This window comes from Ursus maritimus, unplaced genomic scaffold, assembly GCF_017311325.1.
Source record: "Ursus maritimus isolate PB19 unplaced genomic scaffold, ASM1731132v1 scaffold_22, whole genome shotgun sequence".
NCBI lineage: Eukaryota > Metazoa > Chordata > Mammalia > Carnivora > Ursidae > Ursus > Ursus maritimus.
This window is the reverse complement of record NW_024424675.1, coordinates 22,525,494-22,595,923: the sequence shown is the minus strand read 5'-3', so window position 1 is coordinate 22,595,923 and position 70,430 is coordinate 22,525,494. Positions and strand designations below refer to the sequence as shown.

The 70,430-nt window shown below is 44.5% G+C and overlaps 1 protein-coding gene and 1 long non-coding RNA gene across 4 annotated transcripts; one reads left to right on the top strand and one right to left on the bottom strand.

Annotated features, from left to right (window-relative positions):
- Positions 1-13,268: 13,268 nt before the first annotated feature.
- Positions 13,269-53,480, bottom strand: KIF3B (kinesin family member 3B). 3 transcript variants are annotated; one of them, XM_040638146.1, is made up of 11 exons: positions 53,344-53,480; positions 30,845-32,312; positions 27,113-27,214; positions 26,818-26,940; positions 26,593-26,711; positions 21,326-21,439; positions 20,618-20,723; positions 18,094-18,272; positions 16,891-17,213; positions 14,401-14,800; positions 13,269-13,456 (listed from the first exon to the last, which is right to left on the bottom strand). In XM_040638146.1, exons 2-9 carry the CDS (start codon positions 32,246-32,248, stop codon positions 17,120-17,122), a joined length of 2,241 nt encoding a protein of 746 aa, XP_040494080.1. In that variant the 5' UTR covers positions 32,249-32,312; positions 53,344-53,480; the 3' UTR covers positions 13,269-13,456; positions 14,401-14,800; positions 16,891-17,119. The 3 variants fall into 3 exon arrangements, with proteins under 3 accessions (XP_040494080.1, XP_040494081.1, XP_040494079.1); XM_040638147.1 differs by lacking the exon at positions 14,401-14,800; XM_040638145.1 differs by lacking the exon at positions 13,269-13,456 and having other exon boundaries at positions 13,836-14,800.
- Positions 53,481-61,759: 8,279 nt separating this feature from the next.
- Positions 61,760-68,151, top strand: LOC103674336. Its single transcript, XR_571605.2, has 2 exons — positions 61,760-61,894; positions 67,874-68,151. It is a non-coding gene; the product is annotated as an uncharacterized LOC103674336 (long non-coding RNA).
- Positions 68,152-70,430: the final 2,279 nt, after the last annotated feature.

The window sequence follows — 70,430 nt, the reverse complement described above, 5'->3', positions numbered from 1 at the left end:
ATATTTGGTGTGTGTTTTTATCACAGTGCTTTTATTACAAATTATCTTTGAAGTCAACACAGGTGCCACAGGACAGTCTAAGATAAACAGGACTGTATTCAACCCTGCTCTGTTTGGGGATGAGTCACTGTTTTCAAACTGCACAGTTATGAGCAAAGCACACATTCAGGAATTTGAATAACACGCCACTAGCAGACCCAGGAATTCCCAAAAGGACAAATACACCTCCTGAACCTCACTGTGAGCTAATAGGTTGCCGGGGGCTTTTGACCTCAGCAGTCCTGGGTTTGAATCGTCTTGCGGTCATTCTCCAGCTGACTGGCCTTGGTCAAGTTCTGAAACTTCTCTTTGACTCGGTGCCATCATTTGAACAACATGATGCATAAACTCCAAAGTGTGGAATTGGGATTAAGTAGGATCTTTGTAAAGTGACTAGTACACAGTAGACTCACTAAACGCCAGCTCTCTGCCTCGGAGAAGGTTCAGTCTGAAGTACAATAAATGCCTCGTTTTTATACTTCAGCGAACTAAGCTCTGGAATAGAGTTTGCCACTCTTAATGAAAGTTCTCTTTCAATAATTCTGTCTCCCATTTTCAAATGAAGTTGAAGTTCAGAGGTCAAATTCCACCCCCCTCCCCAGGTTCCAGATGATTAAATAAGATCACATTTACTAAACTTCCAAAATATCAGATGATCAACAAATGTGTATCTTTCCTGTCCCTCCCCCATTTCATTTCTTTGTATGATTTTTGGTTTAATGTCTGTGCTCATGTTAGCATCTCGGGTTCCATCACACACTCCCAGCATCTGGCACAATCTTGGCACACAGCGGGCACTCACTCTGTTGAATGAATGACCTTACTCAATAATTACTTTATTGGACAAAATCCCTGAGGATTTATTTCCCATTGAAGAGCCTGAAACAGTTATTTATAACATGCCCAAGCAGAACTGGGAAAGACTGAGGCAAGATTTCACCCAAACGTATCTGTGCAAATTGTAAACATGCTCAGGAATGAAGACTTCATGACCTCCCTATTGTCTTTGGGCACAGAATTGGCCCGCATCATGGGGAGCCCTCACTCAGCTTACCTGCCATTCACCATCATTTAAGTCCACCCCTGTTTTTCAGTCTCCCGTGAGACTAAAAAAAGGTGTTTAAATTTCATTTGCCCCACCCAAATGTTAATAATGGTTACTTCTGGGATGTAAGACAGAGGTCAGTTTTTGGTTTTCTTTTTTTCCTACAAAGTATTACATTTTTTTTAATTGAAAAAAAATATTTTTCGTTTAACCACAAAAGAGAGCATTTCAATTATGGTGGCAGATGTAATGTTTTTCATTTCTTTATACCTGTCTGTATTTTCCAAATCTTCTAGAATGAGTATGTGCTACTCATATATGAGTATGGTGAAAAAATAAAAATGTTAATGCTCAACAGTGTGATAACATCTTTAATAATAATTCTTCCTTTCATTTTACTTAAAAAGATTTGTGGGACCCCCTAAAACGGCCTCAAAGGATGACCTGACCTAGTTTTTACCAAAATTGTGGAAAATATCAGCCCCCTTCCAGATTCTTTAAGGTTTTCAGATGGAGATTTCAAGACCTCACTAAGGAGCCCATCCCAATTTTTAATCTCTCTTAATGCCAGAGAGATGTACTCCTTCCTACTATAAATCTTTCTGGTCTCAATTTAAGCTATTTTGTCTTTCTCTGCAAAGAAGGAAAAGAAACTTTAAAGTGCATTTTAATACCAAAATTCTAAGAGTGGTGGTGCTAATGTGATGACTGATAGATGTGTTATTTCTTCCTTTTCAATGTTTTATAATGAAAGCAGCTTACACCCTGCCCCCAATGGCTTTTCTTCCTCCCCTTCTTTAAGGATCGCTAATGTCTGTGTGTGAAGTTAAAGGCTTAGATAAATGGCTTTCACAGGCTTAGCTATATCACAACTGCCATGAGAGGTGAGTGAGTAAAATGGCAGGGTGAGTAGAGCAAAGGAACTTTCCCTAGATCCCACAGTTAGTTGTGCTGCAGTCAAGACTTAGACCCAAACTCCTCATTCCAAACTCCTAAGGCACTGGTAGCCAGCTTCCAAAACGGCCCCCAGTGATTCCCAATCCTGATTATTCACATCCTTTTTAGTCCCCACTTGGAAGAAGGCTGAACTGTGGACCCAAAAGGATATTTTGGAAATAACTGTGTGTGGCTTCTGGGGCTAGGTCATAAAAGACATGGCAACTTCTGCCTTGTTCTCTGGGGGAAGCCAGCCACCATGTCACGAGGACACTCAAGCAGCCCGATGGAGAGGTCCACATGGCAGGAGCCCCAGACAAGCTTTCAAATGACTTCAGCCCTAGCCCACAACTTGACTGCAACCTCATGAAAGATCCAGAACCAGAATCACCCAAATACAGTACTTCTGGATTCCCGACCCACAGAAACTGTATGAGATAATAGATATTTACTGTTTTAAGGCACTACATTTTGAGGTAATTTGTTACATAGCAGTAAGTAATTATCACATAGTACCTCCCTCCTGAGTGGTTCTTACATTTTGTGAAGTCTACCAAAAAGCACAGGACCTTCTTTCCAGATCAATTTTTACCCAGACCCAACAGCACAGGGCCTGACACAGAGTGGGGGCTCTTAGGTTGCTGAATGGATTCATTCAGGCAGGATTGGGTGCTCAGGCTGGTCTGCAGTGGAGGAGGAGCAAGAGAGGGGTGCAGAGTCATCCTGGAAGCCTCCCTGACTGTTTCTTCAGCCAGGCTTTCCCTGCTGCCCTATACTCATTGAGTCTTTTACACGCCCATAGCACCCAGTGCTTCCTTCAAACTATAATGAGGAAAAATACAATTCACTCTTGACATTGATGACATCTTCAATGTCTGCTCCTGAATTAGACTGTGAGCCAGATGAGGTCAGGGACTGTAGGCCTATTTACCACCCTGCCCTCTGTCCCAGAAGACAGGCTCCTGACACTAATACAGGATCCAGCACCTTCTTTCATTGTCATGGATAAGATCCTACAGGGATGTAAGCTCTGTTCTGAGCCCTGGGGATTAACGGCCCAATTAGACACAGTTCTGCTATTACATAGCCTGGATTACAAGGGATGGCAAACCAGTGTGGTAGGGGCCCTAGTGATAGGAGTCTGGGCCAGAGGGAGCCTCTTGGAGCTGAAAGAAGAGAGGATGCCCCAAAGCTGACACTAGGTAGGGGAGAAATTATTTCCTAACTCAACACTTAACAGCTACCTTGGGTGCAAAATAAACATTTAGAAATGAACAACTAGATACTGAGAACAGACTGGTGGCTGCCAGAGGTGGGGGTTGAGAGGCAGGCAAAATGAGTAAAGGTGACAAACTTCCGGTTACAAAACAAGTCATGGGGATGCCGTGTATAGCATGGTGACTATATAGTTAACACTACTGTGCTATATATTCGAAAGTGGCTAAGAGAGTAGATCATAAAAGTTCTCATCACAAGAAAAAAAATGTGTAACTGTGTGGTGACAGATGCTAACTAGACTTATTGTGGCGATTGTTTCTCAATATGTACAAATATCAACTCACTCTGCGGTACACCTACACTAATATACTGTGTCAATATCTCAATTTTGAAAGATGAATAACTTTTGTATGGACTAACAATAACCCCACTTGAACATAATGGTGGATAAAAGATCCCGTTCACAAGAACAGTAACAACAACAAAAAACTTCCACCATTTGCAAATAAAGTTAACAGAAAATGTGCACATCTTATATGGAGAAAACGATAAACTCTACAAAGGAGCATAAAGTCTGAACCAATAAAGATCAGAGATGGCCTTAGACTGGAAGACCCTGTAACATGTGGATATTAATTATCCCAAAATTAGCCTACCAAGTAAATGGCATCCCAGTCAAGATTCCAGTGATCCTAAAATTCAACTGGAAAAACAGATGCATCGTTTCCACAACAAAAGGACCTAACATTTACTAACCATTTACCACTATTCCATGGACTTGCTATGTATGCCTCATTTCAGCTCATCTTCACAAAAATACCATAAGGTAGGTACCATTACTATCAACATTAGACAGATGAGGAAGCAGAGGTTCAGAGGCAAAAAAATAACTTGCCCAAGATCACACAGCTAGTAAACGGCTGACCTGGGATTAAAGCTTGGACTGGCTGAATGAATCCAAGCTCTATGAATTTAACCACTCTGCCCTACTGCCCAAAAAAGTTTGAAGAAGATTAGTGAGCTGGGACTTGTTCTACCAGATATTAAAATGCATTAGGTAGCTATGCCAACTAAAACAGTGCAATTTTGACAAAAGAAAAAACAGACCAATTAAACTGAAGGGAGCACAGAAATAGAACCGAGTGTATAAGGAACTGTAGTGTATGATAAAGGTAACATTTCAAACTGGTGGAGAGAAGATGGAAGGTGATAAATGGCACAGGACCACTGGGTAGCCATTTGGAGGAAAAATCCACCTTGATCAAAGATTTATGTGTCAAGAAAGAAACAACGGAAGTATTGGAGGAAAAAAAAACAAGTGAATATTTTTATAATCCTGGAACTGGAAGCATTTCTAAGCATGCTATAAAAGTTAAAAAAAAGATTCATCAAGTGAAATCTATAGATCTGACTACATACAATTAAAAGTGCATAAGTTGCAACAAAATACCATACACAAGGTTGAAGACAAACAGCGACATGGGGGAAATACTTGTCACATAGACAACGAAGAGTTAAGATTCCTAACAAACTGAGTTCTTAAAAGTCAATAGGAACACCTCAATAGGAAAATGGTCAAATTACAATGGCCTAAGCAGGCAATTAACAAAAGAAGACAAATGAAAGTAAATATTTGAAGGGATTGTCAATCTCATTAGTAATCCTGGAACTAAAGGACTGAGACACCATTTTTCTTTCTTTCTTTCTTTCTTTCTTTCTTTCTTTCTTTCTTTCTTTCTTTTTTTTAAGATTTATTTATCTTAGGGAGAGAGTAGGGGGAGGGGCAGAGGGAGAGGAAGGAAGAGTCTCAAGCAGACACCCCGCTGAGCGTGGAGCCTGCCACGGGGCTCAATCCCATGACCCTGATTTCATGACCTAAGCAAAAACCAAGAGTCAGATGTTTCACCGACTGAGCCACCCAGGCGCCCCTACATACCATTTTTTTATAGACCAGACTGATAAAGATAAAGCCTGGCAGAATCCAATGTTAGCAAGGAAGGATATGGAAGACAAGCACAATTTCTGCACTGTTGGTGGGAGTGCAAATTCACAGTCATTGTGGGAGGCAGTTCAGCAGTATGTAAACAGATGATAACGGGAAAAGCCTTTGATCTAGTAATCTCACTTATAGCGATTTATCCCAGAGAGGAAATTAAACAAGTGAATCTATGCACAAGCACAATGATCTACGTACAAGTTTGCTTAATACAGCATTGTATAAAATAGTAAAAATCTGGAAGTGACTTCTGTGACTATCAATAGTGTTAAGTAAATTCTGGTATTCCATCAAATAGATTACCAGGCAGCCATTAAAAATGGTATCGTGTAAGTCTGTATTTATGAACCGGACATATGTCCAGAACGTGTTATTGAGTAAAAACTGGACAGGTGTGTACTATGAACCCACGTATACTATGAAGATCAAACTATAGGTTTATATAAGGAGTTACCTAAAAGGTTGGCCATCAGCTAGCTATGGTTAATGGAACTTCCAGTGCTTTGTCATTACTTCTTCAAATGTTTCTATATTGTTTGAATTTTTTGTCATCAGAATATATAATTCTTATGATCAGACTATTCAATAAAGCTCACTGAATTTTGATTTAAAAAAATAGCACTTAACTGAACACCTGTTATACAGCCTAGAAACGTTTCATTATCACATTCATCCCTTACCTCAACCCGACAAGGAAGGTATTATGTAATCATTTTACAGGAAAGAAGGCAACTCAAGGCTCAGAAAGGTTAGCAACCTGAGCTGGATGTATCAGGATGTGAACACAGTTGTGGTTGACACACAGGACTGTCTCAGTAATGCTGCACTGTTACTGATAACTAATATTGCTACTGCTATTTAATAATATATGCCTCTTATTATATGCCTAGTAAGTGCCAGGCATTTGATGGACTCCCAAAGCAATAGAGTTGGTATTAACCCTCCCACCAAGGTGCTATCGCTTGCTGCAGGTAATAAGTGCTAACCCAGGTTTATCCAGCCACAGTCTGGCTCTCCTCCGCCTGGCCTCTGGGCTCCCTCCATCTCCCTTAATAGCCCCAGCATCCACCAAAAGTGGAAGTCACTAAATGCTGGCTGAAAAGAAGAAAAAAGAAAGCTCTACACCATAAGGGACACGGATTTCAAGCAGGCAATTTGAGAGGGGCCTCAGAGGCTGAATGAAATGTGATTGGGCGGAGAGGAGGTAAAGCTTGAAAGAAGGCAACACGCTCCCAGTCCAACCCCGAGACACCTACCTCGATGTGCGCTGCCGCAGGCGCCTGTGATAGCTACCATTTACGGAGCGCTTGCCACGGGCCGGGCGCCCGGTGGTTTACATACACTCTACCTTCTTCATGCATATTTTATTCATTTTGATGATTATTATCCTTGCGATTATTCTTTACTTTCTGTCTCTCTCCACCAGTTCCATGAAGCCCTAGGAGGGCAAGGTTTTCTCCCTGTTGTGGTCACAACAGTGCCTGGCAAATAGGTGGCTCAGGAGGTCACTAAACCCTCCCCAGAGCCCTGTGAAGTGAGAATGACTTTGACCGAGGAGCCTGGGTGGCTCAGTCGGCTGTGTGTCTAACTGTTGGTTTCTTGGTTTCAGCTTAGGTCATCATCTCAGGGTCCTAGGATTGAGCCCCGCCTCAGTCTCCGTGCTCATCGGAAAGTCTGCTTCTCCCTCTCCCTCCGCCCCTCTCCCTGCTTGTGTGCGTGCGCTCTCTCTAAAATAAATCAATCTTGGAAAAAAAAAAAAGAATGACTTTTACCTTCACTTTACAGATGAGCAACTTGAAGCTTAGAGGCAACAAGTGACTTTTGTGAAGGTACAGATCCAACAAGAGGACTACACTAAAAACAGATCCGTGGACTCTCTCTCTCTCTCTCTATTACCTCTGCAACCATCTGGATTCAGAAATGTCCATTCCTAGCCTGGACGTTGGGAGCCACCTCCAGCCTGCAGAACTCCTTAACTGACTAGCAACGATACAACACCGCAACAATTACCAGTCGCTAAGCACTTGCTACATACCAGGCACGTTCGCAGTGACTCACAGCAACTTGGAAAATAATTGCTATGACCCCTTTCTGACAGCTGAGGAATCTGAGGCCCTAGGGAGGTTAAGAAACTGCCATAATCACAAAGCTAAGTGGTGAGTTCAGAATTCACAATTCAGCAGCGTGGGTCCGGTGCCCACGTGTTGGCCACTGCCCGTGCTGCCGCAGGAAGGTGATGGACCAAGAGCCAGCAGCAGAGAGGGCCGGCATGCCCAAAGCACTCACAAGGTCAAGGCCGGTCTGCTTGGCCCATTAGGCATGCCCTCATGTGCTTCTTCATGTTCTCTTTTAAACCTCGCAATTGCCCTGTGAAGTTATAGATGAGACCCAAAAAGAGCCAGACCTGGGCAGAAAATAGATCAGTGGCTGCCTGACGCTCTGCCGTTGGGAGCAAGGGCGGAGCGGCTGCATTTGGGGCATTAGGGTAAGGAAAATGCTTTAAATTAATGGCGGTGATGGTTGTACAGCTCTGTGAATACACTAAAAACCAGTGAATGAGACGCTTTAAATGGGTAAATGGTGTGGTAAGTGAGTTATATCTTAATCAAGCTTCTTATTTTGAAAGTAGGGAGGACAGATAGGAGGAAGTGGCAGCGGCGGAATTTCCACTGGCTTCAGATCAAACACCCTGGAACCACTGGTACCACCGTGGCCTTTTCAATTTCTCTTGCTTCACGCATCCAGTTACCAGAAATCAACACACACCCTGAGGCACCTACTTCTCTCCTCTCCCAGTACCTGGTCCAAGTCATGGCCCCTCACCCCAACTACTGCACCCCTTCAAGCAGTCCCCTCGCCTTGCCCCCTTGCCCACTACCTCCGTTCTCCACAAAGCTGCCAGACAGATCTGTTTAAAGCATTCCTGTCAGACTTCCCTCTTTTGCTTAAAAGCCTCCAATGGTCTAAAAATAAAATTCACTTACAATTCAGAGCTGGCCCCTGGCCACCTTTCCAAACTCACTGCCCACCAGCCACTCTCGCCTCCTTGCTGTCCCCAAACACACTCCCACCTCCAGGCCTCTGCACTGTGGTTCTTTTCCCTGGAATACTTTTCCTCCAGGTATGAGATACCCACATGCTTGCTCCCTAATTTCACTCCGGGCTCTGCTCAAATGCCGCATATCACCATTGCAGAGAAGCCTTCCCTGACTTCCTGATTTAACCCAGCTCCCACCTCCCCCAGCTTGGCACTCTTGTTAGACTTGCCTTGTTTTCCTTCAGAGCATTTCTGACTACCCAACATAACTCATACTTCTTTTTTGTTTGTTTTAAGTAAACTCTACCCCCAATATGGGGCTCAAACTCACCACCCTGAGACCAAGGCATGTTCTACCCACTGAGCCAGCCAGGTGCCCCAACACACACGTCTTTGTTAACTATCTGTCTCCACCACTAGAATGTGACATTCCTGGGCATGTTTATCCTGGAACCCCAGGACTAGAACAATGGCTAGAACACAGTAGATACTCAAAAGCTGAATAAATTAACCTACTGCCAAAGCTTTGGCTTCTCTCGCCGCCCCTCAGATAATCCAGCAAAGAGACTGATCACTGCGTTTAACACGCTCCTTATTCAAATCTGTGACCCTCTCTGGATCCCATCAGAGGTACCCCTGACAACTTGGACTTGGACTTACTTTGTGAATGGCAGTCATTCCCTACCAAACTGGGAACTCTGGAAGGTCAAGGGACTGAGCTGTAGCTCAGCCATGACACCCACCACAGACTTGAACAGCATACTTAAATCCTTTGTTGACTGGATAAAGGAGAAATTTCAAAACCAACAGCAATTTAATTTCTCTCTTCCCAAAGGCAGCAAAGGGACCACCTTTCAGCCCACTGCACTGAAAAATGCCTCAGCCCCAGTCCTAGGAATCTAAGACCTTGAAGTCAAGTTCAAGTGCTTCTTGGAATTCCTTGGGTAGCGAGCTGTGCCAGGGAAAGCTCCCTGCAGAATGGAATTTGCCAGCCGAGCCCAGAAAAACCTGTGTGAACAGCAGGCAAACTTAAGCACTTAGTGAAATTGCTTTCTGTTATCTCAAAGAGAAATAATAGCATACAAGGCTGGCTTAAGGAGAAAATGCTCAAGTGTAAATGCCATGTTACACACACACACACACACACACACACACACGCCTTCAAGGACTATCTTCAGGCTGTGTCATGAAGTCAAGACCCTTCCCAGCCCAGTTATTCTCATTCCCATCACTCTCCAGTTCCCCAACCACCAGAACGCCCTCCTTCATATCGTTCCCTTTGTCTGGCACGCTCCTCCCTCCTTCCCAGGTGGGTAAAACCCTACCCATTTTCACAGAGTACAGCTCAAATACTGTCTCCTTGGCAAAGCCTTGCTCCACCTCTCCTTCCTGGAGTGGCACATCACCCCTTAGACGTGAGGACAGCTGTAGGCATCAGCACCCATACAATCATCCAACTCGTATAAGTGTCACACTTGGAGAAGACTATAGGACATGCCCTCAGGGAACTGTCCGGTAGGCGAGAGGAAAGCGAAAAAACAACAAACAAAAAACAACAAACATAATCATAAGTTGGGAAAAGGGCTGAGAAGGGAAACAAGATGAAAGGATACCATACAGTCAGGTGGAGATGGGGAGAAACCAGAATGGAGGCTTGGGGAAGGTTTCTTGGAGGAGGTGATGACATTAAACAGGTACCTGATGGATGAGTAGGAGGTAGCCCACCAAAGAGTGGGGAGAAGTTTCCAGAAAGAGGACACAGGACATGTGAAGGTGCCAAGGCATGAAAGCAGTTAGTATAACCAAGGAACCAAAAGGAGGGCTGTGTGGTCCCAGCCTCAAAGGGCTGGGAGAGCAGTGTGAGGAGAGGAGGCAGGCGTTCTCGTAGGTCCTAATTGCTCTGAACTGTGTCCTCAAAGGGCCTGAGAACATTCTACTCCTCCCCATCTCCAGTGCAGAGCAAGCCACCTGGCACAAAATAGGCATTCAACAAGTTCCTGAAGGCTACACTGCCCCCAGAGATGCGGGAAAGCAACCTCTCTCTCTGCCCAGTCCCCCACTCCAAAAGCAAGTCCCCGGTTGGCTCACCTAACCCAAGCACCCAGCGATGGTTAACCACAGTTCTGGGGATGGAAACAGGGGTCAAAACAGGAGCAGCTGCAAGAGCTACGGTTACGTCCTTGACAAATGCTACTGACAACCCAGTTGACAGATGTGACCACATGATCCGTGGAGACCAGACTCTCGGGGTAAACTTCAATCAGACGGCAACTCTAGTACAAGAGGGCTTGCCAAAATCACATGCCCAAGACTGAAGCCATTAGCGTGAAGTTCGAAATACAGTTTCCAAGGTCAACTGTTACTATTCACAACACCCTGACAACCAAATATATGGTTTTTTCTTCCATTCAACAAGCAAATCTTTGATTCTCCAGACACCAAGAATTCCGACCCTATGTGGGGTCAGCACAGACTCCACAAGTTAAGAGCTCAGTCCCACAAGATCACCCCACTTCTGACGCCAGTTCAAAGTCCCAGGCTGTCACTTGTACTTCCAGCCAACTATAAACTGGCTGTAAGTCAGGGGTTCCTATGACCCACTCAAGTTCGATCATTGCTAGAACAGCTCGCAGAACATAGGGGCGTGTTTTAGTTACGATTACCAATTTATTATAAAGGATGCAACTCAGGAACAGTCAAATGGAAGAGATGCACAGCGCAAGGTATGGGGGGAGGGGGGCGGAGCCTCCGTGCTGTCTTCGGATGTGCCACCCTCCCAGCACCTCGATGTGTTCACCAACCTGGGAGCTCTTGGAACCCCCATCCAGGAGGGGCCTTTATGGAGGCTTCACTACATAGGCACAATGGACTAAATCATTGCCTATTGGTGATTAACCCAACCCCGCTCCTCCCCCCTCCCAGGAAGTCAGCAGCTGGGGCTGAAAGTTCCAACCCCCTAGTCACAAGATTGGTTCCTCCCGCCACCAGCCCCCATTCGGAAACTATCTAGGGACCCACCTAGAGTCACTTTATTAGCATAGGTTCAGGCAGGGTTGAAAGAGAATCCCAAAAACTCCTCCTATCACCTCAGTCACTCAAGAAATTCCAAGGGTTGTAGAAGCTCTTCAGGGACAAAGACCAAACATCTACTTCTTAACTGAATCACACAAGACTTGTGTAGTTTCTTGATTTTTTTTTTTTTTTTGGTTTTTTTTTTAAAGAACCACCCAGCAGATGAGAAGACAACTTGGTGAGTCACAGGAATTTCCAAGTTGCCCAGCCACCCTGCCCTATACCTCCCTTATGAATTAGCCCCTGGCCTATCCAGAATTCTGTCACTTCAAATCACATTTTGAACTCTTGCTTTCTGGCTAATGGATTTTGAATTATTCTAAACTAATAATTATTTAGACTAAGCCAAGCTATGCTTTTTAACTCTTCTTGGAAGGAAACAGGGGTATGGGAGCATTGCACATAGTTTGAGAACATCTTATGAAGAAACACAATTGAGAATCCTTTGCCTAAGTCACATAGGATGCTATCCTTTCTATGCTCTTGAAATTTGCTGCTATGGTTTTTGTTTTTAAGTCCTATGCTGTAATTTTTTCCCTAATAGTTCTCCATGCTTCCCTGTAGTGAAGGTAAAAAGGACTGGAGATGCCTTCCTATGAAATTCTGCCTCAAGAACTTCACAGACTCCCTCCCCACCTTCACCCAGCTAAGCTCTCATCCTTCTGGGTTTTTTTTGTTTTGTTTTGTTTTTTTAGATTTTATTTATTCATTTGAGAAAGAGAGCAAGCACAAGAGCGGGGTGAGGGGCAGAGGGAGAAGCAGGCTCCCCACTGAGCAGGGAGCCCAACTGGGGGCTTGATCCCAGGACTCCAGGATCATGACCTGAGCCCAAGGCAGACGCTTAACCGACTGAGCCACCCGGGTGCCCCCACCCTTTTTTTTTTTTTTTTTAAGATTTCATTTGAGAGGGCACCTGGGTGGCTCAGTCGTTAAGCATCTGCCTTCGGCTTAGGTCATGATCCTGGGGTCCTACATCGAACCCCATGTCAGGCTCCCTGCTCAGCGGGGAGCCTGTTTTTCCCTCTCCCACTCCCCCTGCTTGTGTTTCCTCTCTCGCTGTCTCTCTCTCTGTGTCAAATAAATAAAATCTTAAAAAACAAAAAAGATTTTATTTGAGAGAGAGAATATGAGAAGGGGGGGCAGAGGGAGAAGTCGACTCCCCTCTGAGCAGGGAGCCCCACGCAGGGCTTGCTCTCAAGACCCCAGGATCACAACCTGAGCCAAAGGCAGTTGCTTTACCAACCAAGCCACCCAGGTGCCCCCTTTTCTTTGTTTTTTTTTTTTTTTTTTTTTAAGTGAGCTCTACACCCAAAGTGCGACTTGAACTCACAACCCTGAGATCAAGAGTCACACACTCTACTGACTGAGCCTGCCAGCACCCCAAATCTCTTATTCTTCAGATCTCACTGTAAATGCCATTTCTTCAGAGAGCCTCTTATCCTTACTTATCCACCCAATCCCAATTAGGACCCTCTTAGTCTCCTAAAATATGCTATAATATCATTTCATGAATCTGTCATAATTTGTAATTGTACACCTATGTGCATTCTGTTAACATTTATCCTGCCTCCCTCCTCATTAAAGGACAAGCTCTGTGTGGGCAGGGACCAAGACAGGGTTGCTCACATCTATACACCCGGTGCCCAGAACAGTGTGGCACTTAACATATATTTGTTAAATGGTTAGCAGCTTTTCTGTCTTCTAAACATGGTGTGCCCAGTTGTAGCTTCTAGTTTCCTGGGATGCAAACTATTCATGGTATCTTCTGAACACAGAGCCATGTTAGAGCAATAACCACATTTTTAAATGGCTGCTATAGTCCGCATACTTGTGTGCTCTTGCTTTAAGTACACTGCTAATCTTCACAACGGCCCTGTAAGGTGGGGGTTACTACCCCATTTTACAGACAAGGACACCAAGGTTCAGAGAGGTAAAGGAAATTCCTCACAGTCAGATAGCTAGAAAGCACACACAATCAGAACTCAAACCCAGCTCAGAGTCCAGGGTCTGTGCCTCTTCTTCTCAGCCCTCCAGGGGTAGAGTCCAACAGGCCTGAGCGTATGAGAGGCCACGAGAGCAACATGTGGCCCGTTGCTGGTACTTCTTTTTTTACCTGATGGAAAATAACATAAAATATTTTTGTATTTAAAAAAAAGGACACATTTTAAAGTGTAATATGGAATGAACTTAAAGGAAATTCTGAAGCCAAAACACAAAAGTTCAAAGAAATGCCATGCCTGTTGCCGGGGCCTATCTCAGGAAGCTCCATGGGAAACATGAGAAGCGCTTATCTGTCACTCTTTCTTCATTTTATGTCCCTTTACCTTGTTGCTAATTTTTTTTTTTAAATGCCAGCCTTCCAACTCAGTCTTCATCTTCCACTCCCACCCTCCTTTCACTAAAAAAGTTTAAATGTTTAAACAAAGTGGCAGTGCATCGGCCACGGGCATGTCATTTTCAAAAGCGTTAAGTCATTTACGAGGACACCTTTGGTAGGTACAATAAATCTGATTGATTTTTATTACACATCTTAGTTTAGAATCACTTTTACATTCCTAGACAAAGAGATGGTACAAATAAATATCAACTGTAAAACTTAGAGCCCCAAGTATTGGCATATTCTTTGTCTAAAGGTAGCCAAAGAGAAGGTCAAGATCAACAGTAACTCCAAAGAGCCATAAAGCCCACCGCCCCCTGCCTGCCCCAGGATCACTCCTTTCATAAATAACCTCAAAAGCATTTCATTCAAGAAAACAAAGGCGGGGAGAAAGGGGGCAGATTTCCAAACAGTACCGGACAAAACCACGTGCAGTAGACAACAGCCAGGCCCACTGTCCTTATCCAGTTCCCTCTGAGCATTTTGATTATGGCTTTTAGAGTATATTAATAGCCCCATTTTCGTCCACTGATGGTGTTGAGATGGCTCAAGGTGTTGTTTGCAATGAGCCTGGACCGTAAGTGGTAAATGTGAGGCAGAACTGATATCCCACGTTAGCGGGGAATCGACACTTCTCAAAAACTTGGCAACAATTCTACATTCAGCGAGGGAGGACTTACAAGAGTCGGACAGGAAAAGCAGAGAGTGGCCCAGGCCTGAACCGCAGAACTCTCTGACGCCCTTGGCCATGGAGGTGTGGGTGGTACAATTCAAGCAGCATGCAGGCATTCGATGGGGAACAATCCAACGTTAGGTCGGAGTCTTAAGAAAGTGCTTCATGCCTCTGATTTGTGGCCTTGGGTTCTGAATCCAGGGATCTGGGAGACATGTGACTTACAAACAGGAAGCCAGATACATTCTTATCGATCAGAGCAAAAAGGGGCTTGATGAGGGCTGCACACACGGTCTCAAACTCCTTCTCCCCGATGATCTTCTTAGATCCTATTCAGACTTGCTTCCAGCGTTCACTAGCTGCTTCTGCATGAAGGCCCTCAGATGGCTTGGAACATTCTAGTGTGACTACAGACATGAAAACCAGGTTGGTCCTCTATACATTTGGCTCAATTCAGAGCCCAAAGCAGCAGCTTTCTGGTAGCAGTGAGACATGCTCCTGTCTGCTCTACTCAAATATTTATCGGATCCATTTTGGGAGAAGAAAAGCACCAGAGACTGCTTGGGGAGGGACAGCTCCACCTCCTCACAGCTGTTCTACCTGGTCTCAGACTGCCAGACCAACGCAGCTGTGTACAAGGCAAGCTTGTTTTAATAATCCTGCCTGCCCATTTGGCTTTCTTTTTTCGCTCTCTTGGAAAAGTCCCACGGTCACTCAACCACCCTTGCTCAGAATAGCCACCTCGAGACATCGGTATTAAGGTACAGTGTTATCTGCAGTGTTCAGTTCTCAGATGTGCTAGATGAATATTTTCAGCCTATGGAATTCAGACTAGCTTGGAGGGAATGTGGTGCAAGAGACAGGTGTAACTGGCAGATAACCATCTTAGACTAGCCACCTCATCATTTGGTTCCTATTCAAACAGGTAAATTCTTAATAAATAAGAAGCAGGGTTTGATCCCAAGAAGGATGAGGGAAGGCTCCATTATGCTCTGGGAATTGCTGAAAAGGGCCCTGGGTTTCAGAAAGAATGGTAACTAAAAAGGAGATAAGCTGCCAGATGCCGGATCTCCATTTGTAGAATGCTAAGACATTGCACTTGGTACCTTGTCTTTCCCACGGATTCTGATCCAGAAATGTGCCCTGGGAACTCAGCAGCTGAGTTAAAATATAACTCAAGGCCCACCTGAGTCGCCACCGTCCTGAGGCACCATGCCAGCAAGGTGCACCAGTGTGGCCGACCTGGGGACTCCTATCGTCCCCTCAGGCTTGGCTCGTGGACTCAGACACTCGCATGCGAGCACTTCCAGCCTGGATTAGTCATTCAATGGGCCTTTAATACAGACAAAGGCAACAACTGCACATTAGTGTATTTCTAAACCTGGGCAAGTCCTTGGTCTCTTACAGACACACATGGACACACTCAAACAACATAGGCACCACTGTGCTTGCACACCCACACACACTTATGAGCTTCTCTTGGGGGAAAATGAGTAACACTCACCTAATGACCAACATAAAATGAAGCTCTGAATTTCAATAGTACAAAGAACTAAAACTTACAAACCAAACTAGTATACGTAAACGGGAAGTCCTAACGCTCTCCTCCGAACCTATTCAGCCGCACGGCCACTCCTGGCCACCACCTTTGGCTGTGCCGGCCGGAAGCCGCAGTTCTAGCCTCAGGTGAGTGTTCTGCCTTCGCGCCCAGGCATTATATCTTCCTCTCCCACTGCCCCGAGTCCCACGTCTCTGTCTCTGCACTGCCTCATCACCCTTATGCAGACAGGGAGCAAAATGGGGGATTCAAAAGTGCCACTGTGTGTCTCATTCCCCCGACTCTTGTCCCACCAGAGGAAGCAGAGCCGCCCTCCCTTTTCCCATAAGACAGGCCCATGGCTGAGCACGCTCTGCGGCCAGAGGATGGGCCTGGGCAGGGACACTCAGAGGATGTGTGCAAGGGAAAAGATGGTGACAAATGAAGAGTAAAGTGACACAGTGTATGGACATGGCATCAGCTGACAGATTTATGTCTTTGACAAGGATGGTCATGGTTTTAAGGTTTTAAAGAAGCTGTTTCCCTAAACCCTCCAAGGAGGCAAAGGGACTGCTGTTTCTATTGCTTCCAACATTCTTGGAAAACATTTCCTTATTCAGCAGGTCCCAAAGGCCTATCGAGCCTATCCGGGGCTTGGATCCAAATGAGAATTCTCATTCTACCTACAAAAACAAGCACCTATTCAAGTTCTAGGGCTTTTACTTTTCAACTTCGCTGTCATTTTAGCCTGAGGCTCCAAAGACTTGGTCCTGCTCAGGTGACTCCTAATTCTGCCCTGTTGTTCAACAAGAAAGGAGCCCAGCACAAAGAACAGGCTAGAAAAGGAGAGGGGAGAGGGAGGGAGGGCGAGCGAAGGGAGAGGAGAAGGCAAGGGAGAAGGGAAGCAAGGTCACTGGTCATTCTCTTGCTTTCCACTTCGACTATCACACTTTACCTTACCCATGCAATTCTGAGATGCTAATTAAAGGACATTTCCCAGAGTCGCCGCATGCCGGATGAGCACCGGCACGTTTCAACCAGGTTACGACGGTTAGTCTGCAAAGAGGCCATAGCTTCTCCCCAGGGGCACGGTTCTGAGTGTGGGCTTAAAGTCCTCTCTGCAGGTTTTCGCTCGTCTCTTCTCTCAGAAGGCAACTGCTATTTACACCCTGGGAGAGGAGGACTGGCTTTACTTGGGCACCAGTCCCCGAGACTGTGGATAAAGCTGAGACGCAGGGGTTCCTGAGGAAGAGGAGGATCCCGACTTCCTTCCGCTTTTAGGCCTGCAAAAGTCAAGCACACGTTCACATGTCACGTCCCGTCTCTGTCCCTGACACAGATCAGATTCCTTTCTCACCAAGTATCCTTAGCCTTTCCTCAATGGCCTGAAAGCCAGTATACTTTCAACCGTAAAACCACCAGACTGGCACAGTCCGACCCTCCGTGCATGGCGACGTGGCCTGCCAGCCGAGGCATGACACCTCAGGGAAGGGACCTGCTTCTTGGTAACTGTTCTTCCATTTAAATCAGATCTTGACTGTCTTTTCTGAATTGGTAAAAAATACTGTTTGCAGGTAGAATTTCTTCCATTTTTGGTTTTCACCCATTTGCTGTCCTTAAGCTTCTAATTTCTAAATTTTGAATTTAGTACCAAATTAAGCACACCTGGTTATTTAATGGGTTACTTAAATGAGGTAAATTCAGCAATGAGGCTCAAGACCTTGGGTTGTGGATTTAGACACACCTAGGTTTGAACCCTGGCTACTTTCTCGAATTCTCTAAGACTCAGTTTTCTTATCTTATAGATTTTATAAATGGGATTAAGGACAACGTTTATAAGTTTTTGCAGGAAATCAGTAAGAGAATTTTTTTAAAGCACTTAAAACTGCCTAGTGCCTGGCAGCGACCAAAGAACTGTCCCCTATTTCACAAGAACACACGCTCTTTACGGTAGGAACTTGGGCACATTAGCCATTCTGGTGTTCATTAGACTTGACATAATGCCTGAGCCATAAATATTTGTGGAATAAACGAATAAACAGAGGAGTAATATGGAAGTGTTTTCTGGTGTGTTCTGTAAAGCATTCCATGATAAACCTCTACTTTTGTTTGCCCTTGTTCAAGCATGTTCTGTTTAACCACAGGTCATCAAAAGCCACTCACCTGGCCTTGGATTTCTTATTTGTCGTGCTTTCAAAGGATGACGCGTCCACCTGTATCTCATCTTCATCCTGCAGAGCGGCATCCAGTGCAGCCTGGACTTTGGGAGCAATGGCGGGGCCCTCGTAGTCTCTGGTGGTCCGGCTGGGCATGTCCAGCTCCAACAGCACGATGTTCTCTGCCTACAGAAGCACAGCCATAACCAGCGAGGCTGGCCTCTGATCAGACACAGACAGTACAGCAAACCTGTCCCCCTCCAAAGAACAGAACTGCACATTTCTTGCTCCTCAGAGCCTACCAAGAACCTGGAATGACATAGCTTTACAACTTTTTTGCCTGGTGAGGATACAGATGTTTTTATCTTCTTCTCTGGGCTTTCCTCTATTTCCTTAAAAAAAATTTTTTTTCGGGGCGCCTGGGTGGCACAGCGGTTAAGCGGCTGCCTTTGGCTCAGGGCGTGGTCCCGGCGTTATGGGATCAAGCCCCACGTCAGGCTCTTCTGCTATGAGCCTGTTTCTTCCTCTCCCACTCCCCCTGCTTGTGTTCCCTCTCTCACTGGCTGTCTCTATCTCTGTCAAATAAATAAATAAAATCTTTAAAAAAAAAAAATTTTTTTTTCAACAATGAACATATATTATACCCTAAGGGGAATAAGCAGGGAAAAATAATAAGCAGAACCCATTTACTGCAGACAGTGTGAAAATACAAAAAAGTATAAAGAAGAAGATAGTAATCACTGGTAATCTCACCACCCACAGCAGCTCTGATGAACCTTTGGGTTGCTGAGGGAAGGAGGCAGGCAGGGAGTATGCACGTGGAAAGTGTGTGGCACGGTGTGTCTTGTAACGACACTTCATAAATCATACCGGGCCCTGCCTCATAACTGGCCTTGTGGCGGGATTCCTTCACCTGGTAGCCTGCGCTGGGCCTTTCCCTGGCTCCTACACACGGAGATGAGTGTGTAGAGGGAAGAACACCCATGGTACACATCCCCTCCTTCAGCTCCCCCCACCCAGGAGAGTTCAAGGCCCAGAGCTCCAGAGAGGGCAGAAGGGCCACTGCAGGAAGAAGGTGGGGAGATGGAGTGGCTCCATCAATCAATTTTATATGTTGAGATGCTGCTTAACATTTCTCTTAATGGAGTGGGTCCACTGCTAAAAACATCTGAGACCCGCTGCTTTAAATTCTACCTTTGGATCAGGTTAGCCCCCTGGAAAACCACATGTTTTGAGCTGTAGGCTTTGAAATCATGTTTCTGTTTTGAGACATGAAATAATGGGCAAGAGACACGCCCTCTGAGACTGCTAGGAGAATGCTTCTGAGGACTCTGATACATCATCCACCTTCCACTACAGAAAACCCCACCTAATGTAGCTTTTTTGCTTTTGTTCCCTTTATTTTAAATAACTCAGCACCAGGGAGAACAGTACCTGAGGAACTAATTAATCCCAATCTGTTTTGCTCTGGTGGCCAAGGGAGACTCAAAAACAGTTTAAATTTTTCAAGTGAGAAGCTATCCTTTTTTTTTTTTAAGATTGATTATTTATTTATTTGTCAGAGAGAGAGAGAGAGAGCCCAAGCAGGGGGAGCAGTAGGCAGAGGGAGAAGCAGGCTCCCCGCTGAGCAAGGAGCCTGATGCGGGACTTGATCCCAGGACCCCGGGATCATGACCTGAGCCAAAGGCAGACGATTAACCGACTAAGCCACCCACGCGTCCCATCAAGTGAGACTCTACCCTTAAAAAAAATAATACAGGCTCCTGCTCATATAAAATATACATAAGCAAAAAGAAGGCAATTTAACTTGAGCGCACTTCCGTTTTGATATATTTTGCAGCTTTTTAAATTCATACGTAAACTTCCAGTACCAGCTGTTTTATAACTTAACACTACATTGTGTCCCCTGGTCCACCCACTTACCAGCTAGCTACTAAGCCATAGGACCTGCTGCGGAGACGAGGTGGGAGCGTTCAATCAGAGAAGCAATAAAGCGCTGAGTACATGCCTGGCATACAGCAGGTGCTTATGAGTAGAAGTTCGTACAGTATTATTACTGTAAAATATGTTTGGGTCGTTAAATAGTCCTCACTTACGTCACTTTAAATAACTACCTGACTGACCCACATCCCGCGAAATGGAAGTACCGAAAGTTCTTTAACTCATCTCCATCTCCTGTCTTCACACATCTGCACTCCCTCAGCCTTCGCATGGAGCCATTTTCAGGCTTCGAGTTGATGTTTCTTGGCCATTGACGGTATGTTTGTTCTCCCCTCCTCCCCTAGGCCTACTTTTCTAAATCTCATTCTATTTTACCTTCTTATTCATAATTATTTGTTTTTTGTTGTTGTTATTTACTTCGTATATTTAATATTTGTTATAACTGTTATGTTAATATAAATGTCCTCAGGAACCTCTGGAAGGAGTCAGGATACAAACTCTGTGACTTTGCAGGACGGTGCCTGAGGGTTTACATAAATCTAAACTCCTTGAAAAGAGATAGGAGAGAAACACAAGGACGATCTTCTCACCCTATATCGGGCCTCTGGACGAATCATCATGGACATTCTTGCATGTTGGCTCAATGGTCTCTTATATCCCACAGCTGAGACAGGCCGCTTCATCATCTGCTGATTCCTAGAAATGGACTGCAGCGGTTAAAGCCCTGGCTGGGGTGTGTTCCACAGACCCAGGATCGTCCTGTGGAACCAGCTCTCAGAAGACACTGAGCCTATTTAAATAGAACGTGAACCTAGTAACTCCCTGGACTGAGGGCTGCCATGCACATGGGGCAGAAACTGCTTATATTTTCTGATTGAGATGCATTCTGATTCAAATGTGAACATGACACACCTCTTAAGCTGGAAGGGATCGGAGTCATCATCCAGATCTGAGATGGCAGGCGTGAGGCACAGCTGTCAATATTCCTCACCCCTACATCCTTGGCGGACCATCTCCCATTATTCCAGCAAGACCCAGACGTAGACTGGAAATCCTCCTCAGTGGTGCACCAGACTGCCGTACAATATGACACCTTCCTAGGTACTGCCCCTACTTTGGCCTAGCACGCTTCACTTGACAGCTGGGGAAGCGCAAATGCAGGAACTTGGGAAAGGTCATGAATTCCCTGTGATGGTCTCCCAATTCCTAATAATACCATCCTACCATACCCCTTGGGCCACGTCCAGCTTATCTACATTTTTCCCCTCCTCCCCACCTTAAAATCAATAGTGACTTACTCCAGTCTGGTTATAGGATGTAATTTCCAATGATCTTCCTCTTCATCAAAGAAGGATCTATTCATAATTTTACTTTTTTCTTCCAGAGGGATAAAGTTCTCTATAATAAGATGCCTGTAAGAGCACACACATGAGTGAACACAGGTGGACAGAGAAGACCGCTGGAGAGCTGGCTATCCTACATGTGGGAGTCATTAGATAAGAGGCAAGCTGCTCAGCAAACATTCACTGGGCAGGCACTGCGGGCCAACCATCAGGCAGAGAGCTGGGGTACAGACAGGAATCACACTTGGTCCCTGCCTGAGACAGAGGGGTAACAGTGTGGCCCTCTTAGACATGACAGGTGCCGATGGAGGGCTGCCCTCGAACTCTAGGGAGGTCACTTCTGCCCGAGGAGGAGCAGCTTGAGGAGGAGAACGGACTGAAGAAAAGTGGCCACGCCTGGGCTACACTGGAGTGCACGTGCGCTAACTGCTGTCTCTTAGAAGGTCACTGGTACTGCCAACCCAACGCATTCACTTCCGAAATGCTGAAAACAGATCGGAAGTTAAACGGTCTTCTTCCAATCCCATGGATTGTTGCCCAAGCTAGAAAACTTCCCACTCTAATCACCAGGACAAGGAGCAAGACTGAGTGGACTTCAGTCCCTTAGACCACTGAGAATAAAGGCTGTTCCCAAGAAGAGTCTCAGCCTGAGGAGAGCTGGGGAACATGGCGAACAATGAAACTGGAACCCACTAGGTTGTGTCTTTCTATGGTGACGACTGTCCCCTGCCACATCTCTGCATTCACGCTTTCAAAACCTCAGGACAGAACAATGCCAAAGGGGTGTTAACGTGGGAAAGACACACAACAAACACCACCGTGTGAAAGAGGCTGACTCACTGTTTATTCAAAAGATATAAATAGGAGCTATAACAATGAAAATGGCTTCCCTAGGGGAAAAAATATTTCAGAGAGATGAAATTTTCTACTTATTTTATTTGAAACATTTAAGAAATTATTTTTATGACATATGTTTGTTTTTTTCTGATTTTTAAAAGTCCTATTTATATGGTAGGAAATGCAAAAATTAACTACACACAATTTCTCTATCCAGAGATAGCTATTATTAATATTTTAGCACATTTTGTTCTGATTTTTTTCCTAGGTGTACATACCTAGAAAGAGGACACATTAATTATAAGGGTTCCTTCCAAATTTAAAACTTGGTCATTAAAATAAACCCTCTGAAGAATTCTTTTAAGAAAAATTCCAGCTAGGGGCACCTGGTGAGCTCAGTCTGCAGAGCATGTGACTCTTGATCTTGGGGTTGTAAGTTCAAGCCCCATGCTGGGTGCAGAAATTACTTTAAAAAAGAGAAAAGCAAAATCTCAGCGAATGTTGTAGAAAGACTGATAGAGAAAAACAGTATTTTGCAACCCTTTAATAAATGAAATAATAATTTCAGAAAAATTATTGTTGGTTGAAACCATTAACGTAGTGGTTCTTAAGCCAGGCTGCAGTTAATATCACTTACAGAGTTCTGAAAAATGTCTTGCCCAGACCTCATGAGAGACCAATGGTTCTCGAAGTGTGTTCACAGAACCAACAGGAGCAATAACTGGAATTTGTTAGAAATGCGAATTCTCAGGCTCCATTCCAGATGAACTGAATCAGACTCTCTGGGTACGGGGCCCAGCAATCTGTATTTAACAAGCTCTTCAGATGATTTGGTGCCTGCTAAAGTTGAAGGACCAATTAAGTCAAAATCCTTGGGGTGGGCCTTTTTTAAAACTCCTCATATGATTTCAGTGTGCAGCCAAGGTTGAGAACCAGGGTTTCAGAGACAGCTTTCAGTTAAAGCTTTCAGTTAAAATCCAGACTGTGAGATGTTTCTATAGGTTGACCTGGCTTTTATTAAGTCAATTGCAAAAAAAAAAAGATTTAAAAGGAAAAGGGATTGCTCCAGAGTAAAATAAACTGAAGAGAAATAATAACCAAATGCAATATGTGGTCTTTGTATAGATATTAATATGAACAAAGCCATAAAATCTGAATATGGGTAAGGCATGAGATAATACTAAGAAACAACATTAATTTTGTTAGGTGAAAAGATATCGTTGTGTATACAAAAATCAATTGTAATTCTATACACTAGCAATAAACATTCTGAAAATAAAATTAAGAAAAACAATTCCAGGGGCACCTGGGTGGCGCAGTCGTTAAGCGGCTGCCTTCGGCTCAGGGCGTGATCCCAGAGTTCTGGGATGGAGCCCCACATCAGGCTTCTCTGCTAGGAGCCTGCTTCTTCCTCTCCCACTCCCCCTGCTTGTGTTCCCTCTCTCGCTGGCTGTCTCTCTCTGTCAAATAAATAAATAAAATCTTTAAAAAAAAAAAAAGAAAAACAATTCCATATACAACAGCAAAAAAAAAAAAAAAAAACCCACTTAGGTATACATTTAACAAAAGAAGTGCAAAGACTTATCTACTGAAAACTACAAAACATTTTTGACAGAAATTGAAGATCTAAATAAATAAAAAGACATCCCATGTTCATGGATCAACACACTTAACTGTTGACAGTATTCTCCAAATGGATCTATAGATTCAACACAGTCCTTATCAAAATCCCAGCTGGCTTTTTCACAGAAATTGACAAGCTGATCTTAAAATGTATACGAAAATGCAAGAAACCCCAAATAGCCAAAAACAATCTTGAAAAAGAAGAACAAAGTTGGAGGACTCATACTTCCTCATTTCAAAACTTACTAAACAGCTACAGTAGTCAAGACTGTGGTATTGGCATAAAGACAAACAGATCAATGGAACAATACTGAGAGTTCAGAAATAAACCTTTCCATTTATGATCAACAAGGATGCAAAGACAATGAGAGAAGACCCTTTCAACAAATGGTGCTGGGACAACTGGATATCCACATGCAAAAGAAGGCACCTGGAACCCTACTTCAGGCTATATATAAAAATTAATGCAAAATGGATCACAGACCTAAAAGTAAGACCTGAAACTTTAAGACTCTAAGAATGACCTAAGAGAATTGAAAACGTAAGTCCACAATAAAACTTGTACACAAATGTTCATAGCAGTATTATTCATAATAGCTAAAACACAGAAACAACCTAAAGGTCCATCAACTGATGAATGGATACATAAAATGTGGTATATTCATACAATACAATATTATTCAACCATAAAAAAGAATGAAATATTGATATGTGCTACAACATGTATGACCCTTGAAAACACTATACTAAGTGAAAGAAGTCAGCCACCAAAGGCCACATTATTCCATTATAAATTGATATGCAATATCCAGAATAGGAAAATTTAGATACAATACCAAAAGTTTAAGCAACAAAAGAAAATAAAGATAAACTGGACTATATCAGAATTAAAATCGTTTGTGCTGCAAACAAAATACCATAAAGTGAAAAGACAACCCACAGAATGCGAGAAAATATCTGCAAATCGTCTATCTGATAAGAGATTTGTCTCCGGAATATAGAAAGAACTCTTACAACTCAATAATAAAAAGACCCAATAAATTACCCAATTTTAAAACGGGCAGAAGATTTGAACAGACATTTCTCCCAAGAAGTTATGCAAATGTCCAAAGAGCACATGAAAAGATATTCCATATCATTAGTCATTAGAGAAATGCAAATGAAAACCACATACAACTTCACACCCACTAGGACAGCTATAATAAAAAGGACAGACAGTTACAAGCGTCAACAGGATGTGGAAAAATTGGTGGTGGAAATGTAAAATGATGCAACCATTCTGGAAAACAGTTTGGCAATTCCTCCAAAAGTTAAACACAGAGCTACCATATGACCTAAGCAATTCCAGTCCTAGGTATATATCTCAGAGAAATGAAAACATGTCCATCTAAAAACTTGTCTATGAATATTCACAGCAGCATTATTCATAATAGCCAAAACCTGGAAACAACCCAAATGTCCATCAACCGATAAATGAATAAAATGTGTGGTATATGCATAAATCTAATCTCATTCAGCCATAAAAAAGAATGAAGTCCTGACATGTTACAACATGGATGATCCTTGGAAGCACCATGTTAAGTGAAAAGAACTAGTCCAGAAGGCCACATAGTATACGATTCCATTTATATGAGACGTCCAGAATAGACAAATTTACAGAGACAGAAAGTAGACTAGTAGGTACTTAGCACTGAAGGGGGGCAGGTAATAAGGAATGACTGCTAACTGGTACTGGGTTTCCTTGGGGGCACAGGGAGACACAAAAAATGTTCTAAAACCATATTGTGGTAGCAGCACCTGGGTGGCTCAGTCAGTTAAACCTCTGCCTTCAGCTCAGGTCATGATCCCAAGGTCCTGAGATCAAGTCCTGCATTGAGCTCCCTGCTTAGCAGGGAGCCTGCTTCTCCCTCCCTCTGCCTGCCACTCCCCCTCCTTGTGTTCTTGTGCTCTCTGTCAAATAAATACATAAAATCTCTAAAAAATTTTTAAAAATTAAAATTAAAACTAAAAAGTCAGATTGTGATGCTGGTTTTACAACCCTGTAAATATGTATTTTTAAAACTGACTTGTACAATTTATTTATTTATTTATTTATTTATTTAGGGGGCGAGGGGGGCAGAGGGAGTAAGAATATTAAGCAGGCTCCATGCCCAGTGGGGAGCCTGACACGGGGCTTGAGCTCACAACTCTGAGATTACAACCTGAGCCGAAAGCAAGAGTTGGATGCTTAACCCACTGAGCCACCCAGGTGCCCGCTGACTTGTATACTAATTTAAACAGGTGAATTGTATGGTATGTAAATTATATCTCAGTAAAGCATTTTTTAAAACAGCATTATGATTATGTATGTAAGTATGCAGGAATGAGACAACATGAGGTTAATATTACACGAGATTTTAGAATACTTGTATGAAAGATAAATGGCAAAAGGTTGTTTATCAATGAATCCGGGTGGTGGGCATTTGTGTGTTCATTATACCATTCAGAAAATTCTACTTAATAATAGATTCCCTCTTGTCAATAGAGGCTGGAGCCTTTAAAAACTTCAAGCAGGTAGGGTGGAAGGAAATTTGGAGATCATCCGGTGAAGTCATTCACCTAACAGATGGGACCCAGAGACAGAAAGTGACTTTCTCAAGAATAAAAAAACAGACAAGGTGGGGAGAAGTAGGCAGGGGCCCGGTCTTTAGAGACATATTTCTTACTCAACAAACAACCACCTGGCCAGTGGCTGGGGGTGCCATGAAAGGCCCAGAACTTACTTGAGTTTCAGCTCCCTTGTGAGCTCATTCTGAGTCTGTTCCAGCTCCTGACGCTCCTTGATGTGCTCTTCTTGGAGGTCATGGATCTCCGCCTTCACCGCCTGAAGCTTGGAGAAGAGCTGGAACGGAGGGGAGGGGCAAGTGAGGAGGGGAGTCCTCCAGACAACAGAGTTCCTCCCTTCCCCCACGTCTCAAGAACCTCTGGCTGGCCTCGTTCCTTTATACCTTCTTGAGTTTTTTGGTCTTGATGTCCACCTCCTGCTGCAATGAGCTGTACGTCTCTTTAAGCTCCAAGGTCTCCTCATCTCTGCTTTCCATCTGTTGCTGGATTTCTCTTTCTCGACGTTTCTGAGCAACATCACAAAATTCATCAGCTTGCCTAGAGACAAGATCAGAGTCTCCCACAAGGAGCTAAACACGTCGTTTTCATTCCCTCTAAAGAATCTAATACAAGAGACATTTGCTCTGTAGCATTGGTGCGCCTCACCCCACCCCGTTCTCGAAAGGGAATGAAAATTACCTGCTCGGCAATTTCCTGCCGTTTCTGTTCCAGGACTTTCTGCTGCTCATTCGTATGATCTACTATATTTTTCCCTCCAACGAGCAGCTTACTCTCCATGGCCTGCGTGACAAAAAAGTAGAATCCATCTCGTGAATGATCTCCCTCAGAACATATCTCCTCACAGGGAAGCCTGTAAAACATAGCGAGCTCGGGACCGAACCAAAGGGGTGAACTCTGGGGGAATATATTGTGCACAGCGGTGTCCTGACCATCACCGGGGTGGAGCTCAGGCGGCTCCACCGGGGCTTTGCCTTCGAAACAATGACGATACAGATTCCCCAGGAATATAGGAATTTCAGCTTTCTTAAAAAAAAATTTTTTTTTTTGGTTTGTATGTACAAAGTATTGACCCACTCAAAACATATGGAGTACCTCCTATGTGCTAGGTACTAGGGCTGCAACCGAGTATGAATCTCAAAGCCGAAGACCCCGCTGAGGGCCACAGACAAGTGAGCAGGCTCGCACGCTGTGGAGTCAGACACCATCGTGAGGAGAAGACAGAGTAATAATGGGACAGGCATACGGGGGGAAGAGACGTCAGGCTCTTGGAGGGAATCAAGGAAAGCTTCCTGTCTCAAGAGTAGCTTAAGTAAAAATAGGAATTAGCTTAAAAAAAACAATTGCAGCGGTGTCTGGGTGGCTCGGTCGGTTAAGCATCTGACTCTTGATGTTGGCTCCGGTCATGATCTCAGGGTCGTGAGGGTGAGCCCGCGTCGGGCTCAGCACTGAGTGTGCAGTCTACTTGAGATTCTCTCTCTCCTTCTCCCTCTGCCCCTCCCTCTGCACACACAAGCCCTCTCTCTCTCTCTCTCTCAAATAAATAAATAAAATCTTTAAAAAAAACCAAAACACCGTGTGTGAGAGAGTAGCGTAGGAAGCAAGCAGGGGTCAGTTCAAAAACATCAAAGCCCTGTTAAGGGAAACTAAAGTTGATCTGAGAACCGCAGGAATCACACTGACTGTTCTTTGAACATAAGGGTACACAGTCAGATTTGTGTTTTAGAAACATTCTTCCCAGGAGCGCCTGGGTGGCTCAGTCGTTAAGCATCTGCCTTCGGCTCAGGTCGTGATCCCAGCTTTCTAGGGTCGAGCCCCACATCGGGCTCCCTGCTCAGCGGGAAGCCTGCTTCTCCCTCTCCCACTCCCCCTGCTTGTGTTCCCTCTCTCGCTGCCTCTCTCTTTGTCAAATAAATAAATAAAATCTTTAAAAAGGAGAGAAAGAAAAAAGAAACATTCTTCCCCCACCACAGGAAGGATGACTGGAAAAGGGCAGGCCGGGTGGAGGGAGACCAACCAAGAGGCTGTTTTGAGGATCCAGGCCTGGGCTAGGGCAGTAATGGTGGGAGAGCGCAAAGTGGGTGGGTCCAAGAGATCCAATCTGATGGCACAGGATTCAGAGGCCTTGGGACTGACTGGGCCGAAGCGAGAGGGAGGGATGGCTAGCAGGGATAACTCCTAGGGGTCTGGCTTGACTGCGAAAAGGAAGGTAGGAACAGGTTCTGGGTGGCCATGGCCATCTCTGGAAACGTCCAGTAGGCAGAGACTATCAGGCTTGAATGTTAGGAGACAGCTCTGGGCTGGCTATATAAATAGCACACCTTGAGCATTTAGACGGTAGCTAAAGCCATGGGAACAATTTGCCCCTGAAAAGCACAGAATCCACAAACTCCACGACCTTGCTTTTAAGAAACTTAAAACATTAATGGCAGCCCTGCTGCCATCTTTCAGTGAACCTTTAGGCCCATTTCCTCTTCTCTCAAAATGAAGCGGTTGGACTGGATTACTAACCCTCCCCCCCACACACACACACACTCCTTTCAGCTCTAAGATACTTTCGTCCCATGATTTTACAGCATCCAGAGATTTCGAGAGACAGAAGTAGTATCATTCTCCCACAAACAAAACATCTAAGAGATTTAGTGACCTTGAGGTAATATTGAGTCTTGCCACACCTGGCCTCCGAGAGTTGTCCAAATAACCCAGGTTGTTTAGAGAGAGTCTGGGTGTTCCTGGGCTTGAATAACAGATGTCATCCTAAAAGCCAGCATGCACATCCAGCATGGGCACACCTTGCTACACTTCAAGTGCAGGAACCAGGAGGCGAGAAGTGGCGTCTGACGTTAAGGAAGCCCATAGTAAGCCCCTCCCTGGAACAAAGTGACCTCCTAACTGCGTTGTATAGGACTCCATTTTCACATCAGGTCTTGAAAGCTCTGAAAAGGACCCCTGCCTCTGGAGTAAAATAGAATCCAGCTCTGTGAACGGGCTATTATGAAGCTACAGATAAAGCACAGCTCCATACAGTGGGGGAAGGGGAGGCGAGACAGAGATCACTGGTCATTTTTAAATTAATAAACAAGGATACATTGACATCAGAGTTTTCAAAAATTCACTAAGAAAGAACGCAACACCTCAGAGCCGTTCTGGCTTGTGGTCAGGCAGCGATCATCCTCAGATTTCCAGGGCTAGCTCTGTCCTCTCCTCTGCCAGTAAAGGCCTGTGGCAGCCCAGAGTCCAGGCACCCGATGGAATAGTACACTGGCATCAGAAAGAAAATACACAGGAGTCTCCACGCTCTAGAATGCTAGTCAGCCACGGACTCATAGGGGTGGGAGGCTGAGGGAGGGGACTGACTACAGGGGAGCATTTGGGGGGCGATGGAACTGTTCTGTATCTTGTCTCGTCAGGGCACTGCATATTAAACCCACAATGAGGGGCACCTGGGTGGCACAGTCGGTTAAGCATCTGACTCTTGATCTCAGCTCAGGTCTTGATCTCAGGGTTGTGAGTTCAAGCCCCAAGTTGGGCTCCACACTGGGCGTGGAGCCTACTTAAAAACAAACAAACAAACCCACAAAGAGATACCATTTTATATATATCAGACACATGAAAATTAAAGCAGATAGTCACAAGTGCTGGGAAGGACAAGGAGCAACCAGAGTTCATCCTGTGCTGGCAGAAGCTTTACTTCACATGGCCACCTCCGAGAACAACCTGTGATTATCTAGTAAAATTGGGGCTGCACATACTCAAGGACCTAATGGTACCAGGTAAGAAATTCTTGCTCATACATGTTCTCCTGGAGCCAAGTACAAAAACGTTCATAGCAAAAAATGGAAACGAACCACTATCAGGAGAATGGAATACCACACACTTCTCAGGGCAGTAATAATGAATGAATCACAGCTACAAGCATCAATCTGGACAAATCTTATTACATAAGGTTGAGCAAGTAAAATCAAATTGCAGCAGTGGGATTCCATTTATATAAAGGCACAAAATCATGCGGAACTTTTTTTTTTAAGACATATACATATATGAGAACTGTAAAGAAAAGTCAGGAAACAACAAACACCAAATTCAAAACAAGAGCTAGCTCTGCGGGAGGGGGACACAAAGCTTGTAAAGATATGGAGTATGTTCTGTTTCTCACACTGGCTGTGGGGCCCATGGGTGTCAGTTCTATTGCTGCTTTTTATACCTTGCTCATATGTAACACTTATTCTTCCTATGAGTTCAATATAAACTTGAAGAAACGGTTTTTATTTCAATTCAACAAATGCTTACTGGACACTGGATCCCATGGCACTGTTGGGAATGTAAAACTGAAAGGGACATCACCCCTCATACCGTTTTTGGGATCAAACAGAAAGCACAAAAGAAGAAAGGGCCCGAGGAAGCACGTGGTACCTTGATTTTGGCGCCCAGCATCTCGGCAGCGTCCTTCTCCCGCCGCAGGTCCTCCATCTTCTTCTCCTTCTCCTTCAGCAACCTCATCTTCTCCTCTGCAACCAAGCTGTGGTCCTCTACAATGGCCCGCTTCTCAATCTCCAGTTTTTCTTGCTGTTCCCGCCAGTAATCATCCTTATCATCCCCTTCCTCCTCACCCTCTTCTCCCTCCTCCTCCTCCTCCTCCCCGCCCCCACCACTGCCACCACCTTCCCTCCGCTTCTCTCGCCTCTTCCTCCTGCCAATGGACCGTTTTTCCAGCTGGGCCTTGAGCCGAGCAATCTCTTCCTGGAATTCTCGAAGGAGGGCATCTTTAGGGTCCTCGTTGACCCTTGGCTTGTTCTTAATGTTTTTGGCACGGTTGGCATATCTCAGAGTGGTCAGAGTCTCTTCTACATTGTACGAGGCAGGTCCCACGTTGGCTACCATCACAGTTTTAGCATTGCCACCAAGAGAATCCTGGAGGAGCCTGGTCAGCTTTGAGTCCCGATATGGAATGTGAGTGCTTTTGCCGTCCACCAGGGCAGAGATGACATTACCTAAGGCTGAAAGGGACAGGTTGATCTTGGTCGCCTCCTTCAGTCTTTCTCCTTGTGCACCAGTCTTGGCTTGCCGTTCGCTGCCAGCAAGATCCACAAGGTTCAATTTCCCTACGCGGATGTGGTTTTCTCCATCAAGGCCCACCTCACTGCACTCGATGGTGATTACAAAAATCGCATGAGAGCGTGAGCTGTGCTCATTCATGTTGGTAGCGCCAACGGAGCGGTTCTGGTTCCCCACGTTCATCACATGCTCTATTTCCTTCACGCTCTTGGTGACAAAGGAAGACAGGTCTTTCACGTACACGCCAGTGTCAGGCCTCTCTTTGAGCTCAAGCCTTTTGGTCTGATCCTTTGAGAGCAGATCTCGGATCTCCTCCTGGTAGATCTCCAAGTAAGAAGCCCTGACCAGGTACTGTTGATTCTGGGATCGAGAGATATGGGTGAAGATGTGGTCAAATGAGTTAGGGATGACCCCTCTTTTCTCAGGGTCACCACGGACTCCTTCCATCGTGTAGGTTTTCCCAGTCCCGGTTTGTCCATAGGCAAAAATCGTCCCATTGAAACCCTGCAAGACAGAGTCCACGAGCGGTCGGAATGTCTCATCGTAGAGTTCAAACTGCTTGGCGTTCCAGTCATAGACTGCATCAAAGGTGAAGGTCTTGGGCATTTCATGGGCCACCCCTTTGGGGTTCTTCACTGACACCTGCCCCAGCTTCACGTCCACATCCACCACCTTATCATAGGAAGCGGCCTTCTCCTTGCCGTTCATGGGCCGACAGCGAACCACCACCCTGACTGACTCCGAGCTTTTTAACTTTGACATGATGAACTCTGACCAGGTCAGTCTTGAGGGCTGTGAATCCGAAATGTCTCAGGATGCTAAGGTCCTAGAAAAAAAGCAAAAGTAAGTAAGGACAGTACAGTTGTCACTGAGGGTTGCTCAACGGCAGCCGACACACCCATGTCATCCGCATCCGGCTAACCTTCTAATGGCTACATGAAACAGCGGTAAGGCACACTGTATTTCTATTTTTTTTATAATATTTTTTATTATATTATGTTAGTCACCATACAGTACATCCCTAGTTTTTGATGTAGTGTTCCATGATTCATTACTTGCGTATAACACCCAGTGCACCATGCATTACGTGCCGTGCCCTCCTTAATACCCATCACCAGCCTTTCCCAGTCCCCCACCCCCCTCCCCTCTGAACCCCTCAGTTTGTCTCACTGTATTTCTTCACGGGATCTTAGCGAGCTTCAGTGTGAAAAGTACACTTTAGTCCACCAGTAGTGTGAACGAGCCTGTCCTCCCTCCGACTGATACTTTATCTTATACTCCAGGAGCCTGGATAATCTTCTGTCCTGTTGACCTACCATAACCTCTACAGAGAGCAATTTAGAACTATCTATCAATACCTTTTGACGGAGCAGTTGTATTTCTCAGAATGTATCCCACAGATACAAGGATATTCGTTGTGGCGTCATTTGTGGTAGCAACAGACTGTGGGCCACCCCAATTCCCATCAAGAGGGGGCTGACTGAATAAATTAAATATATATGTAATAACATATATAAAGCGGAGTTCTGTGCAGTCACTGAAAAGAATGTGCTAAGCTAAATGTAACCCTAGACTAAGATGCACTGCTAAGTGAAACAAGTAGATGAGGAACCGTGTGTATGGGACAGTTAACATGGCGTGTAAGCACACGGACATAGCATTCAGGGTTATGTTTGATATGCAAAACAAGCTTAGAAGTATGCATATCAAACTGGTAACAGTGGCAGCCTCAGCAGGGGAACTGTAGGTCAAGAGAGAGAGAAAAAACTTCACTGTAGGCTCGTTTGTACTGTTTGATTTTCCTATTTTGTGCCAATAGTACTCTTCCACTCTAAAATCATAAACTACGGGCTTCGGCAGAATGTATGCAAATGAATGAGGATGTGGTATAATACATTACATAGAAAGCACTTATTCAACCAACAGAATGAATACAATCTGAATGCAAATTAGAAAATAAGTGTTAAAGTTTTTCTTAAGTAGGGGCGTCTGGGCGGCACAGTGGGTTAAGCACCGGACTCTTGGTTTTGGCTCAGGTCATGATCTCAGGGCTGTGAGATCCAGCCTCACGCGGGGCTCCGTGTTCAGCATGGAGCTCTCCTCTCCCTCTGCACCCCCCTTAGATAAACAAATAAATCTTTAAGAAAAAAATTTTTTAAGTAAAAACAAAAAAGAGGCCTTCATTTGGTGCCGGAAAACTCCGGGAAAGGAAGAGTAAACGGGTCCTTTGGGAAGGGGTAGCAAGCAAGCAGGTCAGAGTGAAGAGGTGCATACGAGGACCCCAAATTCCTAAAACCCTCACTGTGGGGGTGTTTTTTGGTTTTAAGTAAGTGATTATCTTGTTTGTGGATTCAGTGACCTCTTCAGTGACAGGTCCCTCTCCCTCACGTGTTCTCTAGCCGCCCAGGTCCCTGCCCACAAGGCAAGTATTATTCAGTTTTTAATCTTCCTGGGCTAGTTAATGCATAGCAAGCAAATATGTATTAACACATACTTACCCCCTCCTTTTTAACACAAGCGTAGAATGTTATTCACAGTAGTAACACAGTGTCCCGCACCTTGCTTTTCCTTACTAAACCTATCTTGGCATTTGTTCCCTCAATAAATACACAGCTGCCTTATTCTTTATGACAGCAGCAAAATATCCCACTGCATGGAAGCGTCATAATTTATTTAACCACATTCCTAGCACTTAAGCTGTTTCTGATATTTTACTGTGAAAAAACCAGGCCCACATCCTTTCACATGCGGGAAAGTGTATCTGTAAGATAAATTTCTAAGTGCAACTGCTGGCTCACAGGATATATGCATTTGTAATTTTAATAGCCACTCAGGACAGTGCTAACAATTTCTTTTCAGTTGTGAGGGTGACCTATTCCCTGCCAACAAAGGAGTGCGAGAATGTGAGGCAGTGATGGGCCAGGCTTATGTGCTGTACGGTAATAAATACACAGTCAATATGTTCTCCCGTTAAGCTTTTATAAAAAATTCTGCTAAGCACATGGAAACATGAAAAGTTACTTTTTATACTTCTCTAGCTGTTACATGTAATAAAATAATGTCTAGAGTGAAGAGCTGGAAGACCTCCAACCCTCTTGGAACCCATTTTCTATAAAATTGGTAAAACAGGGGGGTGCCTGGGTGGCTCAGTCATTAAGTGTCTGCCTTTGGCTCAGAGCGTGATCCCAGGGTCCTGGGGTCGAGCCCCGCATCGGGCTCCACGTTCCGCTGGAAGCCTGCTTCTTCCTCTCCCACCCCCCCCCACTTGTGTTCCCTCTCTCGCTGGTAGTCTCTCTGTCAAATAAATAAATAAAATCTTTTTTAAAAAATTGGTAAAACAGGGTTAATTCTCCTTCCTTATGGATGATTGTGAGACTAAGGGGCACTTACAAAGGTGGAAGTACGTTATAAACTAACATAAAGCTGGATTAAAATCGACTGATACAGATTCATCCAAAACCCTTGTCAAAGGGTCATTCCAGTGATTACTGGTGAGCCCTAACTCTTATTCTCTTATTCAGTTTGTAGTCATCACCCTAAAAAAAAATCAGATTAAACTGAGATCCAAATACCTAATCAATGTTCAATTGGTAGTGAAGCTCACGGGGCGCCTGGGTGGTTCAGTCGGTGAAGCGTCTGTCTTTGGCTCAGGTCATGATCCCAGGGTCCTGGGATCAAGCCCCGCATCTGGCTCCTGCTTCTGCCTCTCCCTCTACTACTCCCCCCCCCACTTGTGCTCTCTCACTCTTGCTCTCTCTCAAATAAATAAATAAAATCTTAAAAAAATAAAGTGAAGCTCAAGCCATTTAAGGAAAAAACATTGTAAAAGACGGTCCTCATTCCTCACCTTCTATGTGCTATTACAATTTTGCCTAATGAGAAGAAAGAACTAGATGTTAGAATGGCCAGTCTGCTTACTGCTTCTCCCTTTCTCTTCCAGAGCAACCGCCCCCAAGCTACCATGTAGCCGATCCCATGCCTGTCTCTACCTCCATGTCAGCAGAGACCTGCAAATGCTGTCCAGGTGCCACGTTCAACCCCCAGCCCCCTGAGCCTCCCGCAGGGAGGCCTCTGCTGCGGCACGTGGGACGGTTTACACAAGGTCCTAAACTTGGAGTAAGAAATGTAAGGGGTGGGGGTGGGCAGGCGCCTGGCTGGCTCAGCCGCTGGAGCCTGCAACTCTCTTGATCTCAGGGTCGTGAGTTCGAGCCCCACACTGGGTGATTACTTAAAAAAATAAAACGTTAGGGGCGCCTGGGTGGTTCAGTCGTTAAGCGTCTCCCTTCGGCTCAGGGCGTGATCCCAGAGTCCTGGGATCAAGCCCCGCATCAGGCTCCTCCGCTGGGAGCCTGCTTCTTCCTCTCCCACTCCCTCTGCCTGTGTTCCCTCTCTCGCTGGCTGTCTCTCTCTGTGTCAAATAAATAAATAAAATCTTTAAAAATAATAATAATAAAAAAATAAAATTAAAAAAACGTTAAAAAAACAACAACAACGTGAGGGGGCGGTGAGTGGAGAATGCGTCAGTAGAGAGACCAATTTTTCTGCATTGCATACCCCTGAAGAGGCAGAGCTGTCCCGCTTTTACCTATGTGGCCCCAAGCCTGTTTAAAAAAAAAAAAAGCCTGCAGCAGGGTGACCTTGATGTTCAGGGCTTGTGTTAGAGCACCGTCTAATTTCTGAGCTCTCCAAAACGATAAAAACAAAGGAACGATAATGACCTACAATTATGTTTAAAATGTTTTAAAAAGAAGGAATTCCCAAAGCCTGTGTCCCCTTAATTAAATCTCAACTCAGAACGCAGAACACCATTTCTTTTCAGAACCCACCGAGCTCGACTGAACTAGTCATGTATTATTGACGCAGTACTTCAGGAAGATGGGCTAATTTCATTTCCTGCCACCAGGGCTTAAAAACTTGCTCTGGGTCCTCCTCAAAGGAGAGGGTTTTCTTGGAAGGATGCCCTGACACTCTTTCTTTACTTTATTACCTTCCTTACCCTCCTTCTAGCCGGTCTAATTACAGTGATAAATCTTTAAAGGAACTCACAGCATTGCCAGGAAAGAAGCAACCACAGGTCAGCAGCTTGTCACCTCCATCCTGAATACCTTTTCTGTTAGAACTTGTCATTTCAACATTAACAACCACAGTCTGAATGGCCACTACACATGAAAAACCGAGTTTCTCCCCAACTTCACCTCTTTTGTCCACTGAGAAAGTCAGTTACACATTTCTAATGGCAATGACACTCTTCCAGATCATTCTCCAGCTCTTACATTTGGATTAATGCACCCTCACTTTTGCTAGTTGTCACGGAGTCTTACCTCAAATTCTAGAACTCAGTGTGGATTGGATTCTCACTATTGCCTTCCTATAGAGATTCTAAGACAGAGGTCACAAACTGGTCACATTCTACCTGAAGCATTTTATTTGGACGATTTAATTTGTTTAAAAATTAAAGCCTCAGCAATTCCACTTCTATGGTATGCGTATGTCCTAGTGAAAAACCTTTGCACACGTACACAAGGAAACGTGGACAAGGATGCTTCCTGCAGCATGTTAAAAAAGAAAAATGGGCTGGGGCGCCTGGGTAGCGCAGTCGTTAAGCGTCTGCCTTCGGCTCAGGGCGTGATCCCAGCGTTTTGGGATCAAGCCCCACATCAGGCTCCTCCGCTAGGAGCCTGCTTCTTCCTCTCCCAATCCCCCTGCTTGTGTTCCCTCTCTCGCTGGCTGTCTCTGTCAAATAAATAAATAAAATCTTTAAAAAAAAAAAAAAAAAAAGAAAAATGGGAAACAACCTAAACATCTATTTTCAGGGGAACTGAAAAATAACATATGGTGTAATCATATCATAGACACTATACTATTCAGTAGGTAAAAGAAGTGCATTAGAGCAGGGGTCAGCAAACTATAGCCCATGGGCCAAATCTAGCCCACAACCTGTTTTTGTAAATAAAGTTTTATTGGAATACAGCCATACCCCTTGTTTACATATTATCTATGGCTGTATTAGCTATAAAATGGCAGGGTTGAGTAGCTGTAACAGAGACAGACTGGCTCACAAAACCTAAAATATTTACTGCCTGATCTTTTACAGAAAAAGTCTGCCAACCCCGAATTAGACTTATATATATTTACAGGGATAAATAAGCAGGCTGAGTGAAAAAACAAGTGCAGAGTGATAATTATGATTAAAAATTTATAAAACAACATGGTGCTCATGGAGTTGCATTTATTTATATGTAAGTAGTAAAACATGAGATAGAAAGATACAACAATTTACGATAGCAGCTGCCCAAACTGGGCAGGGCGAGAGGTGGAGAATGGGATTAAAAATGGGAAGGGTATTTTCCATTTTTTTCTGTAATATTTTATCATTTCTCTTTAAAAAAAAAGAAAAGAAAAGAAGAAAAGAAAAAAGAAACGAAACGAAACGAAACAGCGGGGGCGCCAGGCTGGCTCAGTCGGCGGAGTGAGCAACTCTTGATCTCAGGTGTTGCTGAGTTAGAGCCTCAGGTGGGGAGTTAAGGATACTTAAAACAAAAAGATGGGAAAGGAGGCTTGAAAAAAATAAGAGTAAATATTAACAGCGTTCAATCCTGATTGTTTCTCATTTTATTCTGAATGCTTAAAATTTTCTCAAAAATGTTTTCCCCCCCAAAAAAACAACCCCCACCACCCCCACCACCGATTTCACATTTTAAAAACACCAGGTCTTCTGCTTCTCTTGAAGAATGGAACTATCTAACAGCCCCTGGCCTGTGCCCTAAATGGGAGCTGAGAAATAGCTGCCTCTTTGGAGGACCTGACTTCTCCAATCCTCCCCAAACCCACTCCTTACTGTCTCACTCCCAGCATGCTTTGCCCGTTTGTACTTCCTGCCTGGCTCCTATAGGCGTCTCTGTCCATAACCGAATTCATGTACACATGATCTCATTAGAAAGGCCTGCCATGCTAGCCCATCTTTTTAAATGACATTTACCAAGGTTCTGTAATGACACGGAAAATGTTTATCATAAATGAAAAAGCAGTTTACAAGACTGCATGCAATCACAATTATACAACAAGACACATCGAAACATCAACAGTGGTCGACTTGGGGTGATGGGACTAGAGGTGATTTCCCCTGCTTCCTCAACATTCCTGTATTTTCCAAATATTCTTTAATGAGTATGTGGTATCTTCAAACAGGAAAAAAATAAAAGCCTGGCAATTTCCCGCAAACAGGCCTGCAAGGAGCAGCGATCTGCAGGCACACAGAGCACACACTAACGCATCTGTAATCAATGCATTCCGACGCGGTGTCTGTAAGATCAGACCAGGCAACCACCTGCCAACTGCCTGGCCTGGAGTTCAAGGACTCAGACTATCTGGAAGGCAGCTGAAGCCACGGATCACGTGGGCCATCCGAAAAAACACTGCAACTCTCAGGCAAGAAGATAAAGCAACTCCCTATTAAGCAGCCGAAAACCACTCCCTGTGCAAGTTCCTCTCGGGGGAAGCGGCTGCTTCTACTCTGCACCCACCTCATCACCATCAACACCACACTCTCACAACTGCTGCTAAGTGTGCTGAAGTACCAGGGCTCCTTGTTTGCGATCCCTGAGCCACCCCAAGAGAGCAAGTCCCATTCTAGGCCTCTGGTTCCCAGGATGGCCAGTGATCACAATGGGAGTTACACAATTTTCAAAGCAGGATTATTCAGCTCCTGTTGAAAATTAACATCACAGCCCTGCAGAACTTTTTTTTTTTTTAAAGATTTTATTTACTTATTTGACAGAGAGAGAGAGAGAGAGCCAGCGAGAAAGGGAACACAAGCAGTGGGAGTGGGAGAGGAAGAAGCAGGCTCATAGCGGAGGAGCCTGACGTGGGGCTCAATCCCAGAACGCCGGGATCACGCCCTGAGCCGAAGGCAGACGCTTAACGACTGCACCACCCAGGTGCCCCTAGCCCTACAGAACTTTTAAGAGGACACTGGATTTGTGTTGAGGGAACAGCTCTGTATCTGCTTATATATGCATAAAATATATTTGAAAGGCTATTCATGAGCCAGAAAACAACATTGGTTGCCTTAAGGCTGTATGGTGAGGGCCAAGAGTAGGAGGGAGACTTTGCACGTCTACCCTTTAGATCTCTTAAGTTTTAAATTGTGGGAGTATATTGTGTGGTCAGAAAAATAAAATTAGGGGAAAAAGGAGATGGAAAAATTTCGTGAAATTAATTAGTAAACTAATATCCAGGTGTTAAAACTCATTCTTTTCTTCTTTTCATCTATCCAGTTTCACTGAACACCATGAATATAAGGTAATAAAAATGTCTTGGGACGCCTGGCTGGCTCAGTCAGTGGAGCGTGCGACTCTTGATCTCAGGGTCGTGAGTCTGAGCCCCACGCTGGGTGTAGAGATAACTAATAAAAATAAATAACTGTTTTTTTTAAAGGAAAAAAAATGTTTCAATTGATGAACAAAGGGCCCTAGGAATAAAAGTACTTATCTCAGCTTTCTCATGAAGTGTCATAAAAGGACTTCCATGAGGTCTACGGTAATGGCATCTTTAACATTCTAATGTCATTGCAGCCTGCCATGTAGCCTCAGCCCTAAAGGCATTTAGAGCAAAGATGTCAAAATACCAGACTAATAAAACATAGTTTGTTGTTATTACAGGCAATGTTTACAGCCAGATAGTTGCGCAAACGTCTAAAAACCTTCACGCTCTCTCTTATAGTACAAATGAGAGCCACAGCTTCTCAAACTGGAAAAGACTATTTGAGAAGAGTTGAGTCATCAGTATCTTGAATCAATCAATCCATTGAAATGTAATGCTCAAAATGTTATCATCCCTTGAAACAGCAACTCCATTTCTTGGAATTATTTTAAGGACATCATTTAAGGACATCAGTAACAATATACGTGCAAGACGTACATACATGTTTATAATTATTACAGTACCATCTCTGACCACCTAAATACTTACCAATAAAGGACTGGTTATGACACATCTCTACAATGGGAAGTTATGCAGTCATTAAAGTGGCAATACACCTCTAGGTATTTACTTATAGGAAGATGTTCATGACACTTTGTTGATGCAGGCTACCAAACAGAAGAGTTATTATAACGTGATTTATGTTTATATGTGTACGTGCGCATGTGCAGAGAAAGATGTGGGGGAAATGGTGTAAAGTCATGGTTAAAAGCGTGAGCTTTAGTGTTCAACAGGACAGGGTTTGCATTTCTGCACTGCCGCTTAGCTACAAAATCTTGAGAAAGTTACATAAGTCATAGTTTCTTATATAAAATGCAGTTAATAACACCTACCTGAAAGGACTAGTCTATGGATTACATAAACTAATAAATGCTCAATACTTAGCCTAGTGCAAGATGTGTAATGAACACTCAGGGAATGCAAGCAACATTGATCTCGGGAGTGAGCTTACAAGCAATTTTTTTGCTTTCTTTGGCCTTTTTGATAGGTGCATATATTTTGTTTCTTATAATCAAGTGGGAGAAGAGCAAAAAAGCTATTTTTTCTTTGGGGGAAAAAAGTCTAGCACTTTGATTTCAGGGCTAAGTGTCCTAGGAAGACAGGCTACTTATCTGGAAAGAAACCTACAAAGGTCACATACAAGAAACATGAACAAATAAATTCTTGTCCTGAATTCAAATTGGCGCCAGGCATGCCCTATCATTTGATAACCCAAACAGGCAAGGAAAGCATTTAGCTAGGGGGGAAAAGAGGGAAAGAAATCCCCCCTTTTTTTTTATCCCATTGTGAAACATTCATAAAATACATTCATAAAAATATATTCAAATCTAGAGGATACTTCTCATTAGAATCAGTGTGGGTCTGGGCTTTTGTTGTATTCGATAGTCACAACTCATAGCTTATCAAGAGTGACTCCTGGGTGGTTCAGTTGGTTAAGCATCTGCCTTCAGCTCAGGCCATGATCCCAGAGTCCTGGGATCGAGTCCAGCATCGGGCTCCTTGCTCAGCAAGGAGCCTGCTTCTCCCTCTGCCAGCCACTCCCCGTGTTTGTGTGTGCTCTCTCTCTCTAACAAATAAATAAATAAAATCTTAAAAAAAAAAGATTAAAAAAAAAGAGTTTAATGTATATTCCTCTTCTAATCCTCAAAATCACCTTAGGAGGCATAGGTATTAGCCTTATGTTAAAAATAAGAATGGGAGGTTCAGAGAAATTAATTAATTAGGTCTCACAGCAGATAAGTGGAACAGTCAGGATTCAAAACAGGGATTATCTTATTTAAAGACCTACGTAGGACTTTATTCTGAACACACATATGTATATGTACATGTGTGTATCAATATATGCATAGATAAAAACAATTCAAGCTAGCTAGGTAAGTATACAGTAAACAAGTAATCTTCTGCCTACCCCTTGGGGAGATACTCAATGCAGATGCAAGCATTAATGTATCTGTATTGCTCTCCCACTTTTCTTTCTTTTTTTTTTTCTTTCAACTCAAGTGGAAGTATACTATGTACCATTCTCCATCTTACTTTATAGATGTTTGAGGCAATTTCTGCACCACCTTCCCCTTTCAACAGCTGCGCAGATATCATGGTGTGGTTGCTTCATAACGTTTTTGATGGGGCACCTGACTGGCTGAGTCAGTGGAGCATGCAACTCTTCATCTCAGGGTCACGAGTTCCAACCCCACAGTGGATGGAGAGTTTACTTAAAAAAAAAATTTAAATTAATGTATAATGTACTTGATTATTCAACTACTGAGGGACCTTCTCATGGTTTCTGGTCTTTTGCTACTGCAAACAATGCTGCAGAGACTATCCTGAGCATAAACTTTAACTACAGGTAGGAGTAAGGAGCAGGATCCATTCCCAGAGGTGTAAAAGCTAGACATGTTCCTTTTTTGACAGACAGTGCCATCTTATGTCCCACTCCCCCGCTGTCTCACTAACCCCCCCCCACCAGTGCACCTGTTGCCCACACCAGTCCAACACACAGAACTTATGCTCTCAACCACCACAAGGCTATGAAGCCAGAAGAGCCTTCCTGCCAGGAACTTCTCATTGCATGTACTAATCCAGGAAAGAAACAAAGTTGTTTCCCTGCTAAAAATGTACACTCTGTTGATGTAGACACTTAAATCAACCAAATATAACATTTGGCTCTTGACTGGGGCCCTTTTTGGATCTTTTTTTTTTTTTAAGATTTTATTTATTTATTCGACAGAGATAGAGACAGCCAGCGAGAGAGGGAACACAAGCAGGGGGAGTGGGAGAGGAAGAAGCAGGCACATAGCGGAGGAGCCTGATGTGGGGCTTGATCCCATAACGCCGGGATCACGCCCTGAGCCGAAGGCAGACGCTTAACCGCTGTGCCACCCAGGTGCCCCCCTTTTTGGATCTTGATTCATATGAATCAACTTATAAAATGTATGAGACAATCAAGGACATTTGAATACTGGATATTAGATGATGTTAAATAATTATTATTACTTTTTTTTAGGTGTGAAAATGTTGTTCTTTAAAGAAAGTTCTTACTTTTAGGCATACACACAAAAGTGTTTTCAGATAAAGTTACATGCTGTCTGGGATCACAATAAACCAGAGCGGGGTGGGATGGATGGGAGCTTATTGGTAGAACAGAAGTGCCATGTGCTGATAACTGCTGGAGGTGGGTAATGGGTTCATGCTTCATTATACTATTCTATTTTTATGTATGCTTGGAATTTTCCAAAACGAAAAAAACAAACAAACAAACGCCTTCTGACCCACGGCTTTTCTTTTTTTTTTCTTTTTTCTACTTTTAGGAAATTTTTAATTGTGGGGGCGCCTGGGTGGCTCAGTCAGTTAAGCATCTGCCTTCAGCTCAGGTCATGATCCCAGGGCCTTGGATCGAGCCCCGTGTCAGGCTCCCCACTCAGACCTGGGAGGTCTGCTTCTCCCATTCCCTCCGCCTGCAGCTCTCCTTGCTGTGTGCTCTCTGTCAAATAAATAAAATTTAAAAAAAAAGAAAAGAAATTTTTAATTGTGGTAAATAAAATATACCCTCTTAACCATTTTTAAGTGTACAGTTCAATAGGTGTCAATTACATCCACATTGTTGTGTGACAGATCTCCAGAACTTTTTCATCTTGCCAAACTGAAACTCTATACCTATCAAACAAAAACTCCCCATTTCCCCCTCTCCCCAGCCCCTGGAAACTACCACTCCACCTCCGTGTTGTAGCAGGTGACAAGATCGCCTTGTTTTTTAAGGCTAGATAATAACCTATTGTACGTATATGCCACATTATTTAATCCACTGATCTGTCCATGGACATTTGGACTGCTTCCACCTCCTGGCTATTCTGAATAATGCTATAGTGAACATGGGTGTGCTCAATAACTTTTCTTTTTTTTTTTTAAGATTTGTTTATTTATTTGAGAGGGGGAAAGAGTGTGGTGCACGAGCAGGGGGAGGGAGCAGAGGGAAAAGGAGAGAGCAAATCTCGAGCAGACCAGGACCCTGAGATCATGACCTGAGCTGAAATCAAGAGTCGGATACTTAACTGATGGAGTCACCCAGGTGCCCCTCAATGACTTTTCATTTTAATCAGACTGCCTTTCTGCTGGATAGAGAGCCACAGCAAAATCTACATTTAAAAGAGGTAAGTGGCCTGGAATAATGAGGGATAGATTCAGGCACACCTGAGATTGAAACCCAGTCCTACCATCCCTCACTCTGGGGCTCCGCACAAGTTCCTTCACCCCTTTCAGCCTATCTGCTGTCTGTAAAATGGGAAGACTGCCAATACCCTGCCTGCTGCTTGGGGCTGTGTGAGGATCAGAAGAGACAAAGCATTACAGTGCCTGGCCCGCAGGAGGTGCTTCTGCCCTGACCCAATTTAGAGGAGAAAAGTCCTGAGACGGCGAGAGGGAAGTAACATGGCACACCAGGTTAATAAGTGGCAAAATACTTAGAAACCAGGTCTGCCTGGCTCCAAAGTTCATGGCCTTTTTCCACACCAGCCCGAGATATCAGTCATCCGGTTGTCTCTTCACCTTTTTTACCATTTCCAGGCACCACCTGTACTATTATTTACTCAAGGTTTTTGTTTAAATCTATTTTTTAACCCAAATTTATTTTTAAAAGAAACTTTGTATTACTAACATGAATAGGAAATCAGTATCACTTACTGTAAATAGAAGGTAACTATGAAAATAAATATAAGGACACACAACAATGTTACTCAATTCTAGCTAGATACTGCAGCTTCCCTAAGGACTGAGGTCTGACCTCTCTTGGTTAGAAAGCCAGCTCAGCAAGTGTTCAACAGAACCAAGCAAATACTCTCCGAGACATAGAAGAAGAACCAAAGGAGCTGAAAAGGGAATAACGCTCGGCGCACCTGGGTGGGTGCAATCGGTTAAGATTAAGCCTCAGACTCTTGGTTTCACCTGAGGTCGTGATCTCAGGGTCCTGAGACTGAGCCCCGCTTGGGCTCCGTGCTCCATGCTGAGCATGGAGTCGGCTTTGAGTTTCTCTCTCCCTTTCCCTCTGCCCCTCCCTCCCCCCAAATAAATCAATACATCTTAAAAAAAAAAGGGGGAATAACGCTCACATGCCGTTCAATGTAATTTAGGCTGTTGTATTTGAGGGCCACCGAAAATCTTCTCCTGTTCCACCTGGTTTAACTCTGCAGCATCCCACCACATCTAGATCCCCAAAATCAGAATCCCATTTTATCAAAATTTCTGGTGATTCATGTGTATGTTAATGTTGGAGAAGCTGTGCCTACGTGTGCTACCCCCTACAGTAAACAGTTCCCAAAGTCGGTGAGGCAGAATTTCCTACAAATCACAGCACTCATTTTAGTTAAATGATGAGGGAAATACTTTTTCAAAAACCCTCTCGGAAAGTCCACCGTCATGGTTCCCTGTCCACAATGGTACGCGCGCTCTCGCAGCTCACGCAGTGCACAAACCTGACAACGTGTGCACAGCGTTTCCGGTCAATGTCGCCAACCAACAGCCCTGCAGGGAATGGAGGATTGAAATAGGCCCCCGTTCTGGGTCTTACACATTGGGAATTCTGTATCCAAAAGAAAAGTGGATTAAGGAGAAGCAGCAAAGAAGGCTGAGAAAAATTACTACAAGATCCTGTGATATGTGAATTAGATCTCAATAAAGTTTTTTAAAGTACTTTTAGAAGCTCCTAATAAAATTTTAAGAAGGAAAATATACACTTCTTTAGAATTTTTTCAAGTTCTAACTTTCCCCAAAGCATTTATTTAGAATTGTTCTCTTATGAGGCTGAGAGAGAAGCAGAGATGTTCATTAGAGCACTATATGTGATTATAAAAAGCTGGAAACAAACGCCCCATGCTAGGGACAGTTTACCATAAACATGGAAACATGGTTATGAAATGTTAAATGAACATTTCCAAACGGAAAATGAGAAATCCGCTTTGAGTGCATCTATCTAAATACATATCTGCAAGTAGACAAGTGTGCTGAAATTGAGATAGGATACCATTTTCACAGGTAATCCCTCCCACCAAATTGTAATAATGTCTGCTTTTGCAACTTTATTTAGACACTGCCTTGTTAAGAACATTATTGAAGGAGGCTGCCTTTATAATTAAAATTTTTAACAATTAAATCATCTAGTTAAAAGAAATGGTCAGAAATGCAGACAAAGGCATTTACGCAAAGATAATCATCAAGATGTTCTCTGTAGCATTATTTATAATATTCAAAATTGAAACTAGCCTAAATGACAACAATAGGGGAAATAGGTAACAACTGTGCATCCACAAGAAAAAAAATATATTTAGGATACATTTGCCTTTGGATGGTAAGATGTTACAGAGATTAGTTCTGGGTGGTAGGGCTTAAAGTGAATCTTTTAAAGCATTTTTTTTAAGATTTTATTTTTAAGTAATCTCCACACCCACCGTGGGGCTCAAACTCACCACCTCGAGATGAAGAGCCGCACGCTCCCCCGACTGAGCCAGCCGGGCGCCCCAAAGTGAATCTTATTTGATCTTCTCAGGACTTTCCTCATTTTTCCTCAACACAAATTATTTTTATAATCAGGAAAAAAATTCTATTAAAAAATGCTGGGAAATAAATAAATAATTTAAAATGCTGGCAACTGAAGAAATAAGGAAAGAAAAACACGATATATTTCTTAGGCTAGAATCTGAGTCGTTACTGCAGATCTTGCAAAACCAGTAACTATTTCCACCAAGAACTATCTTCTTGCGGTTATCTTAAGTAACCCGAACTGATAATTCATTCTCACCTGAATGGAATCTTTTGTGATTTACTAGCTAGATTTTTTTTGCTTAGGTTATTGAAATGTGTTATAAAGTAATGATTACCGCAATCTGCTATACTGCTCCGGACGGTGCTATGAGCTTTTAGTTTCTATTTACTTTATTCCCACCCAAAAGCCTCAAAGCAAGCAGTTCCCGGAACCACGCTGAAGGTGTTATGAAGGACCCCAGAGTAGGTAAGAGCCTGTCATGTCTCAACTCGCAACAATCTCCTACAATTTCTAGTTCCCTTGGACCCTCTTCCATTTATACACCATGTCCCAATATGACAAAACGCACGTGCTGCAGATATCTTGCCAAACACTTTAAAAGGAAAACCACACCCACCACAATGATCACTGGGTGCTCTCTAATGCAAACCCTGATTTAAATAAATCAGCATACTAAAGATAGAGCTGCCTGTGTGTGTAAGACCTCAATGCCTGCAGTGTGACAAAGTGAGGAGACACAATGTGTCACCATGACTAACTGAGCCTTAAACAAGAACATCCCGAGCTGCAGTGCAGATGTGTGACGCTGATAAGCAGAGCTGATTGCAATCAATGATCTCCGGCTGCCAAGAAATCTGCTCTAAAAGCCCCACCCTGGAAGGTCTGGGTGAAAGCCCAGCATGAAGTCACCAAGGAAGAAGAAAATACCACTCAACTCCACGCTCAGTCTTCCAGGCAGGGCTGGAAGAGCCTTAGAAGGCTGTCCCAGGTCCTTATTTTGTGTATACAGAAACAGGTCCGGAGAGGTCCAGTTATTTGCCCCAGGTCACACAGCAAGTGGCAGAATTGCTACTAAAATTCTTGCCCCAACCCCCCAGACCCTACCTCCTTTTCACACCAGAATTTCCTGTGACGGCATACCTTGACCAAGAAATCTTTCTAAGACTCTGGGGAGATCAGGAGATGTTCAAAGGAAAATAATGTGCCCACGGGGCAGAGAGGGAAAACTGAGGCACCACAAAACTGAATCCTTCGCAGTCAGTCAGCAGGGTGGTATGGGACTTGGGCTGCCCTCTTCTCACCCATACAGATGTTATCACCACCACCAAGAAACAGTGGAGGGCCGAATGACTCAGTACAAGCTCACAGTTCCCACCCGCGTCAGCTGTTTTGGCCTCGAGTGTTGGACTGCTAAGAAGTGTGAGAGGTGGCTTATCTTATAAATTGGATATCTGTTTACTGACTACTGGTCAAGTGGTTGACATCCAGGTTCAGTTAGAATAGCTCAAGGGTTTTTCCCCTGATTTCCTCAAACATTCTTTGAAGTCACTTTTTCATCAGCATTTGACATTGGTTACCCACAAACAGAAGAGAACAGCTCTTGACAAGACAGCAGGGATATACTGCCCCCCCCCAAAGATGAATGAACTCAGTGGTAGAAGGAGCAATGGACTCAGACTTAGCAGATCTGGGAAGTTATTTTACTTTTGTGTGCCTCTACTTTCCTCTTCTGGAAAGTGGGATTCATAACAGTACCCATGTTCGGGGTTGCCGTGAGGACTACATGAGACAACCTGTGTCAAGTACTTATGCCAGCGCTTGGCTCAATAAACATTAGCTATTCCTATTACTTTTATTATCATTATCATGGGCAAGGCCTAGTTTTGCCACATATTACCAAATGAGTGCACCTGAAGTTTCCACTTGTGCAGGACACACCCGGGGGTCTTGGTGAAATGCAGCCTGGTGTATCTGCTTGAGGCCCAGATTTCTAACAAGCTTCCAGGGGACATGGGTACTTCTGTCACACAAACACACTCAGCAGCAAGGATCTACCTGTAAACTGGGGATAGTACATATGCCACGCCATCTCCACCGACCGGCATTGGTAAGTAAGAATGCACAGGAAAGAGCATTCTAAACTGCTCTACAAGTGGAGGTGGTGGGATTATCAGTCTTACTGTTTCCAGCATGGAACTTACAACATTGTAAAGCCGAAATTTACAAGGGCAATTATTAGTATATTTGAAAAAAAGGCTTGAATTCTCTTGCTCAGAAGAGATACTCCATTCAAGGATCCTCTAGGAATTCTGGCAGAACACAACAGCTTTTCAAAGGATCCCCAAATCAAAAGCTCTGAAACTTTAGAAATGTCATTTGATGGCCAAGGAAAGAACCACTTTGGCAGGGAAACTGTGGCCATGTGAAGCACTGACAGTGAGCTTCACTACAGATTCCATTCTCTCTCCCAGAGCTGGCCAGCCTCCTTCTAGCCTTCATCAGCCAAGATCTCGAGTCAGGACAGCGACGCCAACAGCATGAGACAGATGGCCACTGCCCTGGCAAAGCCCACGCCTGCCACTCCACAAACTGGCCGAGAGCCAGAGTGCAAGAAAAGCAGGGCTTGCGGATGTCCGAAGTGGGGGCTTCAATGAGACACATCTGGCTGTCCTCCTGCAGCATAAGCTGGGATCGCTTCCCCAAGGACTATAAGGTATGATGTTTATACCTTCTGCCCCTCCAACAGGTTCAGAGCGAGCCATTGCTCATTCCTCCTCACAGGGCACCTTACCACAAAGTTCTTCCACCCTTTGAGAGGCAGATGGCACCACCAACATCTACCTAACTGCTCAGGCCAAAAACCCAGGAGTCATCCTTGATTCCTTCAGCTCTTCTCCCAACCACCATCCTGCCGGTTCTGCCTCCAAAACACATCGCCAATCCAGCCTCTTGTACCCATGTCCACTGCTACCCCGCTAGCAGGGCACGCACCATCACCTCCTTACGGGCCTCCTAACCACCCTTCTGGCTGCCATGCTTACCCCCCTTAAAATTCAGTGGCTACACAGAGGCCAAAGTGATTTAAAAAAACAAAAAACCGGGGTGCCTGGGTGGCTTAGTCAGTTAAGCGTCTGCCATAGGCTCAGGTCATGATCTCAGGGTCTGGGGATAGAGTTGCTTCCAGCTCCCTGCTGAGCGGGGAGTCTGCTTCTCCCTCTGCCCCTACCCCCTGCTCGTGTTCTCTCTCTCTCTCTCTCTCTCTCTCAAATAAATAAAAATCTTAAAAATAGACTATTGTCACTCCCCTTCTTAAAGCCTTCAATGGCTTCCCACGTTTGTTTTTTTTTTTAAAGACTTTATTTATTTATTTGACAAAGAGAGAGGCAGCGAGAGAGGGAACACAAGCAGGGGGAGTGGGAGAGGGAGAAGCAGGCTTCCCGCTGAGCAGGGAGCCCGATGCGGGGCTCAATCCTGGAACGCTGGGATCATGACCTGAGCCGAAGGCAGATGCTTAACGACTGAGCCACCCAGACGCCCCCCACATTTTAAAAATCAAATCAATCACTTACTCTAGCTGATAAGCCCTGTATAATCTGAGGCTTCACCCCTCCTCGTCGACCCACCTCTCCATTCTCCTCCTTTCACCTCCAACTCACCTGCTCCAGCCACTCTGAGCCTTCTTTCAGTTCCCAGAACTCACCAAGATTGTTCCCTCAGAGCCTTTACCCTTGCTGTTCCTTCTGCCACATTTCTAAATGGGTGGCCCCTTCTGGCAGCAAATCTCAGCAAAAATGTCACCACCTTAGGGACGCCTGGGTGGTTCAGTCAGTTAAGTGTCTGACTCTTGATTTTGGCTCAGGTCATGATCTCAGGATCCTGGGATCAAGCCCCATGTCTGGCTCTGCGCTCAGTGGGGAGTCGGCTTGGAATTCTCTCTCTCCCTCTCCCTCTGCCCCTCCCCACTGTGTGCACGTGCAGCACTCTCTCTTTCTCTAAATTAAATAAATAAAAATCTTAAAAAAAAAAAAAAGTCACCACCTTAGAGAGAGGCCTTCTGACCGTCCAATCAAAGTAGCAGTGCCCCAATCCCCATAAGAAGTTACTCTTTCTGACATCACTGTTTTAGTGTTTTCACAGTCCTTACTTCTGTCTACATTACCTGTTCATTTATTGGTTTATTTCTCCATTGCTGCCACTGGAATGTAAACTGCATGAAAGCAAGGACCTCATCTACCTCTGAACCATCGTATCTCCAGGCTGGAACAGGGTCTGACACACATGAGGTGCTCAGCAAATGTGGCATGAGAAAACCTGAGGCAGCATAGGGCAAGAGCCCTGAACTTGGAGCTGGAAGACCCAATTCCCAGGTGAAATGGGCCACTTGCTAGCAGCATGGCTTCTCTTACCTCACGTCCCTCGACTGCAAAATGGGGATCTTAAATCTGCACCTTACCTTCCTTATAGGGCCAGTAATAATACCAAATGAGTGAAGGCACCCTTAAACACTTTTGCAAACCACTAGGCACCATACAGAGAGTGCTGGATTATTAACTACATAAGGGAAGGCTCTTTCTCAGGGACCCACACATCAGTTGTCAAAATGAAGCTTCTAAACCAGGCACCCAACAGAAGCCTAGGGACACAAAAGAAGACATGTGGACCATCAGCTTCACTCTGCAGTAGGGGTAAACACAAGATAGGAATTCATTTTAAAAAGTCAAATCATTTCCAAAGCCAGTAATACGCAAACTAAGTTGGGAGGCCCTTGATGTATATGGCATGGGGACTGATTTCCACATCTTCTGTTGTGCTTGGCACAGAGGGATTTAGTACACATTTACTGAATTGGGAGTTGGGCTACCAAACCTGATCCCACCATCAGCTCTCATCTTTCTTCACAATCCGTTCTGGCATGGGGTGGCAGGTTCCCGGAGCCACCCTGTCATAATACTAACATTGATGTCATACTGTGACAGCTACTATTTCAAGCTTGCAAGGACCTTCTGAGGTTGACACACCTGGTGCTGTGAGCACATACTTTAATTTATTCACTCACCAACCATAAATAGAATATAAAGTTTGGCATAGGTGCTATGTTAAGCCCGAATAATAATGGCTAACATTTATCAAACATGCCAGGTACTTTACATGTATTAGGCTCAAATGAATCCTCACAACAGCCAGACATGGTAGTTGCTATTATTATCCCCATTTTACAGACGAGGAAGCTGCAGCACGGAGGTGAAGTCAGTTGCTCGGTGGCACGCAGCTTCGAGGCGGTAGAGCCAAGCTTTGAACCCAGACAGCCAGACTCCATGCTTTTAAAACACTAGCGTGCAATCAGAATTGCACAACAGCACTGACAGGGCCTTCAGATGTCATCTTCTTTCATTTTAAAGAGGAGGCGAGTGAGGGACAGAAAAGCCCCCTTTTGAATATGCCAGCTCTTTTTTGAGGTCCACCCTTTGGATGGTATCTATTTAAATGAAGCTTTATAGAAGATCTTATTTCCCTGCCACTGGAAAAAAAAAAAAAGCCTCTAGCCACAGCAGTTAGAAGAACAAAAGAATACCCGGTGGCTTTATAACAGCTATTAATAGTTGAGAAAGCAGAGACATCAGGGTACAGGGGAGAAAATATGGGATTTACCTGGCAAGGTGTCCAGCTCCACCACTTTACAGACATAAGATTCTTAGGCAAGTCATTCCCCTTTCTGAGCCTCAGACTCCTCGTCTGTGAAATGGGGATAATATCACCACCTACCTGGCTAACACTACGTGAAGATGAAGTGAGATAATGTACCTGAAAAGTGCTTCTAAATCATATACTTGCAAATAGCGAGTAAGCTTTAAGCACTTTTCAACAGACATAAGAATAGTCATTCCCTTTTGCTCTGGAAGGGTCAACAAAGCCCACCATAACTTCAGTCACCTACAAGAACTTGACCTCAGGGTTTCCACAACCAGGGCTACCTGTGCAGGTCCACATCACATCCCCTGCCCGGAGAAAAGCAGAACGGAGAAGGAAAACTGGGGGCGGTGGGATGTCAACATCGAAGGAATACACAAATGAGCCGGTGCTCTGCACACCTGAATCCCACGTCTCAAAGTGTCTCCTGAAGCCTCGCCCCAACCCACCCCCAACATGCCTCATAATAGCTTGTTGGACACTTACCATGTGCCAAGCTACCTGACATACCCGGTTTCATTGGCTTCCCGCAGTGGTTCATTAACTCATTTTACAGATAAAGAAAAGGCGGCTCAGAGATTAACTTGCCCAAGACAAGGCCAAACAATTACTAAATGGAGATGCACAGTCTCCGACTCAGACACTCAACTTGAAACTGGACTCTTGGTCCCCATGGCAGGTGCCCTAAGAATCCTCCCTCTCCTCATTTAGGGCACTTTCAAACGTACACACCTCATCATCTTAACCACTCTGAGCAGCAAGTGTTAGGAGATCCCTGAACAGTCAACTGAAGCCTGACAAGGGAAGAGACTTGCCCAAGGTCACACAGTGTGCCAGGGGCAGCGGCGAGGTTCGGACCCCAGGCTCTCCCTTCCCTTCCTCTCCAGAGCTGGATCCCTGACCACCGCCGCAGAACCCTCCGGATGGACCCCGACCCCTCGCGGCCGGGTCTGAGGGTCGGGCCGCACCTCCGCCCAAAGGAGGAGGGGCGAGGCCGCCCGGACCGCTGGAGGATGCCCGGGAGGCAGGGCAGAGGATGCTCCCGCTCGCCTAGCAGCAGAGCCAGGGGAGGCGCCGGCGCGGGCCTGCGGGCAGATGGCGGGCGGCGGGCAGGATGGGCCTGCCCCGCGGGAGCCCGGGCCCCTCCCCGACTCACCTGCGGCGCGAGCCGACAGCGGGCGGCGGCGGCGGCGGCGGGGGCGGTGGCAAGCCCCGGTCTCAGCCATTCCCCGCTGCCCCGGATGGGGAGAGACGGCGGCCGCTCACTTCCTTAGCAACCCGGCTCAGCGACCCACTTCCTTAGCAACCTGTGTCAATTTCAATAACTTTATTGGAACAGGAGCGGAGAACAGGGAAGCCCGCGGAGCGAAGCCAGGCCGCTCACCTACCGGCGCTTCGTAGGTGCCCAACGCGCTTCGGTCCTTTCACCCACCGAAGAGGTGTGAGGCGAGCGCGTCGTGGCCCGTCTCCATCTGCCGGGCTTTCGTGCCTCAATTTCCCCGTCTGTAAAATGGAACTCACCGCCTTGGTCGCGCCACGCGATTTCAGCCGCCGTTTGACCTTTCCTAAAGCGCTTTCACATCCATTATCTGACTTAAGTCCTGAACTGCTACTGAGACTGCGCCCATTTAGGGTCACTCAGTCACTGGAGCCAAAAAAATTTAGGAATGATTCCTGTCTCTTCCCTCTCCTTCACCCCCTCATCCGCTCAGTCACCATATCTCTTCATCTACCTCTCAACTATTCCTCCCTTCTCTCCACCTTTCTCCATCTTCGGTGCCACAATAACAGGCCAGGCCGGTCTCCCCTCACCTCTAGATTGCCTGAAATATGTGCTTCTACTCATGTCCAGCCCTGCCCTGCCAAGCCATTTTTCCCTAAGGCCGCCAGAATGATCACTTAAAAGGTAAAATAAAGCATGTCATGGTCCTGGCTTAACATCCTTTGATGGAATCTCACTGCTCTTAGCATCAAATCCAAAGCGCCTTATGGCTTACTACAAAATTGCTATAAGTCTGTCCAGCCACGTTGGTCTGAAAGGCCAGTCTAATCCCCCCATAAGAATCCATATGCTGGGAGCCTGGGGTGGCTCAGTCCATTAAGACTTGATCTCAGCTCAAATCTTCATCTCAGGCGCATGAGTTCAAGACCCATGTTCAGCTCCATGCTGGGTGTGGAGCCTACTTAAAAAAAAATAAAATAAAATCCATATGCCATTCCGGACCAAACAGAAAGCTCCCAGAGAGCAGAGTCTCTGTTTACCGCTATAGCTGCCATGCCTAAAACCGTACCTAGTCTACAGTAGGTGTTCAGTAAGTATGTGTGGAGTATTACATGAATGGATACCTGAGACACTCTTCCTTACCCCACACCCTACTTTTGCCTATTCTAGCAGATATTGCTACTTGCTCCCCAGAACTTTTTTCCTTGCTCCTGAACACACAACTAGACTATACTTCACAGCCTTCCTTGCAGTTAAGACCAACTTCTGGCCAATTGAGTATGATATGTGCACTCTCAGGCCTAGCCCATAAGTACTTCCCATACACTTGCTCACACTTTCTCCACTTTAAAGTGAAGGACTCCATTGCACATCTGAAACTAACATAACATTGTATGTTAACTCACTGGAATTAAAAACTTAAAAAAAAAAAAAAAAAGCAAAGGACTCCAAGACCTAAGGAGATCAGTGAGACACCCCTTAAAGGACAGCTGGCCAGGAAGCCAGCCAACCTCCATCATTTAAGATGGACAAGAAAATAAACGTTTGTTGGATTCAGTGATTGAGACGTGGAGGCTTTTTGTCATAGTAGTTAGCTGATCCCAACTAAGATACCTAATTCTGAATCATCCTTTGGGTCCCAGTTTACTTCCTTTCTCCTGTTAACCTACCCTAGTATCCTTCCCACTATTATTCAATATAGTTAGGTCAGTAAATCATGTTTACCCTATAATGACTACAAATACTATTTTTTAGGGCGCCTGGGTGGCTCAGATGGTTAAGTGTCTGCCTTCGGCTCCAGTCATGATCTCAGGTCCTGGGATGAAGCCCTGCATCAGGCTCCCTGCTCAGCAGGGAGTCTGCTTCTCCCTGTCCCTCTGCTTCTCCCCCCCCCCATCATGCTCTCTCTCTCTCAGAAATAAATAAAATCTTAAAAAAGAAAAATACTTTTTTCTACTGAATCAAATAATGTGTTTATGTTTCATTTCTTCCATATCTTTTGGCATTTTCTGAGGTTAATAATTGCCTTGATTTTTTTTCTTTTTCATTAGTTTTCTTTGTAGCTATTGTTAATTTTTTTGATATAGGGTCAATAAATCAGGCAAATGCTTAGCCATGAGTTTTCCAGATGCTTAGACACAACAAATTGTCCATGAGTTTTGTTTTGTTTTTTCTCTTGAAGACCTCAGCTCCAGTCTGGACTGGTGCTCTCCAAACCTAATACACAACTGTCATACTTGCTCTTTCTTATATCTTTCTCCTGGATTGGATTCCCTGTTCCCTGGACCCAGTATCTTCCAGATTATGGATTTATTCATTTCTGTGTAGCACATTTTTCAGTAGATTCCTGAGAAAGGGTGCATGGAAGCAAATATGTTTAGTCCTTGTATGTCCAAATATGTCTTCATACTGTTATCACACTTGATTAATAGTTTAGCAGGGTATAGAAATCTAGGTTGAGAATTAATTTCTCTTGGACTTTTCAAGGCATTGCACTACTTTCTGTTGGTATCTACATTTAAGATCTCTAACACTGTTCTGAATCCTGATCCTTTGTATATGACTAATTCTTTTTTTAATCTTGGGAAGTTTTTAGGCTGTTCTCTTTATCTATAATGTTATGATATTTGATGATGACTCCCCTCAGTGAGTGTGTGTCCTCGTTGTATTAGCTGAGTCCTTTCAATCTGGAGACTTGTATCTCTTTGTTCTGTTCTTGTATTATTTCTTTGATAATTTTCGCCTATTTTTTCCCTCTCTGTTCTCTCTTTCTGGAACTTCTCTTAGTCAAAAGTTGTACCTCATGGAATGAGCTCTTAATTTTCTCATTGTTTTTCTCTTATTTTCCCTCTGTTTTGCTTTTTTTTTTTTGTTCTATTCTCTGGGAGATTTCCTCAACATTAGCATCCATCCTCTCTATGGAAGGATTCTGGACTCAACCTTTCCATCATCAATATTCCCTTCTGCAGACTCTAGGTCATAACTTCCTCCCTCTGTTAAGTCAGTTACTACTTGCCCTCTGTCTATGTCTGCCAAAACCTTGCTGAAATTTCTGAACCACTAATGTCTCCCTCCTGTACCATTAGCATCATGGGATGATACATTTTTTTAATTCCTTATTGTCATATAAGTGGAGTTCATATAAATGTCATCAATCCACCATATTTAACTGGGTGTCTTTATTGCTTCATAATTTTCAAAAAAAAAAAAAACCAAAAACAGGTGGATGAAAGGGGATGAACAGATATTTCCAAGAAAAAGAATAGAAAACATGGCTTTTAAACATACAAAAACATGCTTCTGCTCACTCATATTAAAGGAAATGAAAATTTAAACAATCATAAGATTTTTTTCACATAATTGAAAAGAAAAAGAACCTTTGATAAAGCACTGTTGATGTGCTGATGAGAGTCTCGTGTCGATTGTGTTCTCAGCAAGCTGTATAACACTGTGTGAAGGAACAGGATTAGTAGTGGTAATAGTAGTATGAAAGTATAGAGTGACCAACTCATCCTGGTTTGCACAGGACTTCCGTTGTGTTAGCACCAAAAGTCTTATGTCCCAAGAAATGCCTCAGTCTGGGCAAACGGGGGTGGTTAGTTACTCTAGTGCTGTGAGATAAAATTTTTCTGATATATTACTATTATGGTCCATTTCCTTTTCACAGTGTGACACCTTTTCCATCCAACCTGGTCTGGGAGGCATTTATTGCTCAGGGAAGAGTGGTTTCAGAAGAAAAATACGGAAAGGACTTTCTCAGTCCCCAAGTTCCTAGAGAAGAGACTCAAAATGAAAGAAGTCTTGACAAGTCAGAGCAGAGCTTCCAACCTCCTGTTTCCAGAGATTTGCTATGTTAGGAAAGCAGGGGCGCCTGGGTGGCTCAGTCAGTTAAGCATCTCCCTTCGGCTCAGGAAATTATCTTAGGGTCCTGGAATGGAGCCCCATATTGGACTCCCTGCTCAGCAGGGAGCCTGCTTTCCCCTCTCCCTCTGTCTGCCTACTCCCTCTGCTTGTACTCTCTCTCTCTCTTTCTCTCTAATAAATAAATAAAATCTTTAAAAAAATAAGTTTGAGGAAAGTAATGGTAAAATGCAACAAAGGGAATGAGGCCAATGGGGTGGGGACAAAGGGTCTTGCTATAGAAAGATCACGTGGGCCAGAAAAGAGACCCCTCCCTGCCAGATGGAGCAAACTCCAGCCTAGAAATGATCTGATCTAATTCCAGTGAGCACTACTCATCATAAGCAATAGACACTAATTCTGACTGAAGGCAGCAGAAATGGGATTCATTAAAAGGGTAATGGGAAGTTCAAAAAGTCATCAGGAATTTTCTAGAAGTGACCAGGAATGAGGGAGGCCAGGTCACGTGGGAGCATGTACTACAGACTGATGAGGACACTGGATGCCCAGCTTTCACCACAGACATCTGGCCATGGGCACTGTCTCAATACCACTCTCACCCACCCTCCCCATAAGGATTTTCCACAGTCCCAGCTTCTTTGTAACCCAAGCTCTGATTGTTTGAGCTTTGATCACATATCTATCTCTTACCTGTAGTAGAAGCTATAAAAGCAAACATTTGAACTTTTGGGCTTCTATGGTGGCAGGAAGACTCTGTCTTCATTTACAAAATTAGAATACCCAAACTCTGGAAAGAGTTCTGTTGCTAGGCAGGAGAAAAATAGCTCATTATAACCAGACATTCTCTTGCCAAGGAGCTCCATCAGTCCTCCCTCTCATTGTCACTCAGTGAGGACACCTCTCTCCAGTGGCAAGCGTGACACCCAGTGACCACCCAGCCAGAACAAAGCCCATTGTGCCATGAAATTTTGCTCAGTCTTCATCTGTCATATCGTATGTCACATCCCATTTTAACGGCTGGAGGCATCCCAAATGCTCTGTGACAGAGGAGGGCACTGGACAGTTAGGGGCTTGGGGGCAGGAGGAGAGTGAAGAAAGGGATCTGCGGGTACCTAGCCTCGGTCGGACTAGATGGAGCCAGCTTGCATTCTCCTACCATACCAGGAGAAAGGTAAATCAGACACCCGTGGACAGTTTTATTATGAGCTCAACCAGAGAAAATAACTTTTGATGGACTCCACAGGGAGTTGACAAATGACAAGTGGCCTGGCTCCTCTTGCAAGGGGAAAATCACCAAATTTCCTTTCTTCTCTCTGACATTCAAGGACAGCGCTGTCCAGAAAGTATTTCTACAGTGTTGGAGATGTTCTATGTCTGCGGTGTCTAACATGGTAGCCACCAGCCACATGTGGCTATTGAGCCCTTGACATGTGGCTGGTGCTCCCGAGGAACTGAATCGTATTTACTCGATTTGAATTAATTTAAGTTTAAACGGGCAGTGCAGCTCTGGGCTGTGAAAAATGACAAGCCTGGACTGTGGGGTGCAAGAGGTGGAACTGGGATTCAAACCTAAGACCATCTGGACCAGATGAGCTGAGTGACCCAGTGCAAGTCACATTAACTCTCTGGGACTCCGTTTCCTCATCTGCAAAATGGGGCTATTAATGCTACTGCTCAGGTTTATTGTGAGGATTGACTGAGGTATGGTGTGGGACAGTGCCTGGCACTTAGTTCATGCTCCGTAAATGGTGGATCTTTTTCCTTCCTTTTTTGGGTGAGGGCCATAGTGCCCTTCAGGGAAACAATTATTGCAAATGTAAGGAGTCCTATAAGAGAGTCATCTCTTACAGGGGAGTAAAACACAGAACATTTCCATCATTGTGGAAAGATCTTTTGGACAGCGAGGCTCTTGAACGTCAGAGAGAAGAAAGGAAATTTACTGATTTTCCCCTGAGTAAGAGAGTAATGTAAGAGAGTTTGATCTTTTTGGAAATTTAATACCATTTGGGAAAGGGGCTGAAAGGGGATCATATAAAAAGACTGCAAAAGCGAGTGAAATAAGTCAGACAGAAAAAGATAAATACCCTATGATCTCACTACATGTGGAAACCAAAAATCAAAATAAAAACCAAACAAAACAACAACAAAAATCTGAGCTTGTGGATACAGAGAACAGACTGGTAGTTGCCTTAGGTGGTGAGTGGAGGGTGGGCCACATGGGTGAAGGGGGTCAAGACATACGAACTTCCAGTTACAGAATGAGTAAGTCCTGGGTAGGTAATGTACAGCGTAGTGACTATAGTTAATGATTTTTAAATTCCATATTTCAAAGTGACTAAAAGAGTGTATCTTGAAAGTTCTCATTGCAAGAAAAAAAATGTTTAACTGTGTATGGTGACGGATGCTAACTGGATTTATCGTGGTGATCATTTTGCAACATAAACAAATACCAAATCATTATGTTGTACACCTGAAACTAATATAATATTATGTCAGTTATCTCTCAATTAAAAAAAAAAGACTATAAAGGGAATGATTTATTAGAACGCAAGGAGGTGGCATCCCAGAGCCCCTTTCAGGAAGAAACAAGATGTCAGGCTTGGACCAAGGCCAAGCACCTGAGACAACCTGGATGGTTCTTGCCTGGCTGAGTGCCCAGGTTCAGCGTGGAGGAAACTCTGGGACCTGCGGGAGGCTCTACCAGCTGAACAGCAAGCCGATGCCTTCTAAATTCACATCTTTGATGTTTTCTGAAGAAAACCAGATGCGAGCTGGCTGCTAATTGCTTCCTCCTCAGGCACTTAACTGGCTGTATGACCTTGGGCAAGTTAGTTCACCTTTCTGGATCTCATTTCCCTATTTGCCCCCTGGAGGGCCGCTGTGAGAACTTACCCAGAGAATGCGCAATCATGGGAGATGAAGAAAAACAACGAGAACTAACATCTCAGAGCCTGAAGGAGGGCATAGATGCCTGGTGACTGAACCAGGACCAGAATCAATGTCCCAGGACTGGGTTTCGGTCTTACTTATTTCTATCCTGTGGGAATAGCACAGTGCCTGGCACAGAGCAAGACACAACACACAATTAAAAAACATATATTATCGACATTTGTATTTCACATTAGCAGATTTTTAAAAGCATAATACTCAATGTTGGCAAGGATAGAGAGAGGATCACTTTTATCCCACTGCTGATGGGATGAAATTGGCACAAATTCTAAGGAAAATTAACATGATGACTAAGAACCACCTGAGTCAGCCCATTCCACTTCCGGGAATCGATTGTGAGAAAATAATGAGAGGTTCTCCTAAAGATTTAGGTACTGGTATGTTCATCCTGGCTTCATGTACAACGGGGAAATATTGGGTCCAAAATTAGGAGAATGAATAGATAAACTAAGATTTGTTAGGAAGAAAAAATATTAAATGATGTTTTTGAAGAGCATCTAATAATATGGAGAAATGTTCATGAAAATATAGTAGGGGGAAAGGTATATATTTATATCCATTAGGAAAACTTTCAATTCTCCATGGTGGTCACTGAGAAAGAGTCTCTTATACAATCAGCAGAATGAAAAGGCAACTTACAGAATATAATATTTGTAAATCATATCCAGTATATATGAAGAACTCCTACAATCAACAACAACAAAAAACTGGGGTTCCTGGGTGGCTCAGTCAGTTAAGCATCTGCCTTTGGCTCAGGTCATGATCTCAGGGTCCTGGGTTCAAGCCCTGCATTGGGCTCCCTGCTCAGTGGGGAGTCTGTTTCTCCCTCTGCCCCTGCCCCTCCCTGACTCATGCACACGCACTCTCTCTTCCTCTCTCTCTCACTCAAATAAAGAAATAAAATCTTTAAAAACAACAACAAAAAACTAACTTGATTAAAAAATAGGCAAAGGACTTAAATAGACATTTCTCTAAAGAAGATCTACAAACAGTGAATAAACATATGAAAAGAAGCTCAGTATCACTAATCATTAGGGGAAATGCAGATCCAAACCACAACGAGATCCTACCTCACACCTGTTAGGACGGCTATTTCCAGAAAACAGAAAATGCCGAGTGTTGGTCAGGACGTGCAGAAAGTGGAACACTCGTGCACTGTTTGTGGGGATGTACAATGGTGCAATGACTGTGGAAAACAGTATAGCGGTTCCTCAAAATACTAAAAATAGAGTTATCATATGATCCAGAAATTTGACTCCTGAATATATACCCAAAAGAACTGAAAGCAGGGTCCCAAAGATATATCTGTATACCCATGTTCATAGCAGCATTATTCACAATAGTTTAAAGGTGGACTCAATCCAAGTGTCCATTGGATGGATAAACAAAATGTGATATAAACATGCAATGGAATATTACTCAGCTTTAAAAGGGAAGGAAATCAGGGGCACGTGCCTGGCTCAGTCAGCAAAGCATGCGACTCTTGATCTCAGGGTTGTGAGTTCAAGCCCCAGGGTGGGCATAAAGCTTTCAAATAAGTAAGTAAATACAATACAATACAATACAATACAATACAATACAATACAATAAAAAGGAAAGAAATTCTGACACATCCTACAGCATGGATGAACCTTGAGGACATGACGCTAAAATGAGGCAAGCAAGACATAAGAAGGTAAGTACTGTATGATCCCAAGTACGGGAGGTACTTAAAGTAGTCAAAATACGGAGACAGACCACAGGGTGGTGGTTGCCAAGGGCTGGGGGCCGGGAGTCATGAGGAGTTGCTGCTCACTGAGTAGATAAACTGTGGCACATCCTGACAATGGAATATGTTTCCCCACTAAAAAGAAATGAGCTTTTAAGCCATGAAAAGACATGGAGGAAACTTACTACTAAGTGAAGAAGCCAAACTGAAAAGACTGTGTACTGTATGATTCCAACTGTATGACATTCTGGAAAAGGCAGAAGTATGGAGACGGTAAAAAGATCCGTGGTTGCCAGGAGTTGGGTACAGGAAGGGATGAAAAGGCACAGCGCAGAGGATTTTTAGGGCAGTGAAGCTTCTCGGCATGATACCATAAGGACGGATGTGTCCCAATGCATAGAGTGTCCAATACCAAGAGTCAACCTTACTGTAAACTTCTATAGTCTCTGGGTGACGATGATGTGTCAATGGAGGTTCATGAATCGTAACAAAGGTACAGCTCTGGTGGGGGATGTTGATAATACGGGAGGCCACGCATGTGGGGAGAGACAAAGAGTATGTGGGGAAACTCTGTACCTTCCCCTCAGTTTTGCTCTAAACGTAAAACTGCTCTAAAAGAGTAAAGTCTCTTAAAGAAAGAACCTAGGTAGGCGTCGTGATCTTACTGCAATCTGTCAGTAGCAATCCCACCATCCCGGTGCTGGCGATCACAGTTCCTGGGGTGGCCACCATCCGGAGGGTCATGAGGATCCATCAGGACACGATTGCTTCCCTTTCCTTCCCCTAAGCAGCAAGGTCACCTCTGCTGCTGCTCACAACCAGACCCAGTCCCTGCATCAAGCTGGCATCTGACCCAGGATAGCCAAACACCCGTCAGGAAATGTTCACTTAAACAACTGTGGGCAGGAGTGAGTGTAGGAATAACAAGGCACCTGAAGGTGGCTAAGATGTGGAGTGAGCACTGAGCTAAGACTCTGGAAGCACAGGGAGTCTTGGCTATACCAGTTCTGTGTGGCCTTGGGCAGGTCGCTTTCCCTCTCTGAGCTTCAGTTTCTTCATCCACGAACTGGACGTGACTCCTGCCGGATGACCTCACAGAATTCCTACAGGAGAGTTGATAACGAAGTGCTCTGGTAAAATGCTTCATTACTTCATGGCCAGATGGGAGAAGCATGGTGATTATTCTAAAGGGCAACTAAAGGTTCCGCGTGAGGACTGGGGAGCGCGGCGTAAGGGAGAATCTGCAGGTGTGGAGCCGGGCAGATCTGGGTGTGGATCTCAGCTCCGTCACTGATGCTGTGCGGTCTTGGACAAGACACCCAATCTCGGGGCGCCTGGGTGGCACAGCGGTTAAGCGTCTGCCTTCGGCTCAGGGCGTGATCCCAGCGTTATGGGATCGAGCCCCACATCAGGCTCCTCCGCTATGAGCCTGCTTCTTCCTCTCCCACTCCCCCTGCTTGTGTTCCCTCTCTCGCTGGCTGTCTCTCTGTCAAATAAATAAATAAAATCTTAAAAAAAAAAAAAAGACACCCAATCTCTCACAGCCAGCAAGTGTGTGAGGCCCAAGGAACACAGTGTGGCATCAAAGTTTATGAGCTGAAGAGTCAGACCTGGACTCAAGACCCCTCTGCCATTTATCAGCTATGTGTGATCTTTCGGCTCTTCCCGAAGGGCGTCGGAAGGAAAGAAATTCAAAGACATATTTTTGACCAGTAGGAAAGTGGGATCAGGGATGAAATAAGAGCAAATGGGATGGGAAGACAGGTAATCTACAGATACAAGGTGGTGGCCTATGGTAAGGAGACAAAGTGGAAGGCCACTGGGAGAGCTGAGAGTCCCAGAAGAGACATTTATGAAGCACTTACAATGAGTCAAGAACGTCAATCCTTACGATTCCCTAGTACGAAGGTACTAGTACATCGGCGCCCTACAGATGGGCAAACTGGCCAAGGGGGCATAGTTACCAGCTGAGCCTGGAGCCCACAGTCCCCCGACGCACACAGCCAGGTGGCCCATGCAGGCCCTTCGCTCTCTCACGTCCTCTGCAGGTAATAGGTGTGTCTCTAGGGCAGCAAGATTTAAAAAAACATTCTATTTCCCCCTTCCCCAGAGGCTCCCTGACTTGTGGATAGGAGACACAAATTCTACTCTGATTTGAGGGAAGGCCTGTGGAAGCACATTCAGTGGCTGGCAAACCATGATAATTCTCAGTTATCCCTGTCCCACCCCTGCAGACCTGCCCTACCCACACCTGCTGGATGGCTCCTCACCTCCGGGACGAACAGGCCGGAGGCTCTTCCTGCCGATGTGGACCCACCTTGCTGTTGGACGTGTTTCTCTTCTCTGTCTGACGGGGCTCCACCAGCTCACAGGCCTCTCTGTGCCTTTGTTCTAGGGTTCTTCCTGCCTGGAATGCCCTCTCCCGCAGACCCCTCACACACACACACACACACACACACACACACACACACACACACACAGGCACCGCACATCTCTGTCCCTATCCATTCATCACCTCCACCTGGACATAGGAATATGCTGCACGTTCTAGCACCTAAGAAGAAAACGGGAACAATTAAACAATCAAAATAATTAAATTATAATTAAATTAAATTTAAACAGTTACATTAAAAAAATTTTTTTAAGATTTTATTTATTTATGTGACAGAGAGACAGCCAGCGAGAGAGGGAACACAACAGGGGGAGTGGGAGAGGAAGAGCAGGCTCCCAGCGGAGGAGCCCGATGTGGGACTCGATCCCCGAACGCCAGGATCACGCCCTGAGCCGAAGGCAGATGCCCAACGACTGCGCTACCCAGGTGCCCCTAAACAGTTAAATTAAAATTAAAACAAAGTCCCCTAATGTACTGTATGGTGACTAACATAATATAATAAAAAATCATTATTAAAAAAAAAAAAAGTCCCCTAAACTTTGGAATGTACCTCAAAAACCCTTATTGAAGATCACCTTCATAGGCAGGCTTGGGTCAGTGGACGAGAGCCAGAGAGGCCCTCGCAGTGTGTTTATTTACTGCACTCATTTAGCACTGCGTATAAATATTTTTCTTTCTTTGGTTCGTTGCTCCTTCTTCCCTCCCTCTCTCTCTCTCTCTTTTCTTGTCTTTTTTCTTTTCTTCTTTTTTTTCTTTCTTTCTTTCCTTCTCCCTCCCTCTCTTTCTTTTCTTTCTTTCTTTCTCCTTCTCTCTCTCTCTCTTTTTTCTTTTCTTTCTTTCTTTCTTTCTTTCTTTCTTTCTTTCTTTCTATTTACAGCACTGCATTTATTGGCTGCTTCCTATCTGCCAGGCACTGTGGTAAGCACTTTACAGTCTATCTTTCTTATCACATATCTATCTCTTTAAGAGGAAGGACCTATTATTATCCCCACCTTACAGACGACAACTAACGCTAGAGTGATTACCAAATGAATAAGGGGCAGAGCCACAGTCAAAGTCTGTTCTAACCCAACTTGAAAGCCCGCTACTTTGGCCTTTTCTGGACTCACAAACTGGTGGATCACAGGCAGCATCTGCCTGCAGTTGGGTTTAATTTGGCCAACTCAACGTTTTATAAAGAATTAATTGCCAATATTTAAAAACCAGATTTCCCATATACATCGGGATATCCAGCTTCTCTTGAAATACCCAAGGACTTGGCCATACTGGACCTGGGTTTCCATGCGGCAATCATTAGCTAGAGGGAGTAACAGTTGCCCCAGATACAACCAATGTGTGTGTTCCACTTGGTCATATGCTCCCCAGCCCCCCACAGACCCACCTCATCCATTTATATTGCCTGTCTGGCTCCTGGAAGCATTTGAGTTTATGACTCCTGGGTTCACACCTTCTGGTAGCTGGGTTTGCCTTGGGATATTGTGAGCTCCCCATCACCAGAGGTGTGCAAACTGAGGCTAGCTGGCTACTCAGTNAGGATTTTAAGAGCCAATTAGGGAATTGGGTCAAATAACGTATAGTCCCTTCTAGCCCTGCAGTGCCAAATATTTACTTAAGACTTTGAGACATATATTGTTAGGAACTAATTTCCCCTCCGGTCTCAACTTACTGTTTCAACTTTCCCTTCACCTTGGTTTCTGATCTATTTTTATATTTCGATCACATGATTATGCTGTATGAATTCTTATAAGCTTCCTCAAATCCTTTTTGGAACAAGGCATGGGGAACAGATAAATCTATAATAAATATTTACATAAAGGGTTTGGTTCCAGGAATAGAAAAGAAACAACAACAAAAAAGAATTGTAAGTGGTATAACCTGTATAGCTTGTAAGTTGTGTGAGTTGTAACTGCCAAGTTGTCTCAGTTTCTCTGAAATTCTCAAGCTCAAGGACATAAAGAGCAGAAGGACCTAAGAGTCTGGATGCTGCAGTTATGAGTTTGTGCTTAGGTATTCCCAGGAAAGGGAGCCTCAGGAAAGGCAGCCTCGAAGTTTTACTTCCCACTTTTTACCTGAAATAGACTTTAAAATTATAAAACCGCGGGCGGAGCACCTGGGTGGCTCAGCTGGTTAAGGGCCTAGCTCTTAATTTTGGTTCAGGTCATGATCTCAGGGATGTAGAATCAAGCCCCACATCCGGCTCTGCACTCAGTGGGGAGTCTGCTTGGGCTTCTCTCCCTCTCCCTCTGCCCCTCTCCCTGCTCACATGCATGCACTCTCTCTCTCTCAAATAAATACACAAATCTTTAAAATTATAAAACTAACTGTGGCAGGGTTGTTGTTTTTTTTTCACTGCATATTTGTTGACACTCCTCCTATTGAGAGAGGGAATCTACGTCCTCTTTCCTCAATTCTGAGTGGGCTCGTGGATGATTTAACCAGTAAAATATGGCAGAAGTTACACCATGTGACTTCTGAGACTGGGTCATAAGAGACACACAGCTTTGCCTGGTTCTCTTAAAATATCTTCTCTCCAGATGCTTCCTTCAAGGACATTTTTTTCTGGAGCACAGTTTCCATTCCATGAGGAATCTCAAGCCACACCGAGAGGGCATCTGTAGGTATTCTGAACAGTGACCCTATCTGAGTCCAGGTGCCACAAATGAAGTCACCTCCCACTGTCACAGTCTTCCAGCTTTGGAGCTGAAACAAACCAGTGCTGCCGTGCCTTATCCGAATCTCCAACTCCTAGGATCTGTGAGCAGAATACGAGGATCGTTGTTTTATATCACTAAGTTTGGGGTGGTTTGCTCTCCAGCAACAGAAAATTGGAATAGTAACCCAATGATCCAAACCATAAAGAAAAATATGTGTAAAAGTGGTTAAGTTCCATTTCATGACATTTCATGTCATGTCAATCCCCAGAGGTAACGCTGTTAGCAGTTTTAAGCGTATCCTCCCAGAACTTTTTCTATACATTTACATATGGATGTCTAAAAGAAATACATAGGTTTTGTGTTTCTTTTTTCTAAGATTATATAAAAAGGCAACTTGCTTTTTTCTCAATAACAAAGTCTCAGTGATCTCTTTAAATTTACAAAAGAACTTGAATTGGTAGTGATCCATTCACATGCTGTGGTAGCCAGTTTCCAAGGTCACCCTCAGTGACCTCCCCCACCCCACTATATACAAATCCTTGTATAGTCCCCTCCCATACTGAACTGCAATGGCTTGTATGACCAAAAGAATACGGCTGAAATGTCTGCTGTGTGCCACATCTAAGATTAGGTTCTAAAAGGCACTGCAGGAGGGTGCCTGGGTGGCTCAGTCGGTTAAGCGTCTGCCTTCAGCTCAGGTCATGATCCCAGGGTCCTGGGATCCAGTCCCACATCGGGATCCCTGCTCAGCGGGGTGTCTGCTTCTCCCTCTGCCTGCCGCTCCACCTGCTCTTGCTCTCTCTGTCTCTCAAATAAATAAATAACATCTGTAAAAAATAATAATAATAAAAATAAAAGGCACTGCAGCTTTGGCTTAGTCTCTTGCTCTCTCTCTTTTAGATCTTTTGTTCTGGAGAAAACAGAACTGCCATATCACAAGCAGCCCTGTGGAGAGGCCCACATGGGGAATAACTGAAGCCTCTTGCCAACAGCCACGTGGACGAGCCGCCTTGGACGTAGGCCCTCCAGCCCCAGACAAGCCTTCGCATGAGTGCAACCCTGGTCGACATCTTGGCTCAACCTCACGAAGGACCCTGAACCGGAACCACCCGGCAAAGCGGATCCCAGATTCCTGACTCTCAGAAACTGCATGAAGTAATAAATGTTCATCGTTTTAAGTTTCTGAATTTAGTCAATTACTGAATAATTTATTTACAACAATATATAACTATATGTGGGTCAAGTTTTTAAAAAATATAAAAAAGGATGTAGCAAAAGCTCTTTGTCACTCTGACCTCTAAACTCTCACCTGGTCCACCATCCTCTCCCCGTACCCCTACTCAACTTAGAGTAAGCCCTTGGGAAATGTTAGATTTGTTATCTTGGGTACGGAGCAGGCACGCCCTTGGCCCCTCTCACAGATCACCTGACCTAAGAGAGGCTGCAGCAGTATGGCCTTCCCTTTCGGCAGCTGTAAAATCGTGCCCTTCTCTCTCCACAGGAACTGGGCCATTGGCCTTTTCAGCCTAGATGCCATTTTTCCCGCCAAGGCCTCAGACACCCACGTGCATCCCCACATCCTGTCTCAGGTCTGGGGGTGGGGGCTTCCTTTCTGTGCACACTGGTGGAAAACATTACCTGGCCTTTTTCTTCAACCCATAGACATCAGAAACCAACCACTCACCTCCCAACATGTAGTCCCAGCCCATTCTTCAGACTTCTCTCCCATGGTGCTCCCCCTTCAGTCCCCTGCCTCAGTCCTCCAGCCTTCACCCCAGACTTCCGATCTGCTCTGAAACCCCTCTAAGACATTGCTCATGCTAATCCTTCCACCCCGCATGCTCTACCCCCCACCCACCCTTCTGAAAACCACCGCCAATCTTTAAGACTCAAACCAGGGGTCATCTCTGTGACTCTTCCCCTATCAGTCCCACAGTTCTCTTTGCTTCCAACCTAGCCCTGTTGGTCCACAGTGTGTGTGACAGCCAGAAGGATTGATGTGATGAAACCTGGGGCCATGCTTCCAGGTCCAGTAAGATGGGTGAAGAGTCACCCCACCTCTGCTGCTGAAGGTAGCTCCAAATTCTGGACAGAAGGCACGGAGCAGTTAGGTCAGGCCTCAAAAAGTCAACAGCAGCAGGCAGACTGGACAACAAGTACCACCAATCTGGCAGTGAGTTTACACTTGTTTTTTCCTCTGGTATTCCCTGGGCTGTGTCAGTGCAGCCTTGAACCTAGAAGTGGGCAATGGCATGAGTGGAGGGAGCATCAGGAGATACCCTCTAGTTCTGGCTCCAGAAACAGAAATGGAGAATGTGGCTCCTAACCCTCAGAGAGAGTGAGGGAGATCCCCATTTCTTTTCCCCATTCTCTTTTATCCTAGCCCCCAGACCTCCCAGGTGGTGGAGGTCGTGGCGGGTGCCTACAGGAGAACCTTCTGCTCTAACTGAAGAAGCCAAGGTCCCAAGATGGTGGGATGAGCCTATATTGCTTGGGCCCCAGATGTGGGTGCAGCTGTGGGAAATGCACATCAGAGTCTGGTAAATAAAGCCTCAGGGAACCACAGAGTCACAGGGAGTTGGCAAGGAGAGAGGAGTGTGGGAAAGTGACCCCACAAAGTTATTTATGGATTTCTGGGCTCACCCCCTAGGTGCGCATGAGGAGATCTAGCCTAGACGGCTCACCACGGACTTTGAGGAACTGAATCACGAGCTAGGCCAATGAGTGACACTCAGAAGGGGCAGATGCACGTGGCATCACACAGGGTTTGAAAAGAGGACTGACATTGGAACCACAACCCAGAGAAGGCAGGCAGAGTTTGCAGCTTGAAACCACTTTGCCAAGTACCAGCGAAGAAAAAAATATCAATATTCTCTACAGGATTTAGATGCGACCCAGAGCTCAGAGCTCATAACATAATATTAAAAATGTCCAGGGCAGATTACTTCCAGTATAAAGAAGCAGGAAAATTTCAGCTTGCTCGAGAAAAGACATCGAAAAGATGCCAACTCTGAGATGTTGGAATGATCTGAAAAAGCCCTTAAAGCAACTGCTGCACAAATCCTCCATGGGGAGAGCATGGGGAGTCAGTGCTCGGTGGGGATGGAGTTTCAGTTTGGGAAGAAGAAAAAGGGCTGGAGGCGGATGGTGGTGACAGTTACACAACAGTGTGAGTGCACTTATTGCCACTGAACTGTATACTTAACATTGATGAAAATGGTAAATGTTAGGAGGGGCCTGGCTCAGTCAGCAGAGCGTGCGACTCTTGATCTCAGGGCCATGAGTTCAAGCCCTGTCTTGGGCCTGGAGCCTACTTAAAAAACAAACAAACAAAAAACCTCCAAGAAATAAGGATGAAGACTCTGAGCTTTCTTCAGCTTTTTAGTACATAGAAGATATATACTAAAATTTCCATTTAGTATCTGTATATATACCAAATATGTATTTGAAATTGAAA

Bases quoted from the DNA above. Each gene is read 5' to 3' on its own strand.
- KIF3B (XM_040638146.1), bottom strand. From the start codon at position 32,248: ATGTCAAAGTTAAAAAGCTCGGAGTCAGTCAGGGTGGTGGTTCGCTGT. The intron at 20,724-21,325 runs GTAAGTCACTAT...GTCCATTTCTAG, and splicing joins CATCCTATAACCAGACTGGA to GAATCAGCAGATGATGAAGC. The intron at 18,273-20,617 runs GTGAGAAGATCG...GTGCTTCTGTAG, and splicing joins GTCCAGAGGCCCGATATAGG to GCAGAGAACATCGTGCTGTT.